The sequence below is a fragment of the Panicum virgatum genome, chromosome 5N, assembly GCF_016808335.1.
Source record: "Panicum virgatum strain AP13 chromosome 5N, P.virgatum_v5, whole genome shotgun sequence".
Lineage (NCBI taxonomy): Eukaryota > Viridiplantae > Streptophyta > Magnoliopsida > Poales > Poaceae > Panicum > Panicum virgatum.
In genome coordinates this window covers 53,606,502-53,675,493 of record NC_053149.1, presented here as the reverse complement: position 1 = coordinate 53,675,493, position 68,992 = coordinate 53,606,502, and the positions used below count along the sequence as shown (strand labels likewise).

The following is a 68,992-nucleotide window of genomic DNA, read 5'->3' as shown; positions in this document are numbered from 1 at the left end:
GGAGAGAGAGAGGGGCCGCGGTGGGAGAGAGAGAGTGGGGAGGGAGGGGGTAAAAAAAGGAAAAATAATTATGACACGTGGGCCCCACTCGTGGTAGTTGGTATAGAGTAGAAATTTAGAGAGTGAATGAACGCGGAGAAACTGAATATAGAGAGGAGAATCTTGATGACCAGGTAGGAATATTCCTTTTAGAGAGTGAATTTAGAGAGTGACGAGTGCGGAGAGCCTGAACCTAGCTCCTGCACTGCATGTCACTGCCCCGTGTATTCAGAGAAAACGGAAGTCGGGTGGTCCTGTTTGGGTTTTTTTAGCGCAAGCTATTGTAGCAAACTTTGATCAATAATTAAAGATACTAAATGAAGACAGTTTGCAAAATTAACTCCACGACTACTGCGCTACTTCGCGAGACGAATCTAATGAGGCATTTGACCGCACGATTAGAGAATGGTTACTGTAGCATTATTATAGCCAATCATAAATTAATTATCATCATTATATTCGTCGCACAAGGTTGCATTCATCTGTGAAATTTTTTGCAAATAGACTTCATTTTTTTTGCGGGTAAATAGACTTCACTTAGTAGTGCATGCATGCAAGATTCATTTTGTAGCACGAATAGCGCAACAAAAACAAACAGTGCCAGTTTTGGCTGGGTGCACTGCCCTTTTGGCTGGCTCCCTCTGGCCCTGCTTCACCTGGGAGGCTGGGACTCCCTGCTACAGCTTCAGTGCAAATACAGATAAGCTGTAGGATCGCCATTGCAGTTCTTACAATGCTCACTGGAATTCAAGGTGTTAAAAACTTCCACTAATTAGGAAACTGTGCCCAGGTTACTAGGGTGTAAATTTTTCTACCTTCCACAAGCTCTGATGCAATGGCTAAGTACTCTCGTCTGTCTTCCTGATTGAACATGCTGGTGGCGCCTAGGGAAGTCTTATGCCAAGATCGTTCATTCTTTATAACCTGTTAGTTTTAAAAAGGGAAAATTCGATTCATGCCACCACAACTCCGTGAAATTGGGTTTCACGTTGAAAATCATGCCACTCAATGGCATGGATTTCAACATGAAATCCAACTTCGTGAAATTGTAGTGGCATGGATCCAACTGACCCTTTTAAAAACTATAAATCTGCCTCAAAATTCCTAACATAAGACCATTAGGTAAGATAGGTAATTGATATAGACTCACTCAACTCCAAAAATATGTAGATGAGGATTGCACAGAAAAGAAATAAAGTGGAAATATTGAGAGGAAACAGTAAAATCTGAACTCCATGCATTTCCTGAGGACTTGAGGAGTATGTTCCTTGTCACCCTTTTCTGCCAGTATAACTTTTCAAGACGCTTTTCTCAAACATGATTCACAAATAAATATAATCGTGGGTGCAGTGAACTCATCGGTTGAGAGCACCACGGCCAAGAAAGCTATTTGCACATTCAGCACCAACGAAGTGTAGCACGGGTACGAAGCAGAAAATAATATCCAGTATATAACTGAAATGCCTGATGCTACTATTGGTAATTTCTTGGAATGACCTAGAGTTACAACAACAGTATCACAGAGCCGCAGCTTCAATTATTCTGTGCGTTCCCAAAGAATATCCTTCGAGTAAATTCATCATCAGAACATGTTTCTGACCGAAACCACCTATGCTCTGGCAAATTCGAGATCGGTCCCATAGCAGCCAGAGCAATATCCTGAAATTGCCGGACCAGTCAGAGGTCAGTGCTTGAAGCATCCCATAGTTCAAGTACTCAAAAATACTGTAGTACTCAGTAGTAACATGGCCACTAGTATTGGAGATTTACCTTATCAATTATGTACTCCTTGGCAGTTTCCATTACTGTAGCGCAGTCAACAGCATCAATGCGTGCAAAAAGTTCTAGGAATGGCATTACTCGCCCATAAGTTAGCATCTGCATGAGATGGTTGAAGAAAAATCTTATTAATCGGGACCAGAGAAATAGCTGCTTCGATGAGTGCTTAATATAGAATACCTGGCGACCATTATTCTCAGCAACTGCCGTGGATCCGTCAATATGAAGTAATAGAGATGATTTCAGCTGGTATAAGACATAATGTTAGTTCTCAAATATTTATCAGGTTCCACTATGATTTTTTTTGAACATGTAGCAATTTTCCCAAAAGAAAACAAAACCACTGTCATCAATACCACATAGGTCAGTAATGCATCAAAAAAAAACATGTGCTTACTAGACCTTGTATAACTGAATCACCAATACGTGAGGAACCCGGACATATCCATATCAGATATGGAGATATGGTATCAGGAAGCATTGGTGATTTTGTCTTTCAATTCGCGGTGCATAAGCAAGTACTCAGCAATGCAGCGGGATATGGCAGGTCAGCAAGCAGTGCGCACAACCACACAGGTTATCGCTCCCATCCTCTCCCTAACATATGACGCTGCACCGTGCTGCTGCCTGCTCGCACCACCGAGCAGCTGCGCTGCCTTCTGGAGCCCACGCTGCCGCCAGGAACTCACACTGCCGCTGGGTGACAGCAAAAACTGAAACCACTTTGCGAGCCCACTTTTGGAGAAGCTTGCACAGCAGCCCTGGAGGCTGGAGGTAGTGCTGCTGATTGCTGAACATGTGATTGGGGGCTGATTTTTGTGTGAATTAGGGCTTATTTTTTATGGAACTTAAACTTAGGTCTGATCAGCTGAATTTCGATGAAATAGGGTTCAGATGAGGCATTGCAAAGGGCATATTGAATAGTTTTTTCTAATATATTTACATTCTCAATCTTATCTAGCTTATTCATATATTTCTGAAATATAAATGTATACATTTATTGGTATATAATTCTGCCGTACCAGCGTACATTATTTTTAGCGTATCATTATTTTTCTGAAAAATGTCATATCATGGTACCCATACCGCTTATATTGGTGAAACATAGTTGTATAGTAAAAGGTCAGATAAAAAGATCTCTTTTCTCTAATAGCTATTGACAAAGTGCCACCCATGCACTTTTGCATTCTATAAATATCCAATTGCTAAAACAAGATATAAACAGCTAAAATGCATGCAATATACTGTAGGAAATTGAGATCAGAACCATCTACCTGATTACGGGCACGAGCAACCTCCTCTTCTGACACTTGGAATGTAAGTCTTCTAAGCTCCGCCATTATTAACCGTGACAAGTCATGCAGGGTATCAGGCTGTAATACAATTTGGTAAATTGTAAGAGAACATGGTAGCAAGCAATATCTCCATCCAAGCCATATTATTTGTTCAGTTGCTGTATAGCCGAATGGTCAGTATGAACTTCGAAGCAAGTCTGTGTAGAGCAAATACAAGTGATTTTCTATGTAGTTTATAGATCAATCTGATGAATAACCAACCACTGGCTACACATTCTGGCATTTGGCCCATGTGACAAACGTCTAGAAGCACCCATTGTTATTTGAACATGGGAGTTCCCCTCCCACTGCTTGATTATTCCAACAGGTTAGGTTACCACAGATGTGGATCGGAATACCCATGACTGATCACTTCTATATTTTCTTAAACTAACCTTTATTCAATTCGGAGCTACTGTTACACATATAGCACTCATAATGGCAACATCAAGATGAAAGGAGGAGATTGCATAGTTGAATCAGGAAAAAAGAACAATAAGTCTGAACAATAAATATTACCAGAGCAATAGCATAAATGCCAAATATTCCTGTGTCCCGATAATTAGTGTTGAACGCCATCAGGCTCTCAGCTAAATTACCATTGCTGACACCACGAGCTAAAGAAGACCTTGCAGTTTCAATAAGTAACATCAGTTTGAAGCAACAAATTTGGCACTAACACACTAAGGAAAGCAAATTGCTCACACATCAAATGCAAACTATCAAAGGAGATTACATACCCTGAGCAGTTCCCAACCCCAACGCTCCTGTTCCAGGATCCCAATATGCTTTGGATCACCATAAGGGGAATGGAGCTAGGGTCAGTCCATGATGCACCCTTGAGAGCAATTGCAACGTGTACTAGAGGCATCGTCACATTTTGCACACGAACCTACAAAAGCTAAAATCAGTTGAGTAAAAAAACTAAATCAAAGATCATTCAAAAATGTCCTAGTGAATTGTTAAATACGATTCTGTGAGAACTGAAGCCAGACCTCCGATCCAGTAAAAATAGCTGGGTTCGCGTCAACAAGCTGATCGGCAGTAGTTGGATCGGTGGAGAATTCTGTAAATAATTCTTTCACTTGATCAACAACCTCATCGTGATTGACACTTCCAGCGGCAGATACAACCTAAACCAGACAGCAGAATGAAAATTTTAGAACTTAATTTGCTCAAGATAACCAATATCAACAAAGTTTAAGATCCATACAAATACCATTCTAGGACAGGTATAATGAGTTGAGATATACTGCTCCAAATCTTTCTTTGAGATTGATTTAATATTCTCTTCTGGACCTAATATTGTGTCCCCTAGCGCATGGCCTTTGAATGCTGCTGCATGCAAGAGATCAAATATCACCTCTTCCATCATACCTTGTACCTGTTTATCCATAAACAAACGTCAGGCATCCATGTCTAGCAATAGGTGTTCTACTTTTGCATCAAGAACTATTCTCAACCACAACAAGCATCCTCACCATTATAATCATGGAACGTTTTATGCTCTAAAAGGGCAAAGCAGCAATATACAGGTTAAAAGTTTTGGTTTTCATAGACTGCAATAACACATAAATTATCTGAAAATCCCTCAGAACAGCACTTATACCATTAATGCTAAAGCTCATCATTGTGTTGCACCACTAAAAATGTTCTACCCTACAGGGAAAACCAACAGTCAGAACATTATAAATCTAGTTAAATGTGCCACATGTATGGTATAAACCCATGTTCAGAATACTGAGACCTAAAGCCATTAGGTGCAACTTAAACTCTTGAAGTGGTACAGTAGATACCAATTGCAAGGCATATTTAGTATATACAGCACCATCCCTGCTAAAGCAATATCAGATGTGCAGCAAAAGAATGTAGCCTCCTCTTTTAGTTCAAAAACAATCAAGCATCTAAATTTTTCAACTTTACTCTTAGGACAATGGTCAAATGTCCAATTAGCAATGCGATGAGAATATCGCTAAGTGTCACTAGAGCTTGCTCCCCTTTTTGGTGTTGAGCAAGAAAGGCACAGCACAGCTAATTGGTGGAATAAGCTCACCTCCTCCATCTCACGGAGGATGACGCCGCGCTCGCGCTTCATGGCCCTCTCCGGGAAGCGCGGGTGCTGCAGGATATCGCTGAGGATGTCGAGCGCGACTGGCACGTGGCGCGCCTGCACGTCGGCGAAGAATGTGGTCTGTTCGCGGGAGGTGTAGGCGTTGAGGCGAGCGCCCATGTCCTCGATCTCCACCTCGAGCACCTCCGCGTTAGGCCGGCGCCCGGTTCCCTTGAAGGCCATGTGCTCGAGGAAGTGCGCGGTGCCGTTTGTCCCCGGGAGCTCGAAGCGGCTGCCCGCGTCGACCCAGACGCCGACGGAGGCCATCCGGGTGGCGGCCGGGTACGCCTGCGTGACGACGCGGAGGCCCGAGGGGAGCGTGGAGACACGCGCCTCGGGGAAGCGGAGGTAGGGGGAGTGGTCGGGGGTGCGGGGCACCGGCGAGGCGTGGCGGAGGAAGCGGCTGTTGGAGGGGGACGGGGCGGCGGCGGCTGCGGAGGGGCCGGAGTGGAGGAGGCGGTGGAGGTAGGGGAGGAGACGGCGCCTCGAGCGGGCGGCGGAGGCAAGGGCGGCCATGTTATGTTCGACGGAATTTGCCGCGCCGCCGTACGGGAGGGAGACGAAGAGGGGTTTGGGTTTTTTTGCCCCCTTTCCTGTTTATTGTTGCGGCGGGGGAAGAAGAGCTGAGGCGCTGACTTGCTGAGAGATATTCATACCGAGTCGGGTTTAGGGTACAAATACAACAAGGCAACGGGGAAAGCTGGCCTGGAACTCTGGAAGGTGCTATGGTGTTCAATCTTCTCGAATTCTTTTTAGACCTGAAAATGTTCTTTCACTAGTTTTCTAAAGATTTTTAAACAGTATATCGTTTGAGCCTATCCATGTACAAATTCATTGTTCTAACCTTTTGTATCATAGCTTACTTATCTACCAAGGAGTTTTATGTTACCCTAAGCACAAAAGCCGAGGGCCTAATTCCAATAAGAAACAGGAAAAAAAAGAAAGAATATTGAGAAAGAAGTCTAGTAGAACAAACAAAGACATGGTATTGTCCTATTCTAAACTAGAAGATACCTTCAACTAAAAAGACCAGTAGCAAAATTCCAGTGTATTGTAGCTTATTTTTGTACAATTATATATTGTTTGATAATATGGTATAATTAAATGTTGGTGCTGTATACCATCTGATTTCAGCTGGTAAAAAGTTGGTTGATTTTAGCTGATTCAGTAGTATTAGGGAGAATAAGCCGAAAGCAGACAAAGCCGAATTGATGCACTTTTAGTAGGACATTGTGTGAGTACAAGTTGTATCTTTATCGCCTTATTAGTGAATATTTGATGGTTCTCTAGTATATTTACTATATTCTTACATAGTTATTTTTTCATTATAACAAATTATTTATTTATAAATATTTAAACTTTTTAAGGTACAGATTGGACTCTTGTTATTTCACATAGGATCGAAATTTGACCTCATAGGAGATGAAATCAAAGGGAATCATATGGAAGAAATATAACAATACGGCAAAATCCATCTCGAATGGCTGCGGCAACCATGCCACCTCCAAAATGAAACGTCATGATGTAGGCTGAGGGCTGATGTCTAAACTAAGTTGGAAAAGCTCAGCAAACTCTTCCACCAAGGAGTTATATGCTATGTCCATCAGTAATCTATCATCGATTTCTCTTCCATTGGATTCCTTTTGTAGTATGGCCTTAATGCTCCCAACACCGCGATCCTTTATGCCACAGGGATCAATCAGTTTGAAGGGGGCTAAGTCAGTTGTGACATTTAGGGCTAGACCATGGTAAACTATCATCCGGGTGCCACGAATTCCTATCGCTGCAACTTTCTGATCCCCTGGGAAGAAACGGAGAGGATTCATTAGTGATCCAATGGTAAAGCATTAGAGGGTTTCAATGAGACGATGAATGATGAAAAAAAAATGGAAACTTGGCAAGGTACTTGAAATTTTTCCAAAGGACAGTTCATACCAACCCAAACACCTGTGAGGCCTTCTATCTTTGATGCCTTGATGAAGAATGTGGATTTCAGTGCACGGATGATCACTTCTTCAAGTGACCTAAAGTACCAGTGAAGATCCTCTTTGTGGTACCGCAAATTGAGAATCGGGTACATAACAAGCTAAGGAAACAAAGAATGGAGTGTAAGAAGCACAGAAATAACAAATTCACTCATGGTAGCTGCAAACATATATTCTTTTGAACTAAAGACTGAATATGAATATGCAACATGAAGAGGTCTGTATTCTCACTTTGAAGATGAGTAGATGACCAATCCTGGGTCTATAAATACTACTACCTATAACTAAACAGCCATCAGAATTAAGAAGCGACTAATCAGTAAACACACCAGCGAACTGTGAAATACATTTCTAGATATGCAGCACTAAAACATAGCTTGATAAAATAAATACCTGTCCAGGGCCATGGTACGTCACTTCCCCACCACGGTCAATCTGATGGACCTCAAAAGGAGCATCTTCCTTGTGGAAATGGAGGTATTCCTTGTTGCTGTCAGAGCCCAACGTATAAACTGGTGGATGTTGTAAAGCAATCAAGGTGTCCGAGTGATCCTCGCCGCTGGCCAGCAACCCTATTCTCCTCTTAACAATGGACAGCCTCCGCATAAGGTACTATCTGCTGATGGAGGTCAAAGCACTCACACCTGCTTAACACAGCAAGTGTCATGAGTCATCACCATGACCGACAAAGTGAAAGCAGCAAAATTCACGAGCAGGTTGTGATGCACACTGTATTTGAGGACTCGGCTTAAACGTAACAAATCAATGATCATGTGAAATGGAGAAACTTGAGGGGCACAAACTGTTCGTAGATATCTCAAGAGTCAAGAGTGAAGGAGAACAGCCAGACGAAAGTTCAGTCTGTTGTTGACTCCTCACGCGGAATTGTTGATGCTCGATTTTTTGAATGGTGAGAGGATTGTTGATGATGCAGCCCGTGAAGGAGCAGCTACACGATCACTTGGCTCGTTTACCAATCTAACGGCGCATCTGTTAACACCCGAGGCTTGCTGAATCGTACATCATATCAGATGCACCACGGACCGGAGCATTCGGCAAGGCATAAGACCAAAAAGAACCGATCCAGCCGCCAAATAAACCCCCAAAACGGCGAACGGCTCTAATGCGAGGGGTCCAAGCGCGTACCTCCTCCTGCCGACCGCGGCGGGACGGGTCTGCATCGGCGCGGCGGTGGGGCCGCAGCGGCCGCCGGCTGCCGCGAGGCTCAGGCTTCCCCTCCGGGGGCGCGCCCATGATGCGGCGGCCGGCGCGAAGGGCGCGGCGCGGTGTTGGCAGGAGGCGGGAGAGGTTGACGGCATGAGGGCCATGGCTGCGCCGCGCTCGTCGCGGGCTTTTGAGGCACCGCCCCCTTTTTATGCTCCCTGCTCGGCGGCGACCGGGGGCCGCGGCGGGCGGAGGCACCCAGGCGACGATGTCGTTCGCCGCACGCGCTCCACCACTATGGGGTCAGCGAACCGGCCCACGGGACGCGTTCGGCCCCCGCGATGTGTGGCGGTTTTTTTATTTTTTATTTCTGTTTTTTACAAAAATATATTTTCGATTTGGAAATTTACAGAAATATATCCCGGCCGCCCCGCCGCCGGGACCTGGCCGCCCGGCTGCCGGGCGGCAGGGACTTGAACACAAAAAAAAAGAAAAAAATTACAGACAGGTCCCTGGGGTCGGTCGCCCAGCAGCGGGGCGGCCGGCCCCCCGGCCGCCCGGCAGCTGGGCGGCCGGCTCTACCACTCCTATATAAGGGTTGGTTGTTCCCCTCACCCCTCATTTGCATCACTACAATTCCAGAAAAAAGAAAGAGGGAGGGAGAGAGGCGAAGCCCTGCCGGATTTTCGAGCTGGCGACTGCAGGTAACCAAAATTCTTATACGCTTTACAAATAACATGATTGTGTGTCCAGATATGGCGTGTAATTATTTTTATTGTAATTATTTTTGTTGAAACAGTAGATTAGCAATCAATTTAATATCATGATTCTGTGTCCAGATATGTCGCCCGTTCAGACTCATTTCCTAACCGTTCAGACTGTGACAAATTGGGGAACTGAATGGGATTTCTGGGAGTTGATGCTTATAGCAAACACCGAAAAATGGCGGACTTACATGCAAGCAGCTCTTGACCGCGGGTGGCCTCTTGCAATGCTAATTCAGATTCACCAGAAGGCAGGCCATTTCGGTGAAGGATCAACAAGTACATCATCTCATATGAACCAAGCAGTGGAACAAGAAAATGAAGATCAGAACATGCATATCACAGAATCTGAGCCGCAAGGTATAGCTAATAAGGTAGGAGAAAAAGAAGATCAGAACGTGCATGCCATTCAACTTGAGCCGCAAGGTTTAGCTGATGAGGGTGAGCGGATACCTGGAATTGTGGAAGCTGTACAGAATGAAGACCAAGAGGCTCGAATGATGGAAGAATGTGGGGACTCATCAGACGATGAGGACTACCCGTTGCTAGGTGAATGGAGAAGCAACGGTTTTGGAAATCCAATGATACAGAATATTAGGAGTAATGAGTACGAATACAGAGAGAATGAGGTCGTGCAGGGGGCAAAGTATCCTAGCATTTAAGCTGTGAAAGATGCTGTGAAGCTTTGTGCTATATCGTTGAGGAAGGAATTCAGAGTTGTCAAGTCTAACAGCAAAGAATATGAGGTGAAGTGTGTCAATGTCGATTGTACATGGCGAGTACATGCCTACAAGGGCAAGTACAAGACACACTGGAAGTGTTCAATTGTTACACCACATACATGTAGATTAACTGCTGTTGCTCAAACTCACCGTAACATCACATCCACTTTTGTTGTCAAGAAGATGTATGGGGTGATTCTGGACAAAATTGATTATGAGCCAAAATTGATAATGAGGGACATCGACGACCGTTTTCAATACAAAATCAGCTATGCAAAGGCTTGGCGGGCAAAACAAAAGGTGTTTGAGATGAGATTTGGCACATATGAGGCATCATATGATAACTTGCCTCACATGCTGTCAGTAATTGTGCAGAGAAATCCTGAAAACGCGGCTAATACCTACATTGTACCGAGTTTAGATGGGAGACCTGTGTTTCTGCTTCGTGCTTTCTTCTGCCTTGGTGCATGTGAGAGGACATTCATGTATTGTCTTCCTATTATATGTATTGACGGCACATTCTTGAAAGGAAGATATAAGGGGACAATACTGACAGCAATTGGAGTTGATTGCAACAAGCAGGTGGTTCCCATCGCCTTTGCTTTTGTTGAGAATGAGAACACAGAGAGCTGGTACTGGTTTCTTGAACGTGTGAAGATTCACGTTGTTGTTGGAAGGCCTGATGTTTGCCTCATCAGTGACAGACATGCTGGTCTTCTAGCAGAAATAAGGCAACTACATGAAGGAAGTCGAGGACAACCTCCTCTATGGCTAGATGTTGTGAGTAGGTGGTGCATAAGGCATATGGGTGCAAATTTTTTTGAGCGCTTCAAGAATAAGAAACTTATGAATTTGTTCAAGAGATTGTGCACTCAGAATCAGCAGTGAAAGTTTGATGCATTGTGGCAGGTACTAGATAACATGTGCGCCGAGTTGTTAAAGGAACATACCTCAACCTCTAGCCGGAGACGTTCCGGCGGCGGACCTTTCACACAGTGGATTAAGGATGTACCTGAGGAGAAGTGGTCAATTCTATACGACACTAGTGGTCGTCGATATGGTATCGAGACAACCAACCACGCAGAGTGTTACAATATGGTAATGCGTCATGTTCGTGGATTTTCTCTTGTTGGCATAGTTGAATTCATCATATACGGATGCACAAGGTACTTTAGAGAGCCCTCACCCATCACCCCTCACCCCTCCTCTCCCTCCCTCTCTCTTCTTTTTTCTGGATTTTTAGTAAGCCAAATGGGGGTGACGGGGCAAACACCTTATATAGGGTTGCTGGGGCCGGCCGGCCAGCTGCCGGGCGGCCAGGGGGGCCGGCCGCCCCGCTGTCGGGCGACCGGCCCTAGGTACCTGTCTGCAATTTTTCTTCTTCTTTTTTGTGTTCAAGTCCCTGTCGCCCGGCAGCCATGTCCCGGCCGCGGAGCGGCCGGGGTATATTTTTGTAAATTTCTAAATTAAAAATATATTTTTGTAAAAAACGGAAATAAAAAATATAAAAAAAACGGCGCGATGTGTGTGCCTACGCGGAAGAGAAAGGTGGGCAACATTTTAGCTGGTTGATGATTTAAAGCCCGTTCGCTTGTCCTCGCATTGTAGCTCTCCACCAGATCCATTTTCTGGGCTTTCCACAACGATACGGCTTATTGGGCTTCTTGTAGGCCCACATCCTAACGGCGTCTCCAATTCTCTGCTTCCAAATCAAACACGATCACACGTGCTGTCCGTCATGTTGCTCACAATCACATGCTTACATCTTTGGCAGCTCACTCAATGAACACTGATGAAGTATTGCACGTGCTCATCTGCTGCATGACAGCTACTCCTTCCGTTCTTTTTTATATGATACCGTTGATTTTTTTCTTCAACTTTGACCAATATTATTTAATTAATCAGTTAGTTAAATGAAGTAAAATGAGTACCTTTACGTCTATTATCAAGAGTCTTTTGAATCTAATTTGAAGATATAGTTATTTGTATAAATATTTGTAGAAAAGACGAATGGTTAAACGAAAAAAAGTCAATAGTGTTATATATTTGAGAACGGAGGGAGTAGGTATCTGTACCACCAAAATTATCTCCCAACAGGTGGTTGCCGATCTGTGAATCAACCAGAACCAGCGTCTCTATTGGACACTGACATATTTAGCACGACATTATGTTCAGGGCTCGTTTGGTAGAGCTCCGGATTTTTGAAAAACAGCTCTGGCTCCGGCTTTTCTAGTGGAGCGGCTTCTCAGGTGGAGCTGAAGTTGTTTTGGAAAATGTTTGGCAAAACAACTCCACCAGTTAGGGTGAGGTTGTAAACTGTCTAAATTGCCCTTTCTTATTTTTTTTCCTTTTTCCCTTTGATTTCTTTTCTTTTCCCCCTCTTTTTCTTTTCCTCTCCCTTTTCTTTTTTTCCTCCTCCTCCTTATCCATTCGGCTCCCTCCCCCGGCGCCCGCCTCGCTCTCGCCGCAGCCCCACCTCCCCCGCCTCGCTCTCGTCACCGGCGGCCTCCGTCCCCCGCCTCGAGCTCCCACTGCCGGCGGCCCCTTCCCCGGCCTCGATCTCCCTCCGCCGCCCCCCCCCCCTCCACGGCCTCGAGCTCCCCTCCGGCGGCCTGCCCACCTCCCTGTCGCGCCGCCGCCCCTATCTCGACCTCCTGCTTGCTCGCGCTGCCGCCTCAGTCTCGATCTCGATCTCTGGTGGCCTGCCCCGCCTTGGTTTCCTGCCGATGGCCGCCGGCCCCCCAGCTCCTCCTCCGCCTCAGGCTCGCGCCACGGCCGTCTGCTCGCACCATCTAGGAGTCAAAAAAAGGTAACTGAGAGGAGGCGACGCGCGGAGCCGGACGGAGCCACGTTTTCGTGGCTCCGCCTCGTGCTGGAAGCCCCTAAGGGCTCCAGCTGCGGCTCCTGATTTGGAGCTGCTCCATTTTACCCCCTTTAGCAGGGCTCCGGCCGGAGCCGATGTTGGAGCCCGTTTTGTAGCCCTGCCAAAGAGACCCTCAGGACGCGTAGCTCTCTACGAGATAGCAACTGTACAATTATTGTGCTTGTATAGATCCTACTTTCGGTTTCCCAATTTCGACGTTTTTTCATGTTTATGTGGCAGAGTCATTTTCAAATGCACATCACCCAGACACCCACCCAGCCCGCAAGTCTTTTCAGACTGGCTCATGCTTATCCAAAAAAAAAGAACCGGTTATATATACTGCAAAATCTCTGTCCCATGGAATCAGAGAACTGTAGTTCCAGAACAAGGGTCGTTGACTCTGGTCTTGTTTGGTTTTGTCTCTGTGTTACTTTGATCGTTAATTACGGTGTCAAATAAACCCAGTTTATAAAACCAACTTCAGAACCCCCGCGCTAGTGACCCTGAATAATCTAATGAGGCTTTTAAATGCACGATTAGAGGATGGTTACTGTAGCATCACTGCAGCAAATCATCGATTAATTATCGTTATTAGATTCGTCGCGAAAAGTTACACTCATCCCTAAAAAAGTTTTACAAATAGACTTCATTTAATACACAATGCATGCGAGATTCTCTTTTCGGGAAGTGTGCGCGCTAGAATTCTTGCGGAACCAAACAAAGCCTTTATTAGATGATTAATATGCACGACGAACAGTAGATATAATTGTGTCTGCTTGAACAGACTTTCGTAGTATAAAGCATGGAAGGCAAAGACAAGACTGGAAAATAGATAAAATATATGCCCCCAAGTAAAATCTAGCTATAGAAAGAGTCTGTTACAAAAATAAAATGTTGTAATAGACCGGCGATTTGAATTGTGACTCACCAACATTCCCTGTCGGACGGACGGGTCTCCCTCATCTCATCACTCTCTCTCCCTCCACCCATCCAATTGTTCATTTGTCCAGCTCCGTGCTGGCAGGGCCGTACCGGCAAATTCGAAGGCCCTATGCGAAACTATGAACTGGACCATCGTTGCGCCTACGAGTGCCTAGTGAAATCCGGAAGGTGGAAGTGCAGACGTGACTTGTGCCGTGCCTGGCGAGCGGTTATAGTGGAAGCGAAAAAGATTGCACTGCGATCTGCAGATTTGATTGAAAGACAATGGTCAAGCGGCATATTTCCTCTTCTATGACATATTTGGGCTACAGTTTGCTTCGTATTGGATCAAAATATAACTAAAACAAAATCTACTATATAATTATACCTAGTATACTCGTTATATTTTGGGGCCCCTAAAATTTGGGGGCCCGGTCGCACCGCCCGCACGGGCCTAGATACGGCCCTGCGTGCTGGACCCAAATTCAGTAACATTACCACAGTGATATTTCCATGACATTGAGTCACTTATGTGTGTCATAGAAAATATCACCATGGCAATATCAATGAATCTCAATCTCTCCACGCTGCTAGCCTGCACAGGTGCGCCTGACGCTTAGCCAGACCAGGATCGCCACTGGGCATCCAGGTCGTCCCGTCGCTGCCCGCATCAAGTATCCTATCCCCCAATGCAGAAATCGTCACGAGAACATGCCATTCAGATCTAACAGAAATTGTCACGAACATGCCATCCAGATCTAACATGTTCGACCAGTTAGGACTTGGGACTTTGGGAGGGCTCGGCTGGAACGGGAAACATATGATCAAGACATGCATGGAGCCGCCCCACAATTTGGTCAGACAAACGAAAAACGTGCACATTTTACTTCATGTGTCGTCTACACGTCATTTATTTTGGATAGTTAAGAGTAACTGTTGTTCGGGCCGTCGGCATTCCCCATCCCTTCCTCTCAGGCTCTGAACATCTGACCACTCCACAGTCCACACACACACACACACTCCACCTAATCCTCTTCTCATCCGTGCCCGCTGCACACATGGACGCGAGCCAGGGCGTCCTCCTGTCCAGCTCCCTGGTCGGCGCGGCCAATGGCCCCGCCCCCGCGTCGTGGCCGGAGCTGCTCGGCTCCAGGCACTGGGACGGCCTCCTCGACCCGCTCGACCTCACGCTCCGGCGCCTCATCCTGCTCTGCGGCGACCTCTGCCAGGTCACCTACGACTCCTTCAACTCCGACTCCCACTCCAAGTACTGCGGCAGCTGCCGCTACTCCCGCTCCACGCTCTTCGCCCGCACCATGTTCCCGGCCGCCGCCGACGTCGACCCGGCGGCCTACCTCTACGCCACCTCCCAGGCGTCGTTCCCGGGCGGCATCATGGTGTTCTCGCTCTCCCGCGAGGCCTGGAGCAAGGAGTCCAACTGGATCGGCTACGTCTCCGTGTCCACGGACGCCGCCGCCGCCGCCACGGGCCAGCGCGTCATCTACGTCGCGTGGCGCGGCACCATCCGGACGCTCGAGTGGGTGGACGTGCTCAAGCCAGACCTCGTCTCGCCCGACCACGTCATGAAGGGATGGTACCTCATCTACACCTCCAGCGACGAGCGCTCGCCCTTCTCCCAGCACAGCGCGCGGGACCAGCTGCTCGCCGCGGTGCGCGAGCTGGTGGCCAGGTACAATGGCGAGAGCCTCAGCATCGTGTGCACCGGCCACAGCCTCGGCGCGTCGCTCGCCACGCTCTCCGCGTTCGACATGGCGGTGAACGGCGTGTCCAGGGTCGCCGGCGCCGACATCCCCGTCACGGCCATCGTGTTCGGGAGCCCCCAGATCGGGAACCCCGAGATCAAGAAGCGGTTCGAGGAGCTGCCCAACCTGCGCACGCTCCACGTCAGGAACAAGCCCGACCTGATCCCGCTGTACCCGAGCGACCTCCTGGGCTACGCCAACGTCGGCGACCTCCTGGCCGTGGACTCGAAGAAGTCGCCGTACGTGAAGGAGAACACCACCAACGTCGGCGACTACCACAACCTGCAGGGCATCCTGCACACGGTGGCCGGCTGGAACGGGAACGACGGCGAGTTCAAGCTGCAGGTGCACCGCAGCGTGGCGCTGGTGAACAAGTCGTCCGCGTTCCTCACGGACGACAACCTCGTGCCGGAGTCGTGGTGGGTGGAGCGGAACAAGGGGATGCATTTGAAAAACCAATTTCTCTATACTTCTTGAAGAATGAAATCAGCCCCTGCACTTTCTCAATTGCAATATCAATAAGCATATCCTTTGCTTGTAATTGTTTGCTGACCAAGTTAACAGCAGACAATACTTCATACCAGATAATTATTGCCACAATAAATTCAAAGTCACCAAGCTCATTGGTCGCTACGGATTTAGCTTCACTGCTAATTGTTGCATCATTATCAGTATCTGACACTTCGAGTAAAGCTTCTCTTATGTCCTGCATTTGGAACCTTATGGCCTTAACACTATCAACACGACTCTCCCAACGAGTAGCTGACAACGGCTTGAGAGTCAATCCTGATAAGTTATCTTTCAAAATTTGCCATCTCTTAGTAGACTTAGCAAATATTGTATAGATACGTTGTATGATTCCAAAAAAATCTTTTGCTTTACCACAACTCTTTGCCATATCACATAGTGCTAAATTAAGGCTATGACAACCACAAGCAGAATAAAAGGCTCTAGGATTGATCTCCAAAACTTTCTTCTGTACCCCTATATTTTTTCCTTTCATATTTGATCCATTATCATATCCTTGTCCTCTCACATTATCTATATCAAGGTCAAGGTTCTTCAATTCATTTTGTAAAACATCAAACAATCCTTGCCCTGTTGTATCGTTTATATCTAGAAAGCCTAAGAATGATTCCTCAATACGAATAGAATCCGAAGATGTGTCAACATATCTTATGATCAAAGACATTTGTTCTTGGTGGCTTATATCAGGGGTACAATCAAGTATAACTGAGAAATACTTTGATTCCTTTATTTTTCTAATTATTTCACACCTGATAGCAGTAGCAATCAAATCTATTACCTCATTCTGGATGCCGTGACCAAGGTAATGTTTATGGATGTCATCATTTGTTATCCGTTTAACATGCTCCTGAATAACTGGATCAAATTCAGCCATCATCTCAACCATGCCTAAGAAATTCCCATTGTTGTCTTGGTACAACGTGCTATTAGTGCCACGAAATGCCAAATTATGTTTTGCAAGGAATTTAACAATCAAAATAATTCTGAATAAAACCTTCCTCCAGTGATCTTTTTCTTTCTCAAGTTCTCGCTGCGCAACTTTATCAATCGTTTCATTCTTATCAAACCTGAGACGCATTTCGTACCAAGTGGCCATATTTGTAATATGCTCTGCACTAGTTTCATGCTCTTTAAGTCTTTGGTGAACATGTGACCAGTCATTGAAACCCTCATTTGCTAGCTGACTCTTCGAATGACTTTTTCTTAATACTTTGCAACAAAAACAAAATACTCTGTCAGGCTCTTTGGAATAAACCAGCCATTCTCTATCACACTTCTCTCTATTTGATAGGACTCTAGAGTATAGTGTTGCAGTAAACCTTCTAGATAATCTATCTTTAGGGCCTTTCTGAATAGACAAGTCTCTTCTAGGACCCTTCTGAACCAAAATGTCAACCATTTTCTGATCAAGTGAATCCCAATACCTCGGATCGAATATATCAGGCTGAAAAGGAATTGATTCTGAATCAATACCATCCGTATTTTCTGCATTAGTCTCGAAAGTGTGTGCCTCAACAATGTTAGGATTAATTGGTTCCGAATCAACTACTGAAGTGTGAACCTCAACATTGTCTGTGTTATCTCTATGATTTCCATCACCATCTGAGTGAAGAGTTTGATGTTGTGTACTAGTTTGAGATTCTCTAACAACAAATCTATCAATAGCACCCATCTGACTCTGAGCGACTTGTTCTAGTCTTTTTTGCCTCTTGCGCTTTTGAGCACCGGACTCATGATTTCTATTTCTAACTCTAGAAGACATGACTGAGTAATTGACTGACCTGTTCATAATTAAAAAATATAGAACAAAGCTAATTAAATAAATATGGAGTTCATGCCTGTTGATCAGTAAAGGAGGTCTAGGAACAATTTCTTTGCTTATAGATTGTGATTAGGCGATCAACTACTTGCTTTGATGTGCGGAGCGCGGACTAGTCTGGACGGACTACAGCAGCAACATCTTACATCACGATCACATCCCAGGCCTGCAAAAGCAAGCACGTCAAGAAGCCTGCAGGGGTGTCGCCACCACGCACCTTTGACCTCGCCGGCTGGAAAAGGGTTACAGGATACTCGGCCAAGGACTCACGGCAACTCGCGGCGGCAGGCGGCGGCGATTGCGGCGTCGAGTTCGACGGAAGACAAATCGTCACGGCGTCCCTTCCCTTGTCTAGTTAATTTGCATCTTACGTTGCTTGCTTTGGCCTTTTGGGCTTTAGGTTAATAATATTAGCATGTGTATTAGTAGTTACTGGGCCTAATTTTGGTGGCCCCCGGAATGGGCGGCCCGGTGCTGATGCACCGGCTGCACTGCCCATTCGACGGGCCTGGTGGCAGCTCGAGCCGCCTGCCGAGGAGAACCTGCCCGTCCTGCCGGTCGTGACCGGGAAGGTCATCGACGACGACGTCGCCGGCGCCACCACTACGACGGCTAGCAAAGAGACAAAGATGCCGGCAGAGGACAAGAAGAAGGGGACCGGAGCTAATCTTTTCTCGGCATGCTTTAGAGTTTAGAGGGGTCAATTAGTTTGTTCATAATGGTTGAATGTTTGAACGATCTTTTGCTACTACTGTATTGGTGCGATGTGATGGTGCTTAAGCCTCTGAGATAATGCTAGTGCTCTATTCATTTCAAAACGAGGAAAAAAATTGATAGTGCTCTGCGAGCTTTACTGGTCCTGCAGTTTGTGATAGCATAACGCAGATGACCTCAGCCGTTTCCTATTGCAGCAATCACATGCCCTCGTATCATCTCTAGAGTTTTTACTAAAGACGGATGCCTTTGACAGACAAGTGGATTTCCCAGAGCTATTCTTCTTGTGTATCTGTCCGGTTTTCTTTTCCGACTCCGAGCGACAGTCCAAAGAGAATTTGGATGTGACTTAGGCTCCTCCTTTCAGAGCAAGAATCAGGTGGCTCATGAAAAGTCATGAAACAATGCTATTCCTGATGTCAAGACTCGAGATACGTTAGCAGAGCACTTCTATCTAGCGGGCGCCACGGTGATAAATTCAACATCGCAAGTGAGGAGGATGAGGAACGCCGAATCAGAGTCCCATGGGCCGTGAGCCCGTGACCCATGCCTGACTATGATGTCTGCGGCCCACAAAAAGGTGGGTCTTTTACAATTTTACCATTATAACGAATGACACTCATCAACTTATCATTCTTAAAATGACACCTACAACTATAACAGCCGAGAGAAATTTGAGTTATATTTTTACCAAATCTGCTGGCAGACCGACATGCTAGCACCCAGTCAGCACACCCAAGTGAAATGTCCTTTCTGTTCCTAGTCTATTTTTCTCTTTCCCTCTCCGACAGCCGGGTCTTACAGCTTCTCTCACTGCCAGGTGGACCCCACCCGTCAGCTTCATCTTCAACCTCCGGTCAGGCAACCCTCCCCGCGCAGGCGCCGCTGCAGCTATGGCGAGCAGCTGCCGCGCCGTGAGCGCCCCGCGCGCAGCTGCCCTCGTGGTCGCGCGCCGGCGCTGCTGCCACCAAGCTCGCCATCCCGACATCCCCATCCGCTTCATCCCCTTCGTCAGCGGGGCGCGCTGCGGGGGCGCGGTCGACCTCCCCGCCGCAGCCGCCTCGTCGCTCGTCGAGATCGGCGGCCGGCTCGGGTAGGCGGCCACAAGCTCCGGTCTAGCAGCTCGTGCAGGCGGGGTACGAGCTCGGCACGTGGAAATGATTCTCCAATCTCCATCACACGCGTCCTCCAATCTTCAACACCACACACATCAAGCACTCGTGAGGGTTGGGCTCCTCGCGCGCGTGCAAGCGAGGCACGGATTCGGGAGCAGCAGCAGGCGCGAGCGGGCGCAGGCCGGGGGTGCTGCAGCAGCGAGTGCGGGCCCAGGCGGCGCAGCGCTGGTCCTGCAGCAGCTGCGCAGGCGGGGGTGCTGCTGCACAGGCGTGGTCCAGGGGCCAGCGACGCAGGGAGCGGAGCGGAGAGGAGAGGGAGGGAGGAGCTGGACGACAGGGCCGGTGTTAGAGGTGGAAGACGAAGCTGACGGGTGGGGTCCACCTGACAGTGAGAGAAGGTGTAGAACCCGACTGTCGGAGAGGGAAAGAGAAGAGTAGACCAAGGACAGGAAGTACATTTCGTCTGGATCTGCTGACTGAGCTAGCGTGTCAGGCTGGCATGGCGTGCCACATTAGCAAATGTGGTAAAAATGTAACTTAAACTTCTCTCAGCTAATATAGTTGTAGGTGATATTTTAAAAATAATAATTTAATAAATGACATTCGTTATAATAGTAAAAATGTAAAAGACCTAAAAATGAAAAAAAAAAGTTGAGTGCGCAAGGCCAGCCTAGTCAAAAGGTTGACATTTTTGCCCAGTCCACGAGAAACTCCCAAGCCGCCCATACCTTTCTTTAAAAAAAATAACGAGGCATCCACCGAATTAGGAGTGGAAACTGCAGCACCATGCATGTAGATGCACTAGCACGCTTGGCCATAACCACCTTGCCAACAGAGGCTCGTCGTCAACTTGGCGTATTGGTAATTGCCCCATCCGTCAGTCCATCCATACTTGGTTCAAAGCACTACACAAACTCATAGAGCCATTTTTATTGCGCTAAATAGCAACTTGAACTGAAAAAAAATCAATGCCTATCTGGTGCAGTGCAGCCACGAGCAATGGAGAACTCCCAAGTTGCCCAAATTCAATAGCATACAGTTTGGCATACAGTAATACCAACTTGTACATTAGTCCATGTGCTAGCTACTAACATCAGGTTGTAGCAGGGTAAGCATATAGTTTGGAGCGGCTCATTTTAAGAGTAATTCCAACAAGGGAAAATTTGATTCATGCCACCACAACTCCGTGAAATTGGGTTTCATGTTCAAAATCATGCCACTCAATGGCATGGATTTCAACATGAAATCCAATTTCAAGAAGTTGTAGTGGCATGGATCCAACTGACCCTTCCAACAAACTCTCTACTCAAACCCCTACTTTTAAAATAGGGGCTGAGAGAAAAAAAAAACTCCAACAGGACTCATATTTGGGTCCCTACTATAGGGACGCACCTACTTCTATCTCTTCGGCTCCTTCTCCCGCGAGCGTGTAGGGAGGCCCCTACTCCTGTGTGCGCGGCCGCGCACCGTCTCCTCCCGGCGCTGAGCCCGAGTGGCTCCGCCGCCGCGGCCTCAAGCTCCCGAGACTCTCCGCCTTCGTGTTGTGCTCCTGCGTGAAGGAGACGGCGAGCAGAGCAGCGCTAAGGTGGCTTCTTTGAAGCCGCGGCGGCCGTACCTGCGCCACTGTCCCCGCTCCTCCACGCCGCCGCCGTCGTCCGGGTCGCAATGCCGCCCCTGCTTGCCCGCGCCACCGCCGCAGGCCGGCCTCGAAGCGCCTCCCCTGCTCGTCCGTGCTGCCGCCGGCAGCCCCTTGCACCATGGTGGGGGAGCTCGGGGCCCCTTGCGCCGAATCCGATGGTGTCGGCGGTACTGCTCCTCCGCGCTGTGCCCCCAGCTCGGTCGCCGGCGTCGCCCCTCCTCCGTGCCTCGACCACAGGTTGGGTCGGCGCCGCCGCCACTCCTCCTCTTCCTTCACAGCTGTTCTCTCCCCTGCGCACCTCCGTCTTGCCTGAGCGCACGCCCGCTCGCACCCGCGTCGGTGTGGCCCCACGGCCGCTGAAGTTGCACCCACGCGGCGAAGGTCCGAGCACGGCACCCTCACACCTTCGCGTCGCTGCCACGGACCAAGATGGCGGCGCCGCCCGAGCTCGCTGTTCCGCCGCACTGGCCGCCCGCCCGCGTCCCGGATCCTTCGCTCCGTCGCATGGGCTGGTCGGCGCCCGAGCTCACCTTCCTCTTTGCTGCCTGAGCCGGCCGGCCGCCGCCCGAGCTCGAGGATTAGATCTTGCAGCGACAGGGAAAGAGGAAGAAAGGAGTCGGGGGAGAGAGAGACCGAGTAGGTCCCACATGTCATGAAAAAAAATAGACACTGACGTGTGGGTCTCACTTGTCATAGTAAAAGAAGGGGCTGCAAGTAGGGATTGTTGCTGGAGTTGAACAAAAAATCATAGCCTCATAAAGTTAAAGCCAGCCCCTACTTAAGAAAGTAGAGGTCTGAACTAGGAGTTATTGCTGGAGATGCTCTAAGAAGGAGGAGATATGAGACCCAGCGGCATCCCTCTCCAAGACTCCAACAGATAGACGCTTTGTAAGCTTCTCAAACGACAAGGTCGTCCATGCCAGGGCGATGCTTCAAAACAGCATCAAGGATGTGGCATAGGATTCGTTATTCCTGAGTTGTTTTCTCTGTCCTTGTCTTTCTGCAGAACTGGCATCAGATTCACCCATGTCGCTGAAACATTTTGCCACAATGCGCGAGCTGAATTTCATTACTCATCAAAACCATAAAATTGCAACGAGTTTGCACCCAGGCTCTCGATGTTACCAAGCGTGTGGGAACGCTTGCACTGGGCCGTGGCCCCGTGTCGCGTCGTGCGCGCAACCCGCGGGTGCACGCTCTGCTCGCCGGCTCCTCGTTATAACGCCTCGTGCAGTCGTGCCACCGTGCGGCTCTGCCGGACCTGGGAGGAGGAAGCCCTGAGGCACGGCCGCACGGGCACTTCGCGTTGCGTAGCGTAGCGTGGTAGCGGGCCGCCAGGCGAGAGCGAACGAGAGCTGCTAGTGCCGGCGAGGATCGATGGTGGCCAAGAAGCCGAGGGTCGTCGTAGTGGGCGCGGGCGTGGCCGGGCTCGCGGCGGCGCGCCGGCTGTGCGGCGCGGGCGCGGACCGGTTCGAGGTGGCGGTCGTGGAGGCCGGCGCCCGCGCGGGCGGGCGGGTGCTCACGTCCGAGTTCGCGGGCCACCGCGTCGAGATGGGCGCCACGTGGGTGCAGGGCGTCGACGGGAGCCCCGTGCACGCGCTCGCGCGCGACGCCGGCGCGCTCGGCCTCGGGAAGGCCGGCGACGGCGGGGGTGCCGCCGGCGTGCTCCCGTACGAGCGCATGGACGGGTTCCCCGATCGCGTGCTCACGGTCGCCGAGGGCGGCGAGGTCGTCGACGCGGACCTGGTGGCCGGGCCCGTCGAGGAGCTGTACAGGGGCATGATGGAGGGCCGCGCGCGCCGGCGAGCCCGGCGGCGGTGGAGGCGTCGAGGAGTACCTGCGGCGCGGCCTCCGCGCGTACCAGGCCGCGCGCCCGGCGGCAGCAACAGCCGCGGGCGAAGCCGATAAGGAGCTGGAGCAGGTCGAGGAGGCGCTGCTCGCCATGCACATCAACCGGGAGCGGACGGACACCTCCGCCGACGACCTCGGCGACCTCGACCTCGCCGCCGAAGGAGAGTACAGGGACTTCCCCGGCGAGCACGTCACCATCCCCGGCGGGTACTCCCGCGTCGTTGACCACCTCGTCGCCGCGCTCCCGCCGGGCACCGTCCGCTTCGGCCTCCGCCTCCGCCGGCTCGACTGGGGCGAGGCTCCCGTGCGCCTGTACTTCGCGGACGGCGCGCCGGGGATCACCGCCGACCACGTGATCCTCACGGTCTCGCTGGGCGTCCTGAAGGCCAGCCTCGGCGGCAAGGACGCCTCCGCCGCGGGCGCCATCGCCTTCGACCCGCCGCTCCCGCAGTTCAAGCGGGAGGCCGTCGCGCGCCTCGGCTTCGGCGTCGTGAACAAGCTGTTCATGGAGGTGGAGCCTGCCGAGGCGCCGGAACCGGAGGGCGGCGGCGGCCAGACGCCGGAATTCCCGTTCCTGCACATGGCGTTCCGGGGACACGTGTCCCAGATCCCCTGGTGGATGCGCGGCACCGAGTCGATCTGCCCCGTCCACGCGGGCTCCCGCGTGGCGCTGGTGTGGTTCGCCGGGCGGGAGGCCGCGCACCTCGAGTCGCTCCCGGACGACGAGGTCGTGCGCGGGGTCAACGCCACGCTGGACTCGTTCCTCCCGGCCCCACCGCGGTGGCGGGTGAAGCGGGTCAAGAGGAGCGGGTGGGCCACGGACCCCCTGTTCCTGGGGTCCTACAGCTACGTGGCCGTCGGGTCCAGCGGCGAGGACCTCGACCGTATGGCCAAGCCGCTGCCTCGCGGGCCGGCTGCCGCCGACGGCCGTGCGGGGCCGCCGCCGCCGCCGCGTGTGCTGTTCGCCGGCGAGGCGACGCACCGGACGCACTACTCAACGACGCACGCCGCATACCTGACCGGCGTAAGGGAGGCCGAGCGGCTGCTGCAGCACTACCGTTAGCGCTGCAGCGATCAATCACTTGAGGACGTGCGTGTGCTCCCAACAGATTTTCCTCTGTTTTCTGCCGTTGTTTTGCTTGAACTCTCACGAGCTTGTCTTGTCCTTGTCGAATTTGAGAGTGTTCAGCAACGCGCTAGCGGAGCGGCTGCATTTCCCATCCATCGGCGTCGTTTTCGCGCGCCTGAGTGATAATATTGTTGGCGTCTTCTCACTTACAGTATACTCGACCTGGAATAGTCACCTAGATCGTCTTGCTTGCCTGCCTCGACACGTGTCGCAACCCGCGCTAAGCACGAGCGCGACATGGCCATGGCCAATCACAGCGTGTCTTCCTCCGTAGCGCTGTCTGTCAACGTGTTACATGTCACTTGATGACGTATGTATCAGCCTGCGGCTGGCCAGCGATATGGCTGGACGATCAAGAGATTTTCCTTCACATCGATGTCGAGCGGTGACGTTACTGACCACCAGGCTCACATCTTATTCGAACAACCTAATGGTGTCTTATCGGCAAATAATCCAACGTGCAAGTCTTTCAGAATCCACAAAGTATCACACTGCGTCAGCGGAGCAGAGAAACTTAACAGCCGTGATCTTAGATAGACGAGGCCCGACCGCCCGGGTAACTAGCGGGCACACCGATCTTAGCCCGGCGGGCCGGCTTCCATCAGCAATGGCTAACTGCTGGCGGAGCAGGCGATATGATGCTCGGTGACGACCGACGGGCGACGGGTGAGAGTCAACTTGAGAGAGGGTCCAGCTCCCAATCAGGCTGCGCCTCAGTTCCTTGTCTGAATCCGGACATGATCAAGCTACCAATCTACCATGATGCCCGGGGAGCTTGCCATTCTGCCATCGCCAGGCCGCAAGGGCACGCGGATCACACCGTCGCCCGTCGGGGCCGATCAGTCGAGCACACGAATGGTACAGCAGCGATTTGATTGGTCCGATTGGCGAGCGGCTAGCTTTTGGGGATTGCCGGTTGCCTGGTTCCAAAGGTTCCACAACACTGACGACAGCCCGATTCTTTTCTCGGTTGGGCAATCCACGAGAGCCGCAACTTTAGCTTTGCTGCCGGCCATATTTTACAGCAAGGCTGCTTGATCTGTGTGTTGGGGTGTGCTATGCACGATCGTGTTAAAATTGAAAGCGGTTGATGTGTCCGAGAGGATCTTGGCCTAATCCGTCCTTTCGTCCCTTTGCCATGATTTAGATCTTGGTACATTTGTCTTATATATATATCAACTATGGTGATAATATAATGGTGACCAAAATCCAGGTGGAGATTTCAGAGAAAATGACAGGAGAGAACTAGATTTGTTTGTTTAAGAGGAGAGGCAAAGTAAAAGGCATGAACCGACGAAGAAGCCGATTCCAGACAACGGCGAGGGACCGTGACAAGCTCCTGAGGGGGACTTGGGAGCTAGTACTGGACACGAGAAAAGAAAGGGAAAGAGACCCCCGGAATGGATAGGGCCTTGGACCCAAATGGTGAAATGGACACTCCACAAACAGCCAATGTCTCCCATCCGTTCTGGGCCTCATTCCCTTTATGGGCTCAGAAGTCAGAAGTGACGAATCCTCGGTGGCTCAGGTTGTCTTTGCTTTCACTTTTCGAAATGTTTTTTCTTTGACATAGTAGCAACTATTCGAAATATTAAAGCGTGGATTCTTTTGGCTGCAGACAAGCATCCGCTGATCTGCGTTTGCATTAATTTAAGGAATGCTTTGCGGTCGCGAGGCATTGTGGCATCCGAATCTCTCTCTTTTCTTGCAGCGAAGAGAGAATACGAGCTTTCACAACGTTTTTCCTGGCAGAAGCATATCTGAAATCCATAATCAGAGGTTACCAGGGCGAAGACAATCTGCGCCTTTATTTCCTCCTTGAACATCATGTTCTGAACTGTGGCAGATGAGTACTTTCTTCCTGCGCTCTCTCCACGTTCTGCGATGTTGAATTAGAGAGGGACGACAAACTAGTTCTAGTTCAACTACAGAGATGGATCAAGTTGGACGCAGCAAACATGAGACTACGGCCCTGTTTGGTTCCAAATTTTTTTCATAAGTACCTATCATATCAAAAGGATTCTTACTATTTTATAGTATTAAATAAAACCTGTTTATAAATATTTTTTGACAGCTGAGTGCTAATTCGCGAGACGAATCTAATGAGCCTAATTAATTCATAATTTGCTACAGTAATGCTACAGTAACCATCCGCTAATCATATATTAATATACCTCATTAGATTCGTATTGCAATTTAATACTTCTAAATACTAAAAAGAGGGACTTTAAAAAAGTCCGTGAACCAAACCAGCCCTACGACGAGAACATCGGCGGTGGTTGTAAAATTAAAAAAAGAAACAGCCGTACATTCCACTTGTAGGTATGTATAGACATTTAGTTCCCAAAAAAGTTTGTGTAGTATCTGTAACATCGAATTTTTGGACACATACATGGAGCATTAAATGCAGTTGAAAAAATAACTAATTATATACTCTAATTGATTCCTACGAGATGAATCTAATTACACTAATTAATTCATAATTAAATATTAATTGTTAAATAACAACAAAAAATATGCTACAGTAGCCAAACTGGAACTTTTTCACGAATAAACACCCCCACCTACGTTGCATTGCACCACGCAGACTCGACAGCGAATGAACACTAGCTTGTAGCTGTACGACCCTACAAGCCGCGGTTGAGCATCTCCTTGTAGTTGAGCAGCGAGTTTTTTTTTTTTTTTTGGAACAGTTGAGCAGCGAGTTGAGCCGCTGCAGCTGCAGCTGCTGCCGGAACTTGTTGATGAAGTCGTCGGCGCGCGCGTCCACGCTCACCGCCGCGGCGGCATCCTCCTCCTCGCGCACCACCAGCGGGGCTCGCCGCGCCGGGGCCCTCGGCGCGCGGCGCACCTGGGTCTGCGCCGGTGCGGGGGCGCGCTCCAGCCTCTTCACCTCCGACCTCGACTTCGTCTTCGCCGCCCCGACCACCGCCTCCGCCTCCTCGTTCTTATTATTTGTGGCCCGGCGAGCCGCCGCCGGCGGCCTCGCGGCAGGCTCGGACCGGCTCCTGGCGTACTGGGCCTGCGCCTCCCGCGCGCCGCCGCTGGTGCTGTCGTCGTCTGCCCCCCCGGAGAGGTGGTGGTTGTACTCGGGCGGGAAGTCGCCGGAGCGGAAGCGGTAGAGGCCCAGGGAGCGCAGCCGCTCCATGACCGACGACGTGCGCGCGAGCGGCGCCGGAGGAGCGTGCTGATGCCGATCACCGCAGTGCTGCTGGTGCTGGTAGTGGTGGTCTTCGTCTAGGTAGTGGCGGCGGGAGCGGGAGGTGAGCGCGATGGTGCCGATGACCATGTTGAGCAGGAGGAAGAGCGTCGCCGGGGAGAAGTAGCCGCGGACCAGCGACCACGGGTTAGCCGCCGCCGCGAACGCGTCCGCGCCGCCGTCCATCGACGAACCAGCCCGTAACGAAGCAGGTTGCCCGCGCGCAAGACGAGGGGAGGGGAGAGTGCAATCTGCAGTGGCCTGGCCTCTAGAGCTCGCAGGGTGTGGGTCGGATATGCTGCTCGTGCTCGGTGTTGGCAACGGCAGGGGCGCGGGCCTCTTATACGAGGAGCCGTGGGGAGGGAGAGGGGGGCACGCGGCGCTCGGATCGGTGGCCGGGGGACGGACGGTGCTGGGGGAGAAGCGGAGAATGCTTGCCGGGAGGGGGAAACCGCGCTCTCACTGGATGGAGTGCCGCCTCTCCTCGTGCGCCGGCCGGTAGGCGGCAGCCGACCATCCACGGTGCCCGTGCCAGGTTGGAGATCCCGAAACCCATGGGAGCCTGGTCGAATCAATGCGAGCACGGGGCCGCTGCGCGTCGGCGGCTGCGTTCCATCATGAGGAGATACTGGCGCTGTCTGGCTGCCAGAAGTATCCAGTATTTTATCGGAGTGATGTTGTCGATCGAGCCGAGCTTGCCTTGAAGATCAATTCGGGTAGCAATTCCGGTCTTGTTTTTATGGCAGCGCCTGATCGATGATACATGGCTCGATTCGTGGTTCCATGTTCTAAATAAACAGAGGAATGGTTATATACAGAACTGAACGAACAATGAGACATGAAACTGAAGGCCTTTCGCTTCACTGTCTTGGCGCGCAGCAAGCTAGAAGTGACCAGCAAGTCCAAACGTGGCATCGATCGATCAAGGGTGGACTGAGCAAACCATGGCTTTGACAGGTTAATGAGCAAACCACGGGGAGTTAGCCGACTAGCCGTCCATCAGCCCACCTAGTTCATCAATCATCAGTACAGTTGTGTGTCAGCGTGGCACGATGCGTCACGTGCTGCCACCTGTTCCCGTGTTCTTGCTTCGGATCGATCAGAACCAGAGGCTGGTCAAACCTACCCAGAGCTTTTTTTTAAATTAAAATAAAAAACGCTGCTGACAGGTGACTAGCCCCGGCAAGATACGTGCTCCCATCAGCATACGCACATGTCCATCTTCTAGCGATGGACACTTGCTCCGTGTTTAGTTCCCAAATTCAAAGTTCCAATTTTTTTTCTCGGCACCTGCATGGAGATTTAAATCTAGACGAAATAAAAAACGCATTGCATAGTTTGCCTGTAAATCGCGAGACAAATCTAATGAACCTAATCAGACCGTACCTAGACGCTAAATCGCTACAGTAATGCTACGACTTTGTAGTTTTGAGTTTTTTCATTTGAAGTCATTAAGATGGTTAAATAATTGATTTAAACTTTTGACAGCATATTAAGCACTTTACCTCTATCAGATCATCTCTAACTTGACATGTTTATCATGGTTCTACAAATTAAGTTCTATATAATGTTTGATATATGAAATAATATAGACTAAATAATAATAATTCGATAAGAGATACAATGAGAAATCAAACTATATCATCATTGAGTACGGAATATAATGCAACACTCTAGGTATTATTTTGTCAAAGTAGCTTCTTAGTGGTAATTTGGTAATTTTGAGAATACTTTAGAACTTAAGGAGAAGGAGAAGATGATGAAGCTATTTTTTCCCTCTCTCTATTGTAAGCCGTTCCAGGAATTTCATTTAGGCTTCTTGGTGAGGCTGTTTTATTTTAATGTATTTGGTGTAACTTAAAAAACTGTTGGAGAAACCCCCAACAAACATACCCTAATACTTTATTTGGTGGTATTTTACCAAAAGCTATTTTTCTTCCTAATTTCTTAGTTTCAAATTTATATATTTATTCGTTTGTGCTTTGGATTAGTTTAGACAGTTAGATCTTCATAAAATCCGATAGTATAAATTCTTCCCTTTTTAAATTAACGTGGAAATTTCTAAATCCTCCTGACGAATGTGGTGAAGGTGGTAGTCTCTTTTAAAACTCCCTTATTAATATAATAGATTCGAATCAAGATCCGTCCAAACGCACAGTTTTTTTTCCCTAATTTTGATTGACGACCGACCATGCTCGAAATAAAGAGGACGATGACCTGGGAATGATGCGCATCAACGCCGTACCCATCGTCTAAGTAGTTTGTGAAAGGTTTTTTCTGGAATTCCGGCGCAGTTGAGCGGAGCTGTACTCTAAAGAGCGTGCGCTCATGCAATCCCTGTAACACAGCTACAAGGGCTTGGCTTGTTTAGTTTAGTAGCGCTAGGTTACTGTAGTAAATTTTGACCATCAATTAATGGTATTAAGTAAAGACAATTTACAAAACTAACTCCACAACCCCTGCGCTACTTCGCGAGACGAATCTAATGAGATCTTTGACCGCATGATTAAAGTATAGTTACTGTAGTATTACTATAACAAATCATAAATTAATTAGACTCATTATATTCATCGCGCACAGTTTCATCCATCTGTGAAAATATTTTGCAAATAAACTTTATTTAATACTCTATGCATATAAGATTCTCATCTAGTGCTAGATGTGCTACTGCAAACCAAACAAGGCCAAGCTCAGATAGTCAAGTGCACGCAAACAACTTAACAACAGTAGGACTTCGATAACAGATAACGACATGCCAACGAATGGATGATAACAGATAACGACATGCCAACGAATGGATGCGGGCCATTACTAATACGTGAACAAGACTACATGAAGTTGGATTCTGGTTTCAATCAAAACTGACCTACAGCCTATGTAATACCCATGTATTCTGGTTTCAATCCTAGCGTTGGATTGTCCGCTTACACAAAGGTTAATAGCCCTTTTAGGCTTTTATAAGCTTTTATACACGCGAAGTTAGGTAAATGTCCCTCGACTCGGTTACACGCAAACTGACCTATAGCCTATAGGTTTAACTTTTCTATATGTTCCTCGACTCAGCATGCTTACTCATATATTTCTAGATACAAATGAGATACATAAACATAATAAACGGGCCTGGCTCCACGCGGGAGGTAAGTTGTGAGCAAATTTAAGACTTCCACTTGCACACTTCGCAATCTCACTAGGTCTAATAGAACAATTCAGAATAACTGTCAACAATATCCAGCAATACCCGAATAGTCGGCCTACATACTACGGAGATATCCAGCTCTGATACGTTCGCAGACATACTCAGTTTAGTCACACAACAAGCTTAATACAAGCTCACAAGTCACGGGTCTTGGAGCATCAGAATCAGAGAACAATAACAATAACAATGTCAACTGAAGCCATTGTTAATGGCTAGGAAACTAGAACACCTACTCGGAGTTTGCACTGGATTGGATTCCACAGATAATCACAGGATTTCAGTTCCTCGGAGTGCAGCTGGCCAAGTGAGCCTTGAAATTCTCCAGTTCTTGGAGAACTTCCTCCTCTGGGCGGTAGATCAAATCACTCATGCGCCATATCTGAACAAATAAAATTGTAAGAACAGAACAGAATCCATATGGAATAAAGGACAAGGGAAACATATAGGTTTAGTAGCTCCAATTGTAAGTGAAAACACAGCTCACTTTTGTCTTGTCAATTCACAACCGTTTGCAAAATCACAAGAAAGACCAGTACCTGCAGTGTTCCACCTCCACCGGTGCTCTCACCATCATCTGAGACACTGACGATTGTCCAAGGATCCGACGAATTCCAGTGGAAGTCTACAATCTTATCCCTGCCAAAATATGCAATATAAAATTCATGGTTATAATGGAACCACTTAAAGAAAAATAAAGGGTTGTTTTTAGTGTTTTGTGTCACATGTGCTGAAAGGATGTTTCATATAAAGAGAAATGTATGCGTAGGGAAAGATACTGGATACCCTAGTCCCCAGGCTAGAAAACATGGGTCCATTTCTGTGTTGATTTCGTATGAAGATACTAACATTTATTGCTTTCATAGGGTGCCAAAACAGATTACTACTCAACTCGCTACCGGGAGGAGGCTGTACATAGAAGCCATAACCAAACCACTATGTCAAGTTTTTTTTTTGGGTGGGGGGGGGGGGGGGGGGGGCTACCCTTTCAAGATGAGACTGAAAGCAAGATCCAACAGAGGCTCAAAGCATGAGTCTTCCAGGGACCCTGGGAGTGGCTCCCGGAAGGTGGAGCATTTGGTGGTAACATAAAAGCAAAGCCTAACAGGACTAGAGACAAAATTGTACTAGGGTACTTCCAAGCTATGAAAGACAAAAGATGAAAGCTAGCCCAGAAGACAGGAAGGAATAAGGAGATCCTCTCTACACTTCTATAATGACACAATGACACATGGGCACAGCGATTGTAAATATTCTGTAGCGCCCTTGCACAAGCAGAAGAAAGGCATAGAATATCCTAGAGCAAGCTTGCAACTGAACAGAAGGGTCTAGATATGAGCTTTAAATACACCACCCTCCAGCATGTAAGAGCAGTAAAAACGTTTGAGGGCATATCGCTCCCTAATGGAATAGTGATTGATTGATGCACTAATTTTGTCGCAAACCCTGGAAGTCCCTTTCAGGCTCCGGTGGTCCCTATTTGTTCAGGGAGCTTTCCCCCAACAGCATCGTACCTGTGACCAGCATGTTGAAAGAAAAGCCCAGCTGGTACATTAGAATTTTTTTTCTTCCCAACCTGTCATGGCAAAAGGAAAAAAATAATATTCAGGCGAGAAAAGTACATGAGAAAACAATAAAGGAACTGAATCCCATCACTCTTCAGCCTTCACAAATCATTGTGCAGGATTGTCAGAAGGAACAAAATGGTTAAGTGCATGATTGGTTACCTTCTCATGATCCCACACATTTAAGAAACCATCTTCCGCAGAACTTCCGAAAACAGATGCTCTGTCAGGTGACCACTGGAACACAAAAGGTTTGAATTATGTCCAAAAAGCATTAAAAAACAATGTAATAAATAACCATATCTGCATTAAATGAAAATAATAACAAACATATTATCTTGACATGCCTGGACACAAAGAACAGCAGCTTTATGGCCCTCAAATTTGTGAATCGGAGAACCAGCTCCTCCAGAACCCAGATTGCGACGATCCCACATACGGACAGAGTTATCAGCAGAACTGAAATATCAATTGAAATTCTCACTACTCAAATATGTAAAAACCGATGAAGGAAGATGGGACCCATCTTCCACATGATGAGGGACTAAGCCGTAATGCCATCATACCCAGTTAAGATATAGTTAACATCAAGCGGATTCCAATCCACACAATGAACATCCCCACTGTGAGCTTTCTCAACCTGGAAATCAAGAATGAAGAAGTTTCAACATCTTACTGAATTTGATCATTCTGTGTTGAGAAATAAAATTAAAAGGCGCGAGGTATAAAAAAAATACAATGTCACAGGGGCAACACTGCAATCAGTTTGCCTGGTGCCCTTGCACCAGGGTAAGAAAATTTTCTATACTAGCTAGGCTCATATTCACCATTTATAGTTACAATTTTTTGCATGCTCCTTAAGGGGGCGCACCACGGTAAGTATGGAGCTAGCTTCACCCCTGCGAAGTCACCCTATTTGGAATAAGATTAAGGAAAAAAAACACCTGAGAAAAATCTTATCGAATGGACTCGTTGAATTGAGAATGTGTGGACAGCGCTGTGGTTGTGACATCATGGCCCAATTTGAATTACAGCCTTTTATTGTTGAGGGGTGGCGGTACTCCCCCCTTGCAAGTTTTGAGGGTAAGTTACACCAACATATAAGGCTTCTAGAGTCCATGCCACCAACCCAGGTTAACCCTTATACGTAAAGTGAGGACGAAAGTGTAAGCAGCTTAGTGGGAGTGTGCGGTCCACTCAGCGTGAGTGAAACTGAACCGTTTGGACTCAATGGTGTTACAGCGGTAGATCCCCACCTGTGGGGCCGCCAACTCAGCGTGATCCAGCCTTCGGTACCTTTTCTCAACCTTACCTTCCCAATGGCTCGAGTTTTTTTTTTCTGGACTCGTTAAATCAGAGTCACAGATCCAACTTTTCAAGGAATTTTGAGTTCGCCAGGTAATTGAAAATGCACAGCTACTCGAGGAAACAGAACCAGAAACAGAAGTACCATGCAAGTAAAATATGCCATGCCTATTTGACTAACTAAATCATTCAATGTGATGTAGCTGACCATACTAAACCCCCTGGTCTCATTAATAAACAACATTACGTCGCCTCTTTTCAAGTTGAGCTATGTTATTACAAAACATGAGTATTGCATTCATGCACTCAAACTTCTGCCAGAAACAAAATTGAGACAATTGAGATAAGAGGAGTGTGTTACCTTAACAGCAGGGCTAGTACCAGTCCGGGCATCCCAGAGAATAAGACAAGCATCATCACCCACACTACAGAATTCCTGTGCACTTCATCCCAAAAGGGAAATAACAGAGACATGTATTAATATAAACAAAAATGAAAATAAGGCATAAGTCGACACAGATGCTCAGAGACAGCTGCAATTAATTCACAATCAACAATAACGTTAAAAAAGTAGAGACGTTTTGCATAATTGCATCCATCCCAACCAACCCCATACCAACTCAGGTAGTCAGGTAATCCAACAAAGTGACGAGGGAGTACCAGCTAAGTAAAGCCAAGACAAAGCCGCAACATACAAAGTAAACCATCCAAGTGAACAAGTGAAATATAGACAAACCACATGACGCCAAGCAAACAAGCTACAGCAACGGGTGACTTCACTTTCTGCTGAACTTCACTCTAAAATATTAAAGGATTTTATACTACCTCAATGTTCTAATTTGTGTTGCTTAGGTTTACTGTGAGAAGATGAAGATTCTCAAGCTATGAAGGTTTATGTGGAGGACAAGACACATTATGTGGTGGACAACATGGACGCTGCCCAAGCTGAGAAAGGGCTACATGAAGACAAAGGTTTACAAGTGCTTCAACTTCCCATGCATGCGAAAACAAACCTATGACATTTCAGGATGCACAATCATGTGATTGGAAAGCTTATTTAGCCTACTTTCAGACATAACAAAATAGAATGTCATTACTTAGAGGTGATCATTGAGTTAGCTTATCTTCATAGACTGAAAGTCCCTTTTACACCCCACTAGAAGGGGTTATTCCTAGTATAAATACCCCTTGCATATAAGCTATTTTGAGACTAATGATAATCTATTTCGAACCTCTTTGCTCCTATGTGTGCAAACAATTTCAGAGTGATCACTACTCCTTTTGCTTTTGTGGCTCCCAATGGTGCTCCTGCTTCGTTTGATAGCAGTTTGTGTTGGTTGATTCCTTGAGAGTGCAGTTGGGCAAATTCATGATTCAGGTTGCCGTAATGAGAGTGGTTAGATTTGAAATAATCTGCCAAGTTGCACTAGTTATCTTGGCCACTTTCAGCTAGTTATCTTACTCGTGATCCAACATCGCGAGATCGGGACTGTAGCCTAGGCAGACAAAAAAAAAAAAGAGAATGCTATTTACCTGGAAGGGCAGAACTGAACATCTTCAACAGTGCTGTCATGTCCATGGAATATACCCCGAGGATCAACTTTGGGACTCTCCTTTTCATTCGCAGTTTTGCCAGACTGCTTGCTGCCAGATGCTCCAGGAGAAGATGAGGAATCCCCAAGAGCAGATATGTGGTCTTGGATGCTCCACAAGACAACAGATTTGTCCTTTCCTAAAAATTGTATTTGAACAAAAACATAGACCACCACTTATCAAAGCACTATACTCAAAAAAAAGTTTAAAAAACTGCTCTTTCCCTAGGGTCTATGACTCTTCAGCTTGGAAATGGAATTACAAGGTGTAATGGTGACTAGGTTTCATTCCAACTTCTTTTCCATGTCTTAAAGTTGCCACGGCATCTCTCTCCGAGCTAAATCAGGACTGAACCTGTCCATACTTGCATGCACTAGTTACCAAGGATACCGATGTCCAAGTGACACAATTGTGCATAGTCTGCCAAAAATGGGACACAGGGAGGGAGTGTGGGAGAGAGATTGCCAAGGATATTGTTGATCAGAGTTAAAATGATGCTGCTCAGATGTTGGCATAAATTGGCTTGAGATGTAAACCCTAGGGCACAAGATTAACTAGACAGTAACCAAATGCAACAGGTAGTACAATATGGTTACTTGTTAAGAAGGGTACACATCGCTAAGGACACTTGTCAATGCAACAAGGGAACATTTTCATTTTCATTCAGCAAAAGTTGTTGAAAGTTACGGCGCGCACGCCAATGTTCTTAAGGCGTTGAGGCGAGCTGTGGCGCTCTACCCCCGCCACAACGCCTAGGCGACGCCTCACCTCGCCTAGGCGACGCCATAGTCAGGGAAAACAAATGAGAAAAGAAAAAGAAAAGGGAGAAAAGGGCAAGGAGAAGGTAAGGCCCAGCCCACTAACAAGCCCATGACCACCTTATCTGTGTTTACCCCATCCTCCCCGTAACCCTACGTCCAAAACTGCCGCCGCTTCTTCCTCGCAGCAGCGCCGCTCCTCTCTTCCTCCCTCGCAGCAGCGCCGCTCTTCTCTTCCTCCCTCGCAGCAGTGCCGCCGCTCCTCCCTTCCGCCCCGCATGCCTCTCCTCCCTTCCGCCGGCGCTCTCCTGCACATCGACTGCAGCCGTAGCAGACCCGTGCAGCAATGAACCCCGGCGTCCCCTCCAGCTGCTCAAATGGAGCACCGCAGCCGCTCCCCCTTCAAGTCCTCGCACCTCCCCAGTTTCTTGGGGGCCAGATCTCGCCGGCGCCGGTGCCGTTGAGGATGAGGAAGGCGGAGGTCGTCGTCTGCTAGTTCTGGTAACCTTCTTGCTCCTCCTTTCATCTCCCGGTCGCTCCTTCCCCTTGCTCTTCCTCTCTTCTAGCTGGGCGTCGGCGACGCCTTGGCCTCCCTGAGCGCCTTGACGCCTTGGCGTCGCCTACACCTTAAGAACATTGGCGCACGCTCGAGATGTTGAAAGAAACAGGATAAACAGTTGATTCCAAAAAGAGAAGGGGCAGCAATAAGCAAGCATACAACAAGATGGAAATGTAACCTCCTGATAGTACATATGGTTCTGCTGGACACATGGCAAGCGCGAATTCAGCATTTTCCTGATGTCCTGTTAATATCTGACAAACAGTTGATGCCAGTAAGCCATGTGCCAGAAAGAATGAGTATATCTGGCACATTGAACTAAACAAACAATGGTACCAGATCAGGGCGAGATTCAGTTGCTCCTAGGACAGCATGTCTATTTGGTTGGGCTTCAACATCCCAAATAAGTACCTGAATGACAATGAAAAAAAGGCTGACACCCATAAATCTAACACTGCCTCACTGGAATAGTTATAGAGATATTGGTTCCATCAAAATAATTAAACAGTAATATAAAGGGCTGGACGTACATCTGGACTGTCGGTGTGAGTGGCTATGATCTTACTGTTCTGTGGAAGCTCCCTGATTCTGTTAACCTGTTTGAATGATAAGGGCAGAGATAATGCATCAGCCATGCGGTTCAACAAATTAAGAAAATCATCATGCCACTACACTTCAGATAGGAAAGCAAACTGAGCAACAAGGCCGAAAAGCCAATACAAAACAGCCACATTGAAGGTGAGCAAGAGCAACAGGTAACAAGGAGTGTAAAACACAAAACAGCCAAATTCAATAGAACATGACTCTTACCTCACCAGGATGAACTATAGTCTTATACTTCTTCACAAAAGGCGATCGTGCTTCCTCATTGAACTGCAAAAGGAATGTAAATCTGCTGAGCACCATTGTAACCGAACAAAAATAGAACCAGAAACCCCTAGGTCCTGTTGAAGGATCAATTTAACACCATGGACATTTTGGAGACACCAGCGTCACACTACCAGTTCATGGCCTCAGATTATCTGTACCAAAATATTTGTATGGTCACCCCAGGCAATTTTTACTAGTAAAAATAACCGCTCCCACTTCCGAATTGTGTAATGCTGTGTTACCGGGACACGCGTATCCAAAAAAATTTTGCCGCGTCGACGCGTATCGCGGTGTCGACTCACGTCTGACGCGGCTGGACACGCATCAGACTCGTTTAAAGAAGTCCTGCCAGGGCTGGGAGCGAACCAGCTGAGAGAGTGAGCAGAGAGAAAGAACACGAATAGTAGAGCATGGGATTGGCCTGGGAACCTGTGGGAGAAGAGAGAAATTGTTTTTCTGACTGCTGGTTCTGTACTTGTCAATACTTTTTGCACTGCTTACGGCTGGTGTACAGCTTTTGCTACAAGTGGTGGGCCTTTTTCTTGGGTAAAGCACCTAGTCGGATCTTCTGTGGCCATGTAAACATGTGTTTTAGGTTTATGCTGGTATTGTACTCAACAACTGAGTGCTAAAAATGCTATTTTACAATTTTAAAAATATATATTAGACGAATCCCCGAATCCTTATTTTCTGGTCTTGCCAAATCCGACACCCGCACCCGTGTCGGACTCCGATTCCCGCACCCGTGTCGCGGTAACACAGGTGTAATGCCTCAGGAGCTCAACTATGCTGAATGATTATTGTCATGCAAATAAAAATGAAAAATGACCCCATCAGGAGTGTTGTAATTTGAACACACCACCTCTAGATATGGCCACTCAGGTTAAAAATAATTTGAGCACGTTCCTACAATTGTCAAATGAAATACATGAGAACTTGTTACTAACTAATGCCGGTAATTCACATGTTTTATTAGCCCAATAGCTGTGAATCTGGGCCCATGTTCTTGCTCTCCTCATTTTTTGATGATTAGACCAACTGCATTATGACTTTGAACTTTATATCCATCAAGCTTAATTTGCAATTTAAGATTGTGTTTTTTACATTCTTGCCCATATTTTTCTACTCGCTGGCAAGAATAGCCTTGTCAGCAAGGCTTGCTTTGGCATGGTTGATAACCAACTGAGCTGTGTTTTGCAGGATTTGGATCAGTTCTCACTGGAGCCAGATCATCAACATGAAGTCTCGTCTCTACCAATCAAATTTATCCTACCTATTGGAAGATCGGGCCAACACTACCATTACAGCATTACATTGTTTCTCAATGTGGAATTAACTGGAGGACTGCAACAGTATGTGAAGGCTTCTGATGAGGAAGATGGAGTAGACAGAAGGTTGTAGTTATTCAGGATGGGGGTTTAAAAGCTTAGAGAGGTTGAACAACATTGGTTCTTCTGTAACCAAGCAACATATTGCTTCCTGACATGCAGCATTTGTTCATTGAGAGCTTGAAGGAGTAAAATGGTTAACATACTCTGATCAGCAAGAGTCTAATTTTCTGATTATGCTAAGATGAGACAAAATTGACATCAAAGGTCAGGTACATGCCACAAGACAAACGGCTGAAAACTCATGCACTTCTGCTTCCAACAGAACAGAACTGTAATCAATGCAACAAACAGTAACTAACCTGTGAGATATGTTCAGCAGCTGCAACCCTTGGTTTGACAACTTCACAGTTTGCAATAACCAGAGTATTAGGCACACTCCCATCCGTCTGAAACCATATCATGACAAGCAACTCCTATAGTTAGCTCCGATAAAGAAAAACTCCTATAGTTAGCTACGATAAAGAAAATGTATGTACTCATTAACTAACTAAAACATAAGCATCGGCTGGATTTGCATCTTGAAATTTCACAATTAGCTTCAGCTTCATAACATTTTGAAAGAGCTAAAACAATATGTGCTCGCAGATGCGCTTGCCTGCTCAGATAGGTAAAGGCGCTGGCGATTCTTGTAGGTAGCTTTCTCAAATTGCGGGCCCCACCTGTCCAACAAAAGACCAGCACATAAGTGGAAGGATCCAAGCATTGAAGCAACTTAATAAACAGAAAGCAATCAATCTGCGAATATTTATCTTTAGCTTCAAAACATCTGGCGAGATAACAGAATGTGTCAAAACTCTGATGCACAATTGCATTTCACCACCATCATGTTCATGCTCATGCTCTGATCAATAGTAACCATTTTCCCAACGAAATTAGTAAGTAATCATCAAGACAACAAACGTGCACCAGCCCACTAGCCACCAAACCATAATCCTATTATTTTCAAGAGTTAATTCAATTTGAACTGAAATTGGATCCACATCGCTTCCTGCCCAAACAGGTACTTAAGTCACTGCTGCAGGAATTACATGAACACACAAGCTCTTAGCCCCCAACCCAAACAGTAATAACCCACAAAAAAAAACACCCGCTCATAAACCCTAGCATCGCAAAACACTACTAACCCAGCATCCAGGCCCACCATTCCCCACGCTATTCCCACCAACGCACCAACCACGCGACAGATCTTGAGCCACCGCAAGCACAGCCCCGGACCAAAACCCTAGACGCTAAAGCCGAACGACCAACCCCTCAAAACCCTAATCCGGCAGGAATCTCCACGGAAACGACGGCTACGGGCATGAAACAACCGAGAACAGCGAGTAGGAAGGAAGATGGAGTGCGGTGTGCAGAGGATGTTACCGGCAGGAGAGCGACGGCCAGACGAGGTTGTGGTTGGCGAACCAGTCGTAGAGCACCGGGATGAGCGACTTCCACTGCGCGTAGCGCTCATCCACCGCCGCCCTCGAGCCGCTCCTCTCCTTCATCTCCGACAGCGCTGGCCTCCGCCGGCGGCGACTGCTCCGCGCCTCCCACTCCCACGCTCTCGGCTACTGCGGGAGCGTGCTGGCGCCCCGAGTCTGGAGGTTTCTGTCTGCCTCCGCGGCCGAGCCACTGCGTTGCGAGCAGAAGAGCAGAGGGGATCCAATGCTGGGAGCGGAGCGGGGGAGCTGAGAGATGGACGAGATGCGTAGGCTGGGCCAGGTTGCATTTGGGCCGGTAGAAGTCATAGCCATAGGGCTGCGTTAAGTTGGGCTGGCGTGTGAGTCTTCTAATAAAGGCCTGTGAAGAAGTTGGTTTTCGTTCTTTTCATATTCTTTTTTCTTTTTTTTCTTTTCATATTCTTTTTTCCTTTTCGCTGATTTAAGTAATGCAACATTTCTTTCCCTTCTGAATAAAAAAATAGTTTCAAAAAATAAAATTTCTTTCCCTTCAACTATAAGGCTTTCTCCAACCATTCCCCCCATTCAACTCCCCCCAAACATACTATTTACTATATTTTACTACCTTCCTCCAAAAGATACCTCCCCATATAACTCTTTCTCTCCAACCATTCCCCTCAGGCGTTCTCCAACGGGGCACCGTATAAGGCCCCCCACCCTACGTAGGGGGGCTTTGGGGGGAGCGAGCCGTCCAACGGCTCCCCCCATAGCTCCCCCTGTATACGGGGGGAGTTGAAACTCCCTCCATATATAGAGTGAGTTTCAACTCCCCTTATATCTCTAATCACACTGTTTCTTCATGATATTAATCTCATTTGAGCTCCGTAATATGATGATAATGCGTATTATGACAGTACAAATATTGTATGATTTTTTTAAAATTCAAAAACGATAAATAAATAGTTAGTTAATGAGTGATAGTATATAGAGGGAATAGATATGGGGGGAATGGTTGGAGAGAAGGAGTTATAGGGGGAGGAATCTTTTGGAGGGAGGTAGTAAAATATAGTAAATAGTACGTTTGGGGGGAGTTGGATGGGGGGAATGGTTGGAGAAAGCCTCATATCCATTCCCCCTATACACTATACCTCACTCTTTAACTATTTATTTATCATTTTTAAATTCTGAAAAAAATAGTACTGTATTTGTACTACTATAATACATATTGTTATCAAGTTACGAAATTCAAATAAATTTTTTACCATAAACAAATGACGTGATTAGAGTATAGAGGGAGTTGTAATCTCCCCCTATACGTGGGGGGAGATTCAACTCCACCCCTACGTAGGGAGAGCTTTAGGGGGTGCCGTTGGAGGCACCCTCCCCTCTAAAGCTCCCCCCACACAGGGGGGAGGGGGGTTTGGGGGGAGGCGTTGGAGAACGCCTAATTTTCTTCCTCCCTCAAAAAGACTCAAAGTTATGTTTCACAAGGTAGTAGTTTGTCATGATTGAGAATCTGCTGCGTTTTCGAGTTGTTTTTATTGCTTATCTGATTGATTCGAAATATCCGCTCTGAACTCCTAATGGTACAGATAAATGTTGCCTGCCTAACAACGTTCGGTGCTGCACTGGTTGTCTGCATCTCCAAGACTTGATCGGTTAGTGCAGAATTTAATAGGAGTTCCTTGTGCTTTTTTCTCAACGTGAAATCAAAACAAACACGCAAGTTTAGGTCAGTGTACGTAGATATGTACGAAGTCAGCAAAATGTAGCTAGGGGCAACTGAAATTTCAAAGGACGAGTCGGTTCGGCACATGTCAAATCTCGATTTAGAATAATCGCTGTCGGAGATCCTCTGATGCGGACGTGAGGCACCGGCCGGGGCTGCCGTTAAATCTTTTTGCAGGTTCAGATTGCTTTTGCCTTAAAATAAGAGTTTGGAATATGCCGGTTATTCTCCATTTACTCACTCCAGCCGCTTATTCCTGGAACATCCTACTTTCTTCTGAAAAGTATCAGAGCCCAGAAGTCAAATCCTGTTCTTCGCATATCAGTTTAGGTTTAGCCTTCTCCTTTTCTCCCATCCATATCCACAAGACTTTTACTTCAAAAAAAATATCCACAAGACTGTCGAGAGATTCAACAATTCATCAGCTCGCAGCCTCGCACAACTTGTGCACAGAGGAGGACTGAAGGAACTCGTCTTGTGCTGGTACTGTTGCTCCAGGCCGTGGATGGGGACCGACCGACCGGGCGATGGGGAGAGCACAGCGCCCTGAGCCCCTGATCTGAATCTGACTGACCCGTCGTAGATGGAGGGGCACATGGCCGGCGACCGGACATGTCGCGCCGGCCTGGTCAGGGTCGCATTGAACTTGTCCATCCTAGGCCTTGTTTGGCATGCCAGTGCATGCTATGAACAGTAATTTTTGGCCGCTAATTACGGTGTCAAACAAAGCCTGTTTACAAAACCAACTTCAGAAGCCCCGCGCTAGTGACCTTGAAGAATCTAATAAGGCATTTGACCGCGCGATTAAAGGATAGTTACTGTAGCATCACTATAGCAAATCATCAATTAATTACCGTCATTAGATTCGTCGCGAAAAGTTACACCCATTTCTAAAAAAAATTTGCAAATAGACTTCATTTAGTACATTATGCATGCGAGATTTTTTTTCGGGAATTGTGATCCCGCCCCGGACCGCACGGCTCGATCGAGACGGCCCGGCATGCATGCGCCAGCAGCATCACCACTCCACCACCACCAGGCAGAAGCAGCAGATCACAGTGCAGGGCCGTGTTTGGATAAAACAACGAAAATTTTTGCACAAAAAGACGAATGCATGCATGAAGTACTAAACGAAGTTTATTTGTAAAACCTTTTTAGGAATGGGTGTAACTTTTCGAGACGAATCTAATGAGCCAAGTTTCATCATGATTGGCTACAGTGATGCTACAGTAACTGCGCTCAATCATCCTCTGATCGTACGGTCAAATGCCTCATTAGCTAGAGCACCTGCTACAGTACCACAGTTGTGGAGGTAATTTTGTAATTAGACTTTATTTAATACTACTAATTAGTGGTCAAAGCTTCATTTCTCTCTCATCAAAATTTTTGACCCCCTCCAACCAACATGGCCCAGAGGTGGGTTGGGAACGGGGGAGGCCGCGGACCACCATCCAACAGCACAGGCACCAGGAAAAGACCAGCGCGGGACGGGCGGTTGCGGTGGTCCGCACGCCGCAGCGTCACGTCCGACTCGCCACTCGCCACTCGCCAACAGCGACCGCCGCCGCGCTTCCTCCTCTTCGGTTTCAGACTTTCAGGTTCCCGTCCGTCCGCGCAACGTCGACGCGTCATCGTCGGTCGGAGCAGACAAACGAATTCTCCTACGGAACCACTGCTAATCGAGAGTTGAGAGCAACAGGGATTAACAAACGGTTCCCCTTCATCTCCGCCACGACGATCCGTCGTCATCAATCAGATCAGGTTGTTCCACGTACAAACGAATTCTCGCCGCGCGAATTCGCTGGACGGCCGTGCGGCCCGTGCCGCGCCGTGCTTTTGTTTCGACTTTGGTGGGTCCCCGGCCTGGAGGAAGAATGGACACCGGACAGGATCCACTATTCCACCCTCCTCATTCAACTCCGCAGCGTGCACTAGCTACTTGCGGTGAGATCTGGGGCGAAAGCGAAGTCCCGGTCGGAAATCCATTGGACCGGAAGAAGTCTCCTCGATCCGCCTGCGATTTGCGCTTATCTAACCTGACCTCCTCGTCACCATCCTCCGTCTCCCGCGGGTTCCGCCGCCCATGTCGTCAGGCGTCAACACGTTCGTCCACCGTCCGTTCCCGACTCCGGCAAGCTAGCTAGCTACCCCGACCCCAACCGTCGTTCGAGCCGTTAACCGGAAGGTTTCGTCGTCGGCACGCTGGATTCGGGTGTTGTCTCCGCCGCTCCGGTTCCCCGGCGCGGGCCGGTCAAAAGCTGGCCTAACTCCGCCGACGCAAGCCGGGCGGGCTGCGTCGGTCCCGGCTTGCGTCGGTCGTCGAATTTCCACGCCAATTTGACGAGGCTGACTTCGTTACAATGCATGCTTGCATGGATAAGCTTGCAACTGCCGTGTCATGGAACTTCATCTAGGGAGGGGGATCCATGCTTTACTTGCAAACACGTTTCATACGTTGGCAGTCACTTTTTTTTCCCCTCTTGCTTGCCTGTCAAATCTCGCTGATTAATGGATCATGATTCATGCGCATGTAAGTGTGCTACTCTGGAACGCAGAGAACGAGTGCTGCTGTTTTTTTCTCTGTGATTGTATGACAAGACTGCATGTCTACCTTTCCCGTTGCATAGGCAACACCACGTAAATGTCATGTACCCACCAACAGGGCCCTCTAAATGACATTTTCAGCACCTAAGGCAGGCCGGATTATTACTGTTTGTGTTAATTACCTCTTGCGAACTAGCCAGTAGAGATAGTGTAGTACTGCCCATTATTGAAAGGAAGTGGCGGTTCGATGCTGTTTGTTTTGTGCTATCCAAATTTGCGCTACTAGAGAATCTTGTATGCATAGAGTACTAAACAAAATTTATTTGCAAAACATTTTCATGGATGGGTGTAACTTTTCGCGACGAATTTAATGACGGTAAATAATTGATGATTGACTACAGTGATGCTACAGTACCATCCTCTAATAATGCGGTCAAATGTCTCATTAGATTCGTCTCGCGAAGTAGCGCAGGAGTTGTGGAGTTAGTGTCGGGTACCACGATTAGGGGCACCCTAACCAGGGACTAAATTGCCCTCAAAACACAAACACATGTTAAGCAATCGGGCCCACGAAGGCCTGCGGTCTCCTTCCGATCCAAAAGAAAGGAAAGGACTCAAAGAGGCCCACTTCGCCCTCGGCCCACGGCCTGGCTCTACAGTACATCCCATTCGCACCCCCTCGACAACACCCTGCACCTCCGCCTCGCTCGAGGGTAGCGAACCTACCCTCGGGGTAGCAAACCAACTCCGTCTCACTCGACGGTAGCGAACCTACCCTCGGGAGAGCGGACCGACTCCGCCTCCCTCGAGACTACCCCTCGGCTGATGGAATCTTTGCAAAGAGATCTACAACTTTTGTTACATACACTTTTTCTTTTGCTCAATAGTTTTTGCTTTATTTAAAATACAAAGAAAATATAGCTTTTATTAGATCTCAAGTTACATGCATGATCTATTGGCCATTTTTTGGTCAGTGTGTTACATGTTAGATGCATAGCCTTGTGTAAAAATTTCGTGGACATTTGACATGCCTAGCTGTCAGTTTATTTACATCTTGCTTTGTGTCTTGTTTGATTAGTTTTATCTGTACAAGTTATATAACTTGGTTTCATGAGCTCAAACTTTTACATAATCTTTAAAAGGATGTTTAGATACTGTACAAAATTTTTGAGAATTTTTAGATAAGTGAAACCAATCCAACTAATTAATAGCATGAGTAAATGTGCTAATTCAAGAAAAATAGTTCCTGCACATGTAAAATTCTAATAATTTTTCTATGGATTAGCTTTGAGTATATAACCATGCTGGTAAAAGATGAGGCACTGGAACTTAATATAACTGTCTGTAGGTTTTAAAACAGATTAATATAGCTCTATTTTGTCCTATTTATCATGCTCTGTTACTTGCTCCTTTAAATTTGAAAAATTTACAGTATACTTACCATAAGTTTAGAAGCACTCAGTAAAAATTGTAGCATCTTTACTTGTAGGGCTTGTTCTGTATAAATGAATCTTAATCCTAACAGTAGCTGTTTAATGTATTTTTAATAATTAATATGCTCAATGAAAATAGCTGAAAAATTTATGGTAGGTTTGTACTTAAGTAATTGGCTCTCCATAAAAATTCCATCTTTAGAAACTTTACCCCTCAGCTGTTTTGAATATTCCATACTTGCACTTGAAAATAATCTTTCTAAAAATAACAAAACCCTCACTTACTTAATGAGAAATAGTTAATCTAGATAATACTCTATAAACGATTGCCTAAGGAGATGTAAAGAAAATATTTTACAACTCTATAGTGAATTAAATTAAGTTTGTTATCATAACCACAACTCATGCATGTGCATTTCATATATATTTGACTACTCTCGCCGACGGTACGTACGAGCTGGTGCCGGAGTCCGAGAGTGAGCAGCGTAAAGCTCAAGTTAATCTAACTGAAATTACTGAAGACCTGAACCAAAGTTCAGAAGAGCCCAAGGCTAGCTCCGCTTAGGAAGGCAAGCCCCGGAGCATGTCCTATCTATTTTAAATTTATGCAACTGCTTATATTCATATCTACTTGTGTATTTAAGTTGTAGGAATTATTTGGAATCCTAGTTGCATAATCTTAAGTACCTATATTTGAATACTAGTATGTGTAGGTCGCTAGTTGGCTATGCTAATGGTTCGGTAGAAGCCGAGTGATTTCCTGTCACTCGCGAGCTCATAGGAGTTGAATGCTTACTACACACTGCAATATAAGGTTTACGGGCGGTGTTGTTGTGCTTGTGATACACCATCTGTTTAGTGAAAATGGATAAGGCCGCGGTGTGTGGTAGTGGTGGTTAAGCGTTTGAACGTACTAACCACATGCCGAGAATATGGTAATCGGTAAGCTTAAGTACTTGATGGAACCAGCCGTGGAACATACTCCCCACTGTCTGGTCTTTAGTCACGCACGGGTGCAGGGCACCCTAGGGCGGTGGGCCTGTTCCATGCCCGGGGAAAAAGGGGAAAAGTCGTGTGGGTGATTTCATTCCCCATGCGTGTGTTTAGGTCTGCCTGGCCAGGTTAAGAAATTCGATTCGAATCGTCTGCCTCTCACGGATATTGGGACTGCTTAACCCTTTTGCCACATAGAGTAAGAAGTGGAACAATGATGATGAGGAATATGGTTGAATGATGAAAAATAATTGTTGTTCACCATGTATGCTATTGGATAGATGCTAATGTAGAATGGTTAATCGAACTAGAACTTGAAAGCTAAAATATGAAAATAAGGACTTACTCTTTGTTGCTTTTCGGCCAAAAACAAACCCCTCAAGCCAAAAAAGTCTTGCATGTCTAGTTAGAGGGCTAAGTATATCTTAGTCGGGTAAGCCTTGCTGAGTATTAGTATACTCAGTCTTGCTTGTGGCTCAACTTTGTTTTCAGGTGATACGTTTGAAGATCAGATAGCTAGCTTGACTTGGCCGTGTACTTTACCTCCTGGTTGGTCGGTGGAGTGGGATACGACTCCGGCCAACGATGACAATGCCAAGTGATGTCATGTACGGGCTTCATCATGACATCTTGTATCGTCGTTTAGAACTCGCTTTATTTCCGTTGCAGTTAAACTCTGAACTACTTTCAATTTGATTTTCAAGTACCTTTCTGAGATTTCGAACTTGGTTTGTAATAATTAAGTTAAGACTCTGTAATGTAATGTATTTGTGAAATATTGTACTCTCTGAACCCATTTTCGTGTATGTTGCATGTAAGTTTTGGGTTCGATCGACGCTCAGGTGGATTCTTCGGGACTTTACCCGACAGCCCTGCCGGATTACTCCGTTTGAAGTGCGTGTTAGCCGGGATTACCTTTAGGGTGATGGTTAGAGCACTTGAGCCGGATTAATTTGGACGGTGCTGCCACACAACTCCTCGTACTTCCCTCGTACTTTCCCCACCGGGGAACCCTCGAACAGCATGGGCGCAACCCTCGAACGCGGCCCGGGCCTTGACCGGAGCAAGACTCCCACCTGCAGGACCCTCGAGACACCGCCACGTCGCTCACAGAGGACGGTACCCTCTACAGGAGACGCCACGACGCCGGCGTGATCTCCGCAAGGCCAGGACGCCGCCCAGGACAACCGCACGCCCGGCGCCATGATCTTCGGAGTCCCACAACGTACTTTCTACATTAGTTGTTCACTGTGCGCCCCTGATTTGGGGAGAAACGTCGACTTTTTCCCCTCCCGTACATGTACTCCGCCCCTCCTTGTGTCTATAAAAGGAGGGGTGGACTCTATCTTCATCATCTTCTACTCTTTCACTCTCTTCCTCCGCGCACGCACACGCCCGCTCCCCGGAGCACGATATTGGCACTTGCCTCAATCACCTAGCAGAGACTTGGGAGCTTCCCTCCCTTTCTCGCCTCGCTTGTACCCCCTACTACAGGCACCCCCGGTGCAAGATAGTACAGTGCATTCATACACCCCTTTGCTGGACGTACGGCCTCGCGGCTGGAACTAGGATAAACCCGTATGTCCCTGTGTCACCTCTTGCATCAACCATCCGGAGTGAGGGATCACGCAACATCGTACTAGTTGGTGCCGTACTGCCGGATCAGGACACTGACAGTTAGTTTCGTAAACTGCCTTTATCTCTAATTATTAATCAAAGTTTGTGCTACTTGTGCTACTCATCCAACCAAACAGGCTTCTTCAAGCTAGCAGCAACGCCAGCCCCCGCTCTAGGCCTGGAACCGAGCAGGAACCGAGTGAGTTCTGGTAGGCGCTGACGGGGTAAAAAAAGGTGATGAACATGTGTGCATCCCAAGTGGTTCATGTGTCACGTCTCAGATCAATTAGCATGCAGCCAGTGGAAAAAAGGACATGTGAAAAGCTTTTTAGCCATATGCCGGGATGGGTAATTTAAGAAATCCCACTTTTAGCGTACTACTAATCGCATGCTTCGCGTCTAGCCGGGAAGGAGTTCAAGCTCTCTCTCATTGCCGTCAGACAGCAGGACATCCGCTACACGCAAGGCACTTGGACTTGGATGACAGCCGCCCGGTTCGCTCGCTTTGCAATCTTCCTTCCGTCTTCTCGGCCGCTCTCTTTTTTTTTCCTCGCAAAAAAAAGTAAGATAGTTTTTTTTAACTAAAAGTAAGATAGTTTTTGCGCTGTGGGATTGCACGATCATTATTGAATCCGTTTGTTCGAGCCCTCCTGCTTTTTGAAAATGCCCCGCGCATAGGACCGCACTATGAGGGTGCCCCTTGTATGTTCCCCAGGGCCGCGCGCGATGACCTCAGCGGGATGTAGCATGACGTCAGGGCTGTGTGGCCGCTTTGGCTAATTGATGCCAAGTGCCAACAGAGCCAACCCCAGTCGATCGAGCAGACGAGCACATCGACCAAACGACCATGCTACTCTCCATCGTGATGCCGACTAGTAATTAAAATTAGCCGGCAGCTTTGCATGTTCATTTTCCGGGGAAGAAGGGTTCAGCGTGGTCGCGCGTACTTGATGGGTGGTCTTGAGAGCAGGCTTGTTTGCGAAGCAAACCAGCGCGTGACTGAAAATAAACGCAGAAACCAGAGCGTACGTGCGTAACGTGCTCAGTTAGCATCTACTCGGAAGGGCAAAATGTTTCAGAAAAAAAACAAACAGCACTTTTGAGGATACATGATATACTTAGGCCTTGTCCAGTGGCTGGCCAATGTCGCTGGATTTGCGCTCATGTGGCGGTGAGAGGAACCGTAAAAATTCTCACGCTAGCGAATATCTCATCGCTAGCTGGTGACACAGTTTTCTAAGCTTTGAATGAGAGGATGCGGTAACCAAGAAGCATAGAGAATTGTTTTAAACTTTTTTATTACTTTTTGGATCCATGTCAGCTGACGACGTCGCTTCTTTGGAGGTGGCCTTATAGGAAGAAAATGTACTTGTTTCCTTTAAAAGATAAGATGAATTGTGTATCTTCTAAACCTAGATGTATGATTCAGCACGACGGTGGCTAGGCTCTTGCATGCAATTTTAATATCCGTGCTAACGTCTTGAGCATCTGAACTTATGCTCGATGTTGTTGCGTGATAATAACTTTTTCAGTGTTTGCACTTTGTACTGAGTACATCTTTTCTACTGCCTCTGTTCTAAATTATAAGTCATTACAAGAATTTTGGAGAGTCGAACTATCTCAAAGTCTGATCAAAATTATAGAGAGAAATACAAAAATTTATGAAATTAAATAGATATACTATGAAAATATAGCTAACTAAGAGTGTAATAATACTTAATTGTTATCATAAATGTTATTATCTTGTTATATATATTTAGTCAAACTTGAAAAACTTTGACTCTTTAAGATTTTTGGAATGACTTATAATTTGGAACGGAGGGAGTACTAATAAAGATGCAATGAATGTATGAAATTGTATTCGGCTTCACAAGCTACAATCTGTTAGTGTGAGGTTCTTGCGGGGCCCTATTATTGGAGGTTGAACTCGTTCAGGTCAAACGTTAGTTTACCGACCAACTTCAGGTCGTCCTCGTCTCTTCCCCTCCACTAGCCTAACGCCCATCGGTCTGTGCAGTGAACTCGCTGTTCAACCGAGTCTAGAGCAGTCTACAGCACAACCGCAAGGCTACTCAGCGGTGGCCCCGTCCGTGATCTCACTGATTGCCGCTGTCCCCCAAAAAGTGGCGAAACGGAGGCCCACGCGCCCACAACCACGGATGAACGGATCAGCCGGCCGGTCCACCGAACCGCAGCGCCACTGCCTCTCACCGAACAACGATCCAAACCCAAACAACACCCCCTCTTCCCCGGTCCTCCCTCTGCCTCTCCCCGTCCTCCGCAGTCGCTGCCATCCCCTCCGGCCTCCGCCGTTTGGCGCCGCAAGAAAACCAGCCGAAAAAACCTCAAAAAAACCCCGCGCCGCGCGGCCAGATCACGGAGACGGCGCGGCGAATCGCCGTGCGCCAGCGCCGCGGATCGCAGCAGAGGCAGGCAGGCAGGCAGGCGTGGGGGCGGACCGCGGACGGAGGAGCTCCGCGCCTTTCGCCACCCCGCCCCCATCCCCGATTAAAAAACTTGACCCCGCTCACTGCTCGCCTTCGCTTCGCTGGTCGCTGGCTCTGCGTTGTGCGCGCGTGCTCGGCTCCCCACCCCCGCCCGCCCCAATTCGTTTACCGGGTCCGGTCTCCGCCCCCGAATCTTTTCCCTCCTCGCGCTCCGCAGCCGCACCACCGCCACCAGGCTCGCGCGTGCAGCGTGTCGGGGGCGGACTACCAGTACTGCCGAGGGATGATTGAGATGTGATCGGAGCTCGGCTGTCGGTCCGGGTTTCGGTTGCCGTCGGACCGTGGCGCGGGGAGGAGGCAAGCTGGCGGGGAGATGTGGTGGCGCGGAGGAGGACGAGGACGAGGACGAGGAGGAGGGGGAGGTTTGGGCGGCTGCTGTGCGCTCCTCGCCGCCGCCTTCGTAGTCTCCGCGCTCGTGATCCGTGGTGGTGGAGGTACGTACGACTGTACTAGTCGCCTCGCCTCTGGGTTGCTCTGTGGGAGTTTGGTGGTTTCCTCTTTCCCTGTGGGTAGTTTTATTAGGATCAAGCGCGCGTGGGTGCTCATGTAGCTTACGCGTCACAGTTTTTTGTGCTCCGAGCAGTCAAACCGGAGCCTGGAGCGTTTGCTTGTACTTCCCTCAATTTTTGCGGTTAAACTGATGACTGAATCGTGCGTTCCACTTTAGAGTTAACTTCATTCGAGCCTTTGATCCTTATTTTTGGATCGCGGACGATCTCGGACCATGAAGAATATCCACGTACTTCAAATTTTAAATACAGGTTTTGAAGTTTATTCGGTTCCAGGAAAAAAAAGGAGGCTTATATTGAAATTTTGGCATGATCGATCTGGTATCCATTATCTAGGATGCTTATTAGTTCTCTTTGCATCTGTCAATTTCAAGGCTTAATTGTGTTATATACCTACAACAGTGCGTAGTAGGCAATTTTGGGCGAAATTAATTATTGAAGTAACAGAGGATGAGAAATAATTCATGGCAGATAACCACACAGTATGATGCCAGTTGAAATCAGGAATTTAATGCATTAGGCATTTCAGTAGTATTTGAGGCAAGGGATGAGGCTTTATACATTATAAATATAAAGCAAGAATCCTTTGGTGCAAACCAGCATCTAGATTGGTGTTGAGCAGTACCTAATCATATAATACTGTGCAGTTAGCACTAGTTAGTACCTAATCCTTTGGTGCAAGAATCCTTTGGTCCATGAAGCACACTTGTTAGATTATTTTCACCATAGGTTCTTCAATCCTTCTCATTTTACTGATGGTGAGAAATATGGAAAAAAAGAACACCGTGCTGATTTTTTACTCTGTTCCACTTGGAGACACAAGCAAGTTCCTTGAATTGCATATGGCACTTGTATGCTGGTAAAAAATCATTGAATATTATGTTTCATAATTCATTTTTTTGAAGGATTGAAGCAATCTCATGCACCTGCTGTTGCTCGCAAGGTTCTTCTATCGATAACGAGTTGGCATCCACACAATAACTTGGATAATGTGCTCCATCCATCTCAAATACAAGAGCAAAGGTTCAAACGTGTAGGTCTGTAACTAAACATTGTATACTTCAATGTTTTGCAATTTTCATTTTTATAGATTTTGATGCATGTTTCTGAGCTAAACATGATTGCCCATACTCCATATTGTTTCTTTGGTAGGATTAACCACAAAGCCACCTGCATGAACCACTATTTAGCATGCATGTTAACAAACGGCAGGAACAATATGCGCTGAGCTCAGCAATCAACCACAATGCTTCCCCCTTTATTTATCTGCCTTAAAATGGTTTGTTTTCACCACCTAAACAAGCAGTGCTACCTGCGATGGAACCTAGTGCTCAACCAGACCATTTTTATCAATCCCAGTCGATCAATCTTTTACATTCTCTAATTTCATTTTTTTTTTAAAATACCTGGAACCAGCATCTGAACCTCCTCCATATCTTCTATCAGAAGTCATTCCGTACCACCATCTCCTTCACTCGTAATTGACTAATGACCACCATAAGGTTGTTGAATCTAAGGCTATAACATATGAACATCTCATAAGTTATTAGCTGATGACATGGCATCGAGTTTGTTACACTTACTAACCTGAAATCTGTCGCAACCTTTATTCGCATGGCTGCAGCTCCTCAACCATCTCGTACTCGAACAGGCCAGGAGACATCTAAAGTACCTGTTGCTTCACCACCTGTGAAATTTCCGAGACAAAGAAAGCCACCACCAGGAGGTATAGTTCTTGTTGATTGCTTGGTGTATAGCCGATCAATTATACCTATGTCACTGACAGTGGTAGATAGGGATTATGCAAAATTACAATAGCAGGGAAGAAATTATTCCAAATATTGGACAATATAGCCCATTTTTATTGTAACTTTTGGTTGATATAGGTGTTGTAGCTGCAATATCCATTACCCTAGCTTGTTGCCATACCTCCAAATAACTTACTAATGCACAGCAGATTACCTCCAAAAGGTGGAGTCCCTTAATGCAGTGTGTAGAAGATCTATGATTTTTTAATAGAGGTATATTTGCTTGGGAATAGCCTCAAGGGAGACTGACCATCCTTTCCCTTCAAACCTAGCTATCTTTACACCAATTGATCCAAACAGAGACAAGGTTCGTGTTGCTCCATCTTCTGTACATCGCACTACTCTGGTTCCCCACAAAGCCACAACAGGGTCCAAGTTCCAACTCAAATGGTACTTAACTCAACTAGGTCATCCTGTGATTTTTACCATCTGCATTGACACATTTTGACCATATGATGTTCGGCTGGCTTGTTAGCCAACCAGCCAACAATGCTTTCCTCTCACACCAAATCAGCACCAGCCACCAGCCACTAGCGAGCCAGCACTACTTTTCTCACAACAAATCAGCCAGCCGAACAGAGCTGCCACTGCCATCCATGGGAGTATGGGACTAAGTATGGTGCACATGTTGCTGCACCTCGGGGAAATCCTCTGCCCCTTCATCCCCTTCATGTTATCGACTCATATAAGGTAGCTCTCTCATTTAGTTAAAGCTTAAAGCTCAAAAAGCTCTTCTTGATAGCAATATGATAGTCAGGCTCACCTCCTTCACCACGACAAAACATTCTACCCACAAATCAGGGAAGACTCGTGACTTTTGAGTTGCTGGCCGCCCAAGGAATTTAGTGTCTTTAAATCAGACAAATAGCAAAAAAAAATCATATATCTAACTGAGGGTTTTTGAAAATTATATTGAATAATTTATAAGTTAGTGAAGGGCAGACCAGGCGCAGTGGTAGAGACTCCACTTATGGCCTGGAGGTCCTGGGTTCGAACCAGCCTCTTTGCAGAATTTTAAAAGAAAATTTTGTAAGGGTAAGGCTGTCTAGGAATTCCCTTCCCCAGACCCCACCTTGTGTGGGAGCTTTCAACAGTGGTATGCCCTTTCTAAGTTAGTTTCAACATGTGCTGATGCAGGACCTGCTGTGCTCCCAGTATGATTAACATACGTTATTTGTTCTGCTAAATTGTGCAGGACCAGCAGCTTCTCCAGAAACAGCAGTTCATCCAGCTAACCATGGTAAGGACCATGGAGTTCCAGTTGCAGTGCCTTCACAAGGAATTCATCACCATTCCATGCCTGTGAACAAAACACACGGAAAGACTTATAGACCTCCAGTTGTGGCGCCAGCAAAGAGAAAGCATCCCCACTCGCCTGCAAATAATACGTATGTGGAAGGTACACTACCAGGCACCATCTATACCTAGTGTGATCATCGCTCATTCTATTGCTGATAATAAAGTGATTCATGAAGTTATGTCATGCAGGACCTGCTGTTTCTCCCTCAAATTCTCCCATTATCCATAGGAAAAGACATGGCATTCCAGTTGCTGCACCTCCAAAGGAACACTCCAGCCATGCACCACCTGCAAATCATAGACACCACAAAGGCACACACCTACTGAGAACACAAATGAAATGCGCTCATCTCACAAAGTTGATGTTTGACGCAGGCTTTTTTCGTCCTGCTCCGCATTAAACTAACAATACTTCTGCAACAGGCCATGGAAATTCTGGTTTACATCATGGTCCTACACCTGCACCTGCACCTGCACGTGTACGTTTGCCTCCATCAAAAGGAAAGAGACAAGGAAATTCCGCTCGTGCTCCGCGCCATTCCCATCAATACCATTCACCATCATATTCTCCAGGTTATCACTTGCTCATTATATTGCCTCATTTGTTCAATGCGCCACAAGCGCTCCACCCATGCCCCCTAGGAACAAGCACCACCTTTTTGTGCCGGGCGTACTAAACATATTAAGTTTAAGCATGCATGCTGCCAACATTTAGCATTAAATCGTAAAGTTTGAGTAGGTGATAGACATTTGCAAGATGAGTCCGTACTTGATTGAGATTCAACATTTAATGTACAAATTGATCGAAACTTCTTAATATGAATACCCAAACTACCCTGCCCTATTATGCACATTTGATTCTCTTTGCAATATTAGTCACACAGGCCTCAAATAAGTTTCCAGCCTTTATTCTATATGTCAAAATGGATTCCATCTTATTTTGACAGAAGTAATTTAGACTTCCATTGGTTTAATATGAATGTAACTATAATGCAGGACCTGCTCTACCACCCATTCTTCCACCTGAAACTCCTGCATTCAAAAAGCCCAAGGCTTTGGCACCAGCGCCTAGCCAATCGCTGCTACCGCCACCAACAGATTCATGTATGCTGAGAATACAATTGCCATTTGATTTCATAAATTCTCAGATAGTCAGCTACAGATTGCTTAGCTTTTGTCCATTCTGTTTTGGATCAATTTTCCTTGTATTCCTCCAAACCCTAGATAGGGTGGGTAAATAGTAGCCATTACATGGGCCTCTAGATGGGCCTAAACTGTACACTCCAACACCCCCCGCAGTCTGAACTACCGACGGAGCGGAGTTCAAGACTGGAGAACAAAGAAAGCACACACAAGGACACACCCCCCGCAGCCACAACTAGCCACCTGCTACGTTGAGGCTGGAGCGAAACTCTGAGAAGGTCGAGGAGGGGAGACCCTTGGTGAAGATGTCGACAAACTGGGAGGTAGTCAGGACATGGAGGACTTGAACATCGCCGATAGCGACCCGGTCGAGAACGAAGTGCAAGTCGATCTCCACATGCTTCGTCCGCTGATGTTGGATGGGGTTGGTGGAGAGGTACACGGCGTTGACGTTGTCGCAGTAGACGAGCGTGCTATTGGCGAGCGGGCTATGGAGCTCCGCCAAGAGCTGTCGAAGCCAGGATGCCTCCGCCACGCCGTTAGCGACAGCACGGTACTCCGCCTCGGCACTGGATCGGGAGACCACCGGCTGCCGCTTGGCCGCCCAGGAAGACGGCATAGCCGGAAGTGGAGCGGCGAGTGTCCGGACAGCCAGCCCAGTCAGCGTCGGTGTAGACAACCAGCTCAGCAGAAGGGGAGCGGTGAAGAACCAGGCCAAGGTCAACAGTGCCATAGACATAGCAGAGGAGACGTTTGAGCGCAGCAAGGTGTGACTCCCGGGGATCATGCATATGGAGACAAACCTGCTGAACAGCGTAGGTAAGGTCCGGCCTGGTGAAGCTGAGGTACTGTAAGGCACCGGCCAGACTCCGGTAGGCAGTAGGGTCAGCCACAGGATCACCCAGACCAACAGACAGCTTCGTCTGAGTGTTGACAGGAGTGGAGCAAGGCTTGCAATCAGTCATCCCAGCCCGCTCCAGAATATCGAGGGCATACTGCCGCTGGTGAAGGAGGAGGCCAGACAGGCGAGGCTCAACAGTGACGCTCAAGAAGTGGTGAAGCTGACCAAGATCCTTCATAGCAAACTCCTGCTGCAGAGAGGAGATGACGCGCTGAAGCAACTGCTGACTGGAGGCTGTGAGCACAATGTTATCAACATAGAGCAGTAGATAGGCAGTCTCCTCCTCATGGCGGTAGATGAAGAGGGACGTGTCAGACTTGGCCTCGGTGAACCCCAATATCAGCAAGAATGTGGCGAACCGGGAATACCAAGCCCGAGGAGGCTGCTTCAGACCATAGAGAGACTTGTTGAACTGGCAGACTATGTCCGGACGACTGGAGTCCACAAATCCCGCTGGCTGAGAGCAGTAGACAGTCTCTGACAGAGTGCCATGAAGAAACGCATTCTTCACGTTCAGCTGGTGCACAGGCCAAGAGCGAGAGAGCGCAAGCGAGAGGACCGTGCGCACCGTAGCGGGCTTCACCACTGGACTGAAGGTCTATCATAGTCCACACCAGGCCGCTGGGTGAAACCCCGGAGAACCCAGCGAGCCTTGTAGCGCTCCAGTGTGCCATCAGCACCGGTGAATATGGCCGCCGGCTGCTGTGGGCGAGAGACCCCTCCCTGACCCTGGAACGGCCACATCGAGATGCGCCCTGACCATGGGTTGCTGAAGGATGACCAGAGCGTACCTCCAGGGGCAGGGGCAGTAGCGGGAGCGGGGCCCCTAGCAGAGCCACCACCGGTACCAGTAGCACCAGAAGCAGGGCCACCAGTACCGCCACCACCACGTCCCCCCGCTGACGACGTCCAGCACGCCCCCCCGACCCCCGGTCTGGTCGGTGGGAGGAGCACCAAGGAGGGAGGTGGCTGGCGAGGCGGAGGAAGCCGGTGGAGTAGCCACGAGCGCGGAGGAGGACGAGCCGGTCGCGGGACCCCTGGTGATCTCCTCGAGAACGAGGTCGTCCCGGACCTGCAGGAAGGAGGGGAAAGGCTTCTGGCGCTTGATCCATGTCTGTAGGTGGTCGTAGGTGGAGTTGAGACCCCGCAGGACATTGAGCACCAAGATCCGATCGGGCACCCGAGGTCGTGAAGAGCATCGGCCATGCCCTTCATCCTCCTGCAGAACTCCCCAATGGAGAGGTCCCCATGCTCGAAGGTGCGGAAGGTGGCGTCGAGCTGGAGAGCGTGGGACTTGGTGTTGCCGAGGAACTGCCCCGCGAGTGCTAGCCAGGCCTCTCGCGCGGTGCCGCCATGAGTCCTGACGATGTCCTGCAGATCTAGGGAGATGGTCCCAAAGATCCAGGACAGGGCAACGCTGTCGAGGTGCAGCCACACCACGTCCCGCGCCTCGACCGGCGTGTCGAGGAGGACGTGGTCGTCAAGGGCGTAGCGGCGGAGGGCGAGGAGAATCTGGTCCCGCCAGCGCCCGTAGGAGGAAGACGTAGGGTCGAAGAGGACGGAGACCAGGGTCTTGATGTTCTGGACGCCGACGGCCTGAAGGTGGATCTGGGCGACCATGGGATCGGTCGGGGCGGGCCGGGGTCTAGAACCCGAGGGGGGAGCCTGGTGGGAAGATGAGGCGGCGTGCTCGACGAAGGTGACGACGGGGCCGCTGGCCGGTGCGGAGGAAGTAGTGCTCCGCCTCAGCGACCCGGCGAGCAAGAGCATCGGCCGCGGTGCGCTCGCGCTCCCAAGCGAGGGCAGCCGCACGGACCCGCTCCTGAGCCGCCGCGGCCTCGGACTTGGCGGCGAGGAGGGCCGCGGCGAGAGCAGCTCCAGTGACGAGGGGCTGCGTCCCGTGGAAGGCGACGGCGGCGAACGACGCGTCCATGGGATGCATGCTTAGTCCGTGCCAAGGAGCAGGAGGAGCGAAGGCCGCGCCGTCCGCGCCCGCGCCCATGGCTGCGGCGGCGGCGGCAGCAGCGGCGGCGGCGCCCCCCGCACCCGTGCCCGCGGCCATGGCGGCGGCTGCTGTAGCGGCGGCGGCAGCGTCACCCGCGCCTGCGGCCAGGGCTGCAGTGGCAGCGGCGGCGGCGGCCGCGCCGCCCGCGCCCAGGGCGGCGGCGGCGCTCGCCCCGTCCGCGCCCCCCGCAGCCAGGACGAGCGGATCAGCGCCCAGGGAGGCCGGATCCGTCGCGTCGGCGTCCGGCAGCGGGTGGGGCGGCGCATCGAGGTCAGTCACGGCGACGAGGGCGGCAGCGGCGGTGGCGGGCGCCCAGGGGGCGGCGGGCCAAGGAGCCGGCGGCCATGCGCACGGGACAGAGGAGGAGATGGCGCTGGGAGCAGAGGAGAGGGGAGGGAAGGAGGAGAGGGGTGGCGGCGGCGCCGGGGCGTGCCATGGCGCCGGCGACGGCAGTGGCGGCGGGCCTGGCAGCTAGAGGGAGGGAGGGAGGGAGGGAAGGGAGGGAGAGAGAAGAGAAGGCTAGATACGATGTTTTGGATCAATTTTCCTTGTATTCCTCCAAACCCTAGATAGGGTGGGTAAATAGTAGTCATTACATGGGCCTCTAGATGGGCCTAAACTGTACACTCCAACACATTCATCTTCCTTTTTTGTTTTGCTAGACTGCACAGCTTCCTGTCAAGATCCCCAGACCAATAGTCCTCCAGGAACGACATGCCTATGTGTGTTGCCGATAAAAGTCGAGCTTCGCTTTGGTATAGCATTGTACACGTTTTTTACACTGGTTCCAGAACTTGCACAAGATATCGCATCTGGAGTGCTCATGAATCAAAGCCAAGTTCGTGTCATGGGAGCAAATGCTGCACCTGATGACCCTGAGAAGACAATTGTCTTTATTGATCTCGTGCCAGTGGAACCAAAATTTGACAATGTGACAGCACATTCAGTATTTGAAAAGTTTTGGCAGCAGAAGGTCATCATAAACCCTACGCATTTTGGAAAATATGACGTGTTGGGTGTTATTTACCAAGGTGAGAGTTCTTCACTACTTCTTGATGTTCCACTTAATATTCGTTTTCTAATTATGTTAACCTCTTCAATCTTAAATTTTAATTAGTTCACTATTTGATTTGAACTTTAAATCGTTCTATACTATTTTGGTCATTAATTCACTTTCTGCTTTTTTTCCCTTACAAAGCATTGGTCATGATGCATGGTTTCATTTACTCATGCAGGTCTTCCTCCGCCACCACCAACAGCAAGCATGAACAATGGTCTTAGCAATATAAATGGTCCAAAGTTACATCCACTTGTTGCTGATGTTGGAAATAATAGAGAAAGAAAAGGCAAGGGCATAATTGTTATAATTATTCTATCAAGTGTTTTTGCTTTTATTTTATGTGCTGGAGCTGCACTGGTGGTTTATTTCAAGCTTAGAAGCCGCAGTCATTTAACTGAAGCATCACTTGTGTCAACAAAACCTGCAGGTACGAAGACATTCTGTCCGTGGATTATTGTTACCTTTGTGGTCCCTACCTTTCTCTGTGTCGCCTTTGAAAAGTCGGCAAAATGCAGCTTAGCAAGCCTCTTTTCTTCTAGAAACATAAGTTACCCTTTTTTTTTTCTCTCTGTGGAAAGACGAACCATGTGCAGCTGATAGTAATTTATCTTTATAGTTATAGGTTAAAGAACAACAGGAGTTTATGTATTACATTTTCCTTGCCTTGGCTGCTGCAAACTTGTGCGCTAATATGCTTATCCTGTTTTAAGCTTTCAAGGGCACTGAGAAAGTGAGAAATGTTATTCTTATAGAAAAAAAAACTCCATGTGACTATGTGAGATTAAGTGTTCAATTTCATGCTTCATGGTGAAATGCGAAAGTACTCACATCACACTTGAGAAATCTCAAGACTTCCAATTTTTCAAGTTCGTTATTATATGATGCTGGTTCTGTTATTCTTTTCCTCTCAGTGGTTGCATTGCATTGGAAATGCAGGTCCTGTTTCTGCAATGGTCGGGAACAGGCTAGAAAGCAGACCTATTTCGGCATCACCGTCCTTCAGCTCAAGCTTGGTGGCATATAACGGATCTGCCAAAACGTTTAGCCTGGCTGAGATGGAGAAAGCTACGCATGGATTTGATGAGTCCAGAATTATTGGTGAGGGTGGTTTTGGGCGTGTCTATGAAGGTATTCTTGAGGATGGAGAACGGGTTGCTATCAAAGTTCTGAAGCGGGATGACCAGCAAGGTACCCGGGAATTTTTGGCTGAGGTCGAGATGCTTAGCCGATTGCATCATAGGAATTTGGTTAAGCTGATAGGTATATGCACAGAGGGGCATAGCCGATGTTTGGTATATGAGCTTGTTCCAAATGGCAGTGTGGAATCTCACTTGCATGGTAACGGTTTGCTCCTTTTTCCATAACTTCACTTTCTAAGAGTTTCTTCATTTGATCATAATAACTTATCTTTCATCACTTAATTTAGTCATTCTATTGGCAAGAGATGCAGTACATGAGCCAAACACTTAAATAACAGAAAACATCCAGATTATATTCTGTAGTGGAATAGAGCTTTATAACGGTGTCACTCACATGAAACCTCCCAGTGCTAGTTTTGAATTGCACCGTTTCAAAATGTTGATGGAAACATACTTGATACCAACAAAATACCAGCTTGTGCTTTAGAACTTTTAATATGGTTCAAGGGTTGTATAGTATGTATACTCGATCTACTCTTAATATATACCAACACTATATTTCCTTGGGTCTGCTGAAATGAAATATTATTATGATTCTAAGCAGGATCAGACAAGGGGGCTGCTCGGCTTGATTGGGATGCTAGGCTCAGAATTGCACTTGGTGCAGCACGTGCACTTGCGTATTTGCATGAAGATTCAAGTCCACGTGTCATACACCGTGACTTCAAGTCGAGTAACATCTTGTTGGAATATGACTTCACCCCAAAGGTGTCAGACTTTGGCTTAGCGAAAACTGCTTTGGGTGAGGGAAATGAGCACATTTCAACTCGTGTCATGGGAACTTTTGGGTATGTTGAATCTGAATTTATCATCTTTGCTATTCCATAGCTGATTCACTATCAACTTATGTTACAAATTTATGATTAACTCCTATTAGGTATGTTGCTCCTGAATATGCGATGACTGGGCATCTTCTAGTAAAGAGTGATGTTTACAGCTACGGTGTTGTTCTTCTTGAGCTTCTTACAGGGAGGAAACCGGTAGATATGTCAAGACCTCCTGGACAGGAGAACTTAGTAGCATGGGCTAGTTCTCTTCTTACAAGCAGGGGTGGTCTGGAATCAATCATAGATCCTTCACTTGGGAGAAGCATTCCATTTGACAGCATCGCGAAAGTAGCAGCCATTGCTTCTATGTGTGTTCAGCCTGAGGTGGATCAGCGCCCATTCATGGGAGAAGTGGTTCAAGCTCTGAAGTTGGTATGCAATGAAGGCAGTGAGTTCAACGAGTCCACAAGCTTTAGCCAAGATTTGCATATCCAGGATGTTGAGATCATGAGTAGAGCAAGTATGGATATGGACATCGATCCAGCTCTATCTGCCGAGCTGTTTACTTCATCAGCACGTTATGATGATGTGGATGCATCTGGTTCTTTCCGAAGATATTCAAGTTCAGGTCCTCTAAGAGTAGGGAGAGCTGGACACAATAAAGAGAGGGGACTGTCAACTGGCAGCTCGAGTGAACACGTTGGGCTACAAAGATTTAGGATTGATTCAGAGTAGTCAGCCCGCAGGCAGCTCACTATGTTGTGAGCATCGAAGGAACACCCATTGGCTTTTTTTCTTTCCAAGCCACTAAGCCAGATTTCACACTCATCGTGAAGAGTATCTGTGGCCGTGAAGTGACCGGGAAGTCAGCTGTGTATCCAGCAGCGTACCAGCTTCTGTGAACGGGAAGTCAATGAAGGCACTGCAGAATGGAACAGTTACTGCTGCCTTCTACAATTCCCACTGGCTTCTTTTGAATCTGATACAAGGCTACCTCGCACGCTTTTGTGTACTCCTACAGTGCTAGAGATGTATAGATGCCTTCAGAAAGAGGGGTACACCAGCAAGGTCTTCAACTGTAGATGTCCATGAACTTTCCTAGGTTTCCCTTTGTATCATGTGTACATCAACTGGGCAGTCGTGCGCAAGCTGTCACCATTTTTGGGTTAACGAAATGACTTTTGCCATCTTAAGCTGCAACCTCTTGCAGCTTATGACTTTTGACTGTTTTTTCTATTTGAGTGGTCGACTTCTCTCTGGTCATTCAGGCAAAACTAGATGATTTGGGTGTACAGGCAGGCGGCAGCGTCACAAATGAAAGGAGCTTACGACATTCGCCATTACGCCTGGAACCATGTGTCATGCATTCAACAAACTTATGGGTCAGCAGATAATGCGATTTCTGAATTCTGACGTATCCAAACTACAAGCATAAAAAGAAGTTCAGTTATACCCATTGCCTAGTAGAAGGAAAAGTGAAAAAAACAAAAGTCAAGACGTCATTACCACATTACAAAAAGAAATAAGTGAGGATGACATTACCACATTTAATTGCTGCAACGGCATTTCAAGTTACAAGTGGCCAATTTTGGCAGCCATCGTTCAGACGGGAACAGTTCAGACGGGAACAAGACAATCAACCACATATCCCATGCTGAATAAAACACCTTCCTAGAACAAACCACACTGAAAAAATAGTGGGGGCTGGGCAGTATTCATATGTTAGATGCCGTAGCCTACATGGTTACATCCAAAATGTAGAGGCATCTGCATCAAATCATTTTGCACGGCCAAGAAAGGTGAACAAAAAAAATTGAAATTGCACTGAACAATATCAAGCGCAAAAAGACTAAACAAATCAAACCCAATAAAGAGAAGAGAGAAAAGACTGCCATCACTGCAAGAACTAAGACACCTATAAAGTGTGTACATGTCTGCAAGTTTGTTAGGTTGCTGATGGATCTTTTTCCTCAGCAGCAATTTGCTGGTCAGCTGTAGCTGGAGCAGCTTCCTTTTCTTTGCCTAGAGATACAACTGCTGAGAGCCAATCTGAAACTAGGGCTACAATTTCAGCCTCCACTTGCCCATGTACATTCAGAGGAGTGACAGATATCTGTAGGTTGTAAAGTGGGGTAAATACTTGGGCATTTGTAAAGGACACAAACATACACACGAGAGAGCGCACTCACAAATCCATTCTCCATAGCTCTCAAATCGATATCTTCATTTAAATCTTCATGTTGCTTCTCAACAAACTGCATGTTATGTAACAAGAGAAGAAAATAGTTCTCAGAATGCTTTGAGGATACCACTTATGCGCCTAGGAACATGTTCTAGGCTCTCACAAGTAATCAACAGCAGAATACCCGAAGTTAAAGAAGTGGCTTGAACAGCCAACAATGTGATATTTGCTATGTCAAATTGACTGGAAAGCGTAATTACCTCAGCACGGAATAACTTCTTAACTACTTCACGAGCCTCTTCTTTACCAGCAGCTGCAACAGACTCAACCTCGACTGTCTTTCGCTGAGCACTAACTCTACGTGCAGCTCCCTGAAGATAACGACAAAAATCAATTAAATAATGTGCTAGTGAGGACATAACAAAATTGCCGTGAATAAAGGAATGTCTTCTTACTGCTGCAGATGCATCCTTCCCAAGCTGCGCCAACTGAATGCCGAGACTTTGATGCATGCCCATAAAGTGTACAGCAGATGAAGGCCTGTTTGTTGACACAGCTTGCCAACTTTGAGCAGGAGTGTATCCACTCTGTTTGGTCAACTTGAAACCCTGGTATCAGAACAGATATAAGATTTAACAAAAATTAGATGTGTAGGGAGAACCGAAATTATCAGTGCTGTAAGTTTGTTCCTACTACAGTTGTCAAAAAGAATGCAAATCAACTCAATATAAATTAAAGTGAAGTGGTTCACAATTATGTCCACAAATTGGCTTACAATTAATTAGGCTGACATACCCTTACAGACAATCGAATCAAATAACCTTATGATTGCATACTTATGAATAAAAGCTTGAGGAATATTGCTTCGCCTGTGGAAAAGCTGCTAACATAATCACACAGGACTCATCATTCTGTACAGCTCAGAAGTCAAAGGCAAGCTATGAACCTCTAGTGCATACATGCAGTGACACAAATTGAGATGGTGCTCTGCTACGCTACACTACAGCAAATAACATGGCACTCAAGGAAGTTCAGAGTCAAGGTATCAGATAGATCCACCTGATTATTCTGATGTATTAGGTCGATAAAAGAAGTGAGCTAAGTACTGGTGATGAAACACAAGTAAAAAATTTTACATTTTTTATAAAGAGGTCTCATTTGCCTAAACAAGGCAGACTCATTGTAAGCTTAGATCATTCTTAAGCCTTGAATCACATGCCAGGTATAGGAACTACGAGATGGCTAGACACTTTCTGAGCCTTTTTGTCTGACATGGCAAACAGCTACTACTAAAATTCTACATTAGGAATGTGGAATCTCATTTCTTTGCCCATAAACTAACATCTCGAAGAAATTGAAACAGATTCCCTTAATTCATCTTATAATTGTGCTATTTATTGCTCTAGCTGGTTCTGATAGTGTGGTCCATATGTGCTTTCAACTAGGTCTTGAAGTTAAATCATTTCAAAGAAAGTCTTGAGTAAAACAACCAAATGAGTTCATGTAACCTTGATCTATTGTGGTACTATCGCTTTGAAGTGGAGTTTAAGCTCAGAGAATCATTGAGAAAATGACCTTGTTTGCAGATGGTGAGCTTGGAATCCCAATATTCAGTAGGCACCCTTTGATGAAAATTCCTTTCTCAATGTCAGCCAAGGCAGCATTTATCAATGGCAAACAGGCCTGAGCTGCATCCTTGAAGTCCTTGTCTTTGCTTTCATCCTTCTTCCTAGCCACATATACCCATCATGTATAAGCATGGACCAATCATAATAATGATGTACAAATTTTGAAATATATATTCAATACCAGTAGCGAGGCATGCTCACCAATTCAATGAGACTGCAATTGAAGGCACCCCATGCACTAAGGCCTCCCTTGCAGCAGCAATGGCAGAAGAGTGGAACCTACAGAGTTCTGCAACGAATTAATAAAAAATATAAAACAGACAATAAATGGACCATTTCTGAATCAAGGGCATACATCTCATATCCACAATTTGGTCCCGGGTTAATACCGCTGATCACCTGCGTAAACCAGAAAAATATTATGTTTCAAACAACAAATCAAATTACCCTCAGAGATAACAATGCTAATGAATAAACAAGCGTGATACCAAAGCAGGTGCAGACCAAGGAAACAGCTTCCCAGATAATGCCAATGAGACGCAGTCAACCAGTGTGCCTAAGTTACCAATGATCAAAATCAGCAAGGATAGAATATTGGGATCGTGGAAGTTAAGGAATAGTGCGATCCAGACTGCACACAGATGAATGAATGGCCCTCACCGGATATCTCAAAAGCTTTAGCCCCTTTGAAATCCACGGATGTCGCAGTGATGGTCTCACGGACGGTAATTGAGTGACCGCAGGCTGGCTTGTCCCTTCAAATCAACAAAGCTTCCCAAATCAGTTCAGTTCTATAATCAGAGGGCGACAAAATTACTTAGTTTCTACAAGCTCGGAACAAATCCAATGGAAGCAAACGATATTATGCGATATCCAGAGCAATGTAGGGGAAAATTAAGAAGACGGGCGGTCGGATTGGGGGTACGTACGATTCGGGGGCACACACGTGGACGTCGCAGCGGCCGCCGGCGACGAGGGCGTCGATGAGCGCCGCGAGACCCGCCGACCGGATCCCCCCGGCGCAGGTCAACAGCACGACGGGCCTCGACGGCGCTCCATCGGTCGGCGGGGCATCGGGAGCCTCCGCCTCGCCGGATGCGGCGGCGGTGCTGACCTCCTCGGCCGGGGGGGCGCGGCGCGCGGCGAGCACGGACTCGAGGTTGGAGACGAGCGCGGACGTGAGGGGGTTGCGCTTGGGAGCGCCCTCGCCGGAGTTCGCCTCCATCGGCTTCGGCCGCCGGAGAGGTTGGTTCTCCCCTTGTCGGGGATGGCTTGGGGGAGGAGGGGAGGGAAGGGCGAGGGGAGAGGGAGGGAGAGGTGTACGGACGAAGGATGGCAGGAGGAGGAGGTGGTGGTGACGGGGAAGGGTTGGAGGTAGGGATGGCAACGGGTATATACCCGTCGGTTAGTGGCCACTCATATCCGTATCCATTAGGATTAAATTTTACTAGTCGGGTTACCCGTACCCGCATACGGGTAAGAAAATGATTCCATATCCGTACCCGCGCGGGTAATTTTTACCCGTCGGGTAACCCACGCCCGAAATCATACCCGAGTATTACATGTAAATATTAGATATTCACATGAAAAATAAATTATTACAAGCTTCATTTCAACAAGTTAATGGCTCATATGGGTTAATATGAGTTAGAGAGGGTTCAACAATATATACTAGGATGGTTTAATTGGATTTGAGCTAAATTCATAGGTCATATGGGCTAAAATGAGTTAGATACTTAGGCTCATTTGTTTTTCCTGCGGGTATTTCTTACCCACGGGTAGACGGGTATGGGTAGTACCCACGGGTAGAAAAATCATTCCATACCCGCCTTCTTATCGGGTAAAATCTGTCGGATACTCGGATTTCGGGTACCCATTGTCATCCCTAGTTGGAGGAGGTGGGGATGGACTGAAATAGCGAAATGGGCTGGGCGCGCATTATTTATGGATTTCAAGGCCGGGCCCGCTTTACGTGTAGGGTGAGGTCCTTTTTTTTCCTTCGACCTGCACAGCACATATTTTGGGAAACGTTTTGAGAACAGGTTCAGCCAAATGCGGGCGGATTAACTTGTCATCATTCGGTGATGACTGATGAATCGTCCATTCTCAAACTCGAAACCTAAACCACTACCCCTCCGTCCTGAAAGGTAAGACATTAGAGAGCTTAAAATTTGTACCCAAATATATAAGACATTCTAAAGTCCTTTGCACAAAAACTCATGCTAATCTTTTTGGTTTTGATGTTAGTTTTGTAAAAAAAATCAATTATGGTGGAATAAGGGAGTAAAAAAAGGGACACTAGTCTTCTTTGATCTTGGTGCAAGCACTAAAAACTAAGTAATTGATTAACTAAATAATATACTAATTAGGGGTATATATGTCTTTTCTCTACCTCTATAATCTGTCTTCAAAAACTCAGAACGCCCTATATTTAAGGACGAAGGGAGTATCATTAGTACTATATATTTACTGACTGATAGTGTCCTATGATTTGGGAACGTTGACATTAGCGAGATTGCCCTTTGACGAACGCTTTGTTTATTAGGGTTAAGATCCTCACTTTTTTCTATAGACACACTTTTTACCAATCAATCAAGGTGGAGCAGGTAAGCTCTTGGGTGCTTCCCGATTGTAGTTGTCAGTTTGGTTGACTAAATAAAGCATGTTTAAATCCTCCTGGCTTATCATGCGGTGCAACAGTCGGGTTTTAGTTTTTATTATAAACTACTCATTCCGTCCTAAATTATTAATTGTTTTGGTATTTTTAAATGAATAATCTATGCTATAAATATATATATAATGTAGATGTATAGCAAAATCTATATACCTAGAAAAACCAAAATAACTAATAATTTAGAATGGAGAGAGTAGCAAATATGCCTGCGCTTCCTATTGTTGAAAACTCATACTTTGTCGTGTTTCACATGTATTGGAGACAATTTAGTTTACAATGTAGTGTTGTTGTTCAGTTCTTATTATATACGCTTCGTGTTTATCTGTCGATGATATATATTGGATTAAAATAAAATTTCTGGCAGAAACATTGGGTGCTTTAGTAATATAATGAGTAGATGTTTGGATAATTGAAAATTATATTCACTCCAATCGGCTAGTTTTTTTTTTGGCAACTTTGTATTAGTTCCGCCTTATCCAAGTAAGGTCGAAACCGCGTGTCGAACATTTGAAAAAACAATACATATATTCGCAAGAAAAAAGAATATCAATACCCAGACATACATTCATGGTACTAAACTTACGGCGCTTTACGGTGGGGACTGCTGAAACTGAAATGAAATCCGGAAATGTGTTTATAGCCTCTGGAATCCATGCTGGAAATGATCGGAGAAGGGAAGCAAAACGTGGGGGCACAAAAGTCTTGCGACCAAATTCAACCGCATTTACGAGGACATTAAAGGCGGCATCTAGTGGGACCGAGCCGGGGCTACCGTTCCGCTCCGGCAACGGCGATGCAGACTGCGGAGAGCATCGCTTGCCAAAGTAACATGCCGTCTGAAAGCACTCTTCTGAAGCGTGGAGAAAAAAAAAAGATTCATCCAGCTTCTACGGTATTTTAGTTTTATCCAAAACGACTTCACGCTACGGTAAAACCGCAG

At 47.4% G+C, this 68,992-nt stretch overlaps 6 protein-coding genes and 2 pseudogenes across 12 annotated transcripts; 3 read left to right on the top strand and 5 right to left on the bottom strand.

Annotated features, from left to right (window-relative positions):
* Positions 1–1,245: 1,245 nt before the first annotated feature.
* On the bottom strand, positions 1,246–5,909 carry LOC120675329 (probable mitochondrial-processing peptidase subunit beta, mitochondrial). Of its 2 annotated transcripts, none has more exons than XM_039956513.1 (9): positions 5,206–5,909; positions 4,372–4,536; positions 4,148–4,285; positions 3,893–4,044; positions 3,672–3,780; positions 3,093–3,191; positions 1,999–2,064; positions 1,810–1,917; positions 1,246–1,698 (listed from the first exon to the last, which is right to left on the bottom strand). In XM_039956513.1, exons 1-9 carry the CDS (start codon positions 5,776–5,778, stop codon positions 1,573–1,575), a joined length of 1,536 nt encoding a protein of 511 aa, XP_039812447.1. In that variant the 5' UTR covers positions 5,779–5,909; the 3' UTR covers positions 1,246–1,572. The 2 variants fall into 2 exon arrangements, with proteins under 2 accessions (XP_039812447.1, XP_039812446.1); XM_039956512.1 differs by having other exon boundaries at positions 4,366–4,536; positions 5,206–5,896.
* A 750-nt stretch (positions 5,910–6,659) lies between these two features.
* LOC120675387 lies at positions 6,660–8,729 on the bottom strand (annotated as a pseudogene).
* Positions 8,730–14,628: 5,899 nt separating this feature from the next.
* LOC120675351 (phospholipase A1-II 5-like) lies at positions 14,629–16,091 on the top strand. The gene has a single exon (XM_039956552.1). The coding sequence runs from the start codon at positions 14,740–14,742 to the stop codon at positions 15,919–15,921; it is 1,182 nt and encodes a 393-aa protein (XP_039812486.1). The 5' UTR covers positions 14,629–14,739; the 3' UTR covers positions 15,922–16,091.
* Positions 16,092–21,825: 5,734 nt separating this feature from the next.
* On the top strand, positions 21,826–24,390 carry LOC120675330 (annotated as a pseudogene).
* A 2,312-nt stretch (positions 24,391–26,702) lies between these two features.
* LOC120675386 (pathogen-associated molecular patterns-induced protein A70-like) lies at positions 26,703–28,081 on the bottom strand. The gene has a single exon (XM_039956598.1). The coding sequence runs from the start codon at positions 27,622–27,624 to the stop codon at positions 26,737–26,739; it is 888 nt and encodes a 295-aa protein (XP_039812532.1). The 5' UTR covers positions 27,625–28,081; the 3' UTR covers positions 26,703–26,736.
* Positions 28,082–30,583: 2,502 nt separating this feature from the next.
* LOC120675337 (WD-40 repeat-containing protein MSI4-like) lies at positions 30,584–40,369 on the bottom strand. The gene is made up of 15 exons (XM_039956526.1): positions 40,035–40,369; positions 39,268–39,331; positions 38,972–39,058; positions 37,222–37,284; positions 36,942–37,007; positions 36,748–36,822; positions 36,590–36,665; positions 35,035–35,233; positions 33,863–33,944; positions 32,763–32,836; positions 32,544–32,655; positions 32,359–32,433; positions 32,146–32,207; positions 31,171–31,270; positions 30,584–31,013 (listed from the first exon to the last, which is right to left on the bottom strand). The coding sequence occupies exons 1-15, from the start codon at positions 40,157–40,159 to the stop codon at positions 30,912–30,914; spliced, it is 1,362 nt and encodes a 453-aa protein (XP_039812460.1). The 5' UTR covers positions 40,160–40,369; the 3' UTR covers positions 30,584–30,911.
* A 10,263-nt stretch (positions 40,370–50,632) lies between these two features.
* LOC120675303 (receptor-like serine/threonine-protein kinase ALE2) lies at positions 50,633–62,804 on the top strand. 6 transcript variants are annotated; one of them, XM_039956451.1, is made up of 12 exons: positions 50,633–51,311; positions 52,292–52,423; positions 53,011–53,112; positions 54,390–54,593; positions 54,683–54,805; positions 54,917–55,066; positions 55,490–55,597; positions 59,205–59,573; positions 59,778–59,888; positions 60,539–60,940; positions 61,343–61,589; positions 61,679–62,804. In XM_039956451.1, the coding sequence occupies exons 1-12, from the start codon at positions 51,191–51,193 to the stop codon at positions 62,301–62,303; spliced, it is 2,694 nt and encodes an 897-aa protein (XP_039812385.1). In that variant the 5' UTR covers positions 50,633–51,190; the 3' UTR covers positions 62,304–62,804. The 6 variants fall into 6 exon arrangements, with proteins under 6 accessions (XP_039812385.1, XP_039812384.1, XP_039812381.1 ...); XM_039956447.1 differs by having other exon boundaries at positions 50,635–51,311; positions 59,778–60,029; XM_039956448.1 differs by having other exon boundaries at positions 50,638–51,311; positions 59,778–60,029; positions 61,346–61,589; positions 61,679–62,785.
* Positions 62,805–63,091: 287 nt separating this feature from the next.
* LOC120675345 (5'-nucleotidase SurE-like) lies at positions 63,092–66,751 on the bottom strand. Its single transcript, XM_039956543.1, has 10 exons — positions 66,308–66,751; positions 66,039–66,133; positions 65,867–65,934; positions 65,734–65,777; positions 65,580–65,657; positions 65,326–65,479; positions 64,206–64,358; positions 64,011–64,121; positions 63,758–63,823; positions 63,092–63,681 (listed from the first exon to the last, which is right to left on the bottom strand). The coding sequence occupies exons 1-10, from the start codon at positions 66,601–66,603 to the stop codon at positions 63,514–63,516; spliced, it is 1,233 nt and encodes a 410-aa protein (XP_039812477.1). The 5' UTR covers positions 66,604–66,751; the 3' UTR covers positions 63,092–63,513.
* Positions 66,752–68,992: the final 2,241 nt, after the last annotated feature.

What these genes read in the sequence shown, in the direction of transcription:
- LOC120675329 (XM_039956512.1), bottom strand. Translation starts at nt 5,778, where the DNA reads ATGGCCGCCCTTGCCTCCGCCGCCCGCTCGAGGCGCCGTCTCCTCCCC. An exon ending in TCCTCCGTGAGATGGAGGAG is followed by an intron (nt 4,537 to 5,205) that starts GTGAGCTTATTC and finishes ATGGATAAACAG; the next exon opens with GTACAAGGTATGATGGAAGA. An exon ending in CTATTTTTACTGGATCGGAG is followed by an intron (nt 4,045 to 4,147) that starts GTCTGGCTTCAG and finishes TAGCTTTTGTAG; the next exon opens with GTTCGTGTGCAAAATGTGAC.
- LOC120675351 (XM_039956552.1), top strand. Translation starts at nt 14,740, where the DNA reads ATGGACGCGAGCCAGGGCGTCCTCCTGTCCAGCTCCCTGGTCGGCGCG.
- LOC120675386 (XM_039956598.1), bottom strand. Translation starts at nt 27,624, where the DNA reads ATGGACGGCGGCGCGGACGCGTTCGCGGCGGCGGCTAACCCGTGGTCG.
- LOC120675337 (XM_039956526.1), bottom strand. Translation starts at nt 40,159, where the DNA reads ATGAAGGAGAGGAGCGGCTCGAGGGCGGCGGTGGATGAGCGCTACGCG. An exon ending in CTCACACCGACAGTCCAGAT is followed by an intron (nt 36,823 to 36,941) that starts GTACGTCCAGCC and finishes ATTGTCATTCAG; the next exon opens with GTACTTATTTGGGATGTTGA. An exon ending in ACCATATGTACTATCAGGAG is followed by an intron (nt 35,234 to 36,589) that starts GTTACATTTCCA and finishes TACAATTTTTAG; the next exon opens with GAAAGGACAAATCTGTTGTC.
- LOC120675303 (XM_039956447.1), top strand. Translation starts at nt 51,191, where the DNA reads ATGTGGTGGCGCGGAGGAGGACGAGGACGAGGACGAGGAGGAGGGGGA. An exon ending in CGTGATCCGTGGTGGTGGAG is followed by an intron (nt 51,312 to 52,291) that starts GTACGTACGACT and finishes ATTTTTTTGAAG; the next exon opens with GATTGAAGCAATCTCATGCA. An exon ending in AAGAAAGCCACCACCAGGAG is followed by an intron (nt 53,113 to 54,389) that starts GTATAGTTCTTG and finishes TAAATTGTGCAG; the next exon opens with GACCAGCAGCTTCTCCAGAA.
- LOC120675345 (XM_039956543.1), bottom strand. Translation starts at nt 66,603, where the DNA reads ATGGAGGCGAACTCCGGCGAGGGCGCTCCCAAGCGCAACCCCCTCACG. An exon ending in ATTGCAGTCTCATTGAATTG is followed by an intron (nt 65,480 to 65,579) that starts GTGAGCATGCCT and finishes ATATGTGGCTAG; the next exon opens with GAAGAAGGATGAAAGCAAAG. An exon ending in AGAAGTTATTCCGTGCTGAG is followed by an intron (nt 63,824 to 64,010) that starts GTAATTACGCTT and finishes CATAACATGCAG; the next exon opens with TTTGTTGAGAAGCAACATGA.